This window comes from Oncorhynchus tshawytscha, linkage group LG07, assembly GCF_018296145.1.
Source record: "Oncorhynchus tshawytscha isolate Ot180627B linkage group LG07, Otsh_v2.0, whole genome shotgun sequence".
NCBI classification, from domain to species: Eukaryota; Metazoa; Chordata; class Actinopteri; order Salmoniformes; family Salmonidae; genus Oncorhynchus; species Oncorhynchus tshawytscha.
Window position 1 is genome coordinate 3,563,492 of NC_056435.1, and position 59,503 is coordinate 3,622,994.

Consider the following 59,503-nt stretch of genomic DNA (forward strand, 5'->3'; position numbering starts at 1 on the left):
TTTAATGCAGGGAAACTAAAATCCGTCTTACCTCATTTTTACCAGCATGTCACCTGTGCAACTAGAGGTGAAGAAACTATAGAACAGCTTTTACAACACACACAAAAACGCAAACAAAGCTCTACCTCATCCTCCATTTAGTAAATCTGACCATAACTCTATCCTCCTGATTCCAGCTTACAAGCAAAACAGGAAGTGCCAGTGATGCGCTTAATACGGAAGTGGACTGATGAGGCGAATGCTAAGCTACAGAACTGTTTCACTAGCACAGACTGGAATATTTTCCGAGCTTCATTAATAAGTGTGTCGACGACGTCATATTTAAAACAACTTAATTTAACTAGGCAAGTTAAGAACAAATTCTTATTTACAATGACAGCCTACACGGCCAAATCCAGACGACACTGGGCTATTTGTGCACCACCCTATGGGACTCCCAATCACGGCCGGTTGTGATTTAGCCTGGATTTGAACCAGGGTGTCTGTAGTGACACCTCTAGCAGTGCGATGCAGTGCCTTAGATCGCTGCACCACTTGGGAGCCCAACAAGAAGTATCCCAACCAGGAGTAATGGATTACATACGCACTGAGCTAAAGCCTAGAGCTGCCGCTTTCAAGGAGCGGGACACTAATTTAGATGCTTATAAGAAATCCCGCTCTGACCTCCGGCAAGCCATCAAACAGTCAACATGTTAATACAGGACTACTACGCTGGCTCTGAAGCTCATCAAATGTAGAAGGGCTTGCAAACTGTCACGGATTACAAAGAGAAACCAAGCCACTGCTCAATGACGCGAGACTACCAGACAATTACATTCCTTCTATGCTTGCTTCGAGGCAAGCAACACTGAACCATGCATGAGAGTACCAGCTGTTCCGGATGACTGTATAATCTCACTTTCATAACATTCACAAGGCTGTGGGTGCAGACGGAATACGAGGATGCATACTCAGAGCATGCGCCGACCAGCTGGCAAGTGTCTTCACTGACATTTTCATCCTCTCCCTGACCCAGTCTGTAATCCCTACATGTTTCAAGCAGACCACCCTAGTCCCTGTGCCCAAGAACACCAGGGTAATCTGTCTAAATGAGTATCATTTGTAGCCATGAAATCCTTTGAAAGGCTGGTCGTGGCTCACATCTACCCCATCATCCCAGGTACCCTGGCCCCACTCCAATTCGCATACCGCCCCAACAGATCCACAGATGACACAATCTATATTACACTCCACACTGCCCTCTCCCACATGGACAAGAGGAACACCTACAAAGAGAGTGCTGTTCATTGACTACAGCTCAGCGTTCAACACCATAGTGACCTCCAAGCTCATCACTAAGCTCAGGACCTTGGGACTGAACACCTCCCTCTACAACTGGATCCTGGACTTCCTGACGGGCCGTCCCAGGTGGTGAGGGTAGGCAACAACACATCCACCACGCTAACCCTCAACACGTGGGCCTCTCAGGGGTGTGTGCTAAATCCCTCCTGTACTCCCTGTTCACCCACGACTGCGTGGCCACGCACGACTCCAACACCATAATTAAAGCTGTTGACGACACAATAGTGGTTGGCCTGATCACAGACGACAATGAGACAGCATGTAGGAAGGAGGTCAGTGACCTGGTAGTGCGGTGCCAGGACAACGACCTCTCCTTCAATGTCAGAAAGACAAAGGAGTTGATCGTGGACAACAGGAAACGGAGGGCCGAGCACACCTCCATCCATATCGACGGGCCTGTAGTGGAGCAGGTCGAGAGCTTCAAGTTCGTCAGTGTCCACATTACTAAGGAATTATCATGGTCCACATATACTAACACGACAACACCTCTTCCCCCTCAGGAGCTCAGGAGGCTGAAAAGATGTGGCATAGGCCCTCAGATCCTCAAAAGGTTCTACAGCTGCACCATTGAGGGCATCTTGACTGGCTGCATCACTGCTTAGTATGGCAACTGCAATTGGCATCAGACTGCAAGGCTCTACAGAGGCATCACTGGGGCCGAGCTCCCTGCCATCCAGGACCTCTATACCAGGCTGTGTAAGAGGAAGGCCCTAAAGAATTGTCAAAGACTCCAGCCACCCAAGTTATAGACTGTTCAGTCTGCTACGGCACAGCAAGCGGTACCGATGCACCAAGTCCGGAACCAACAGGACCCTGAACACCTTCTACCCCCAAGCAATAAGACACTAAAAGGTTAGTTAAATAGTAACCTAATAGCTACTCTTAATATCTGCATGGACTCTTTTTGCACTCTCTCTTGACTCATCAGATACACTGCTGCTTACTGTCTATCATCTATCCTGTTGCCTAGTTACTTTATCTCTGCATATATGTACATATGTACCTCAATTACATTGTACCCCTGCACATGGACTCTGTACTGGCACCTAGTGTATTTAGCCAAGTTATTTTGACTCATTGTGTAATTATTCCTTGTGTTATTATTATTTCTACATGTTTCTCTCTGCATTGCAGGAAGGGCTGTTAGTCTACACCTGATGTTTACGAAGCATGTGACAAATAACATTTGATTTGATATGACTGGCTCTATTAATTTGGCCTTTGAAGATGAACAGTGGAGTGTCTGTAGATGTGGAATGAAAAGCGAGACAAGAGAAACAAAACAATAGAGGGAAACCTGAAAGAGATTAATATGTACAGGAGAGAGGAAGAGAGACACAGTATAGGTGTGGAGACAGAGAGAGAGAGAGAGAGAGAGAGAGAGAGAAAGAGAGGAAGAGAGAGAAGAGAGAGAGAAGAGAGAGAGAGAGAGAGAGAGAGAGCGAGAGAGAGAAAGAAAGAGAGTGGGAGCAAGAGAGAGAGAGAGAAAGAGAGAGAGAGAGAGTGAGAGAGAGAGAAAGAGAGAGAGAGAGACAGAGAGAGAAAGAGAGAGAGAGAGAGAGAGAGAGAGAGAGAGAGAGAGACGGAAGGTGGGGGCCAGGGGCAGGGGGAGGGGGAGGTTGGTGGTGAGGAGTGAAGGGGAAGGAGGACGAAATGAGACCACATTTTCTTTGGCAATCTCCCTGTTTCTGCTGCAGGTGCTAGGCCATTTCACTAAAGCAGGCCAGACGAGAATGTCATTAGTTCCTAAGCCCCAGGTGAATTTGCCACTGTTCCACATGATTAACCCAGATAATTGTGTGTTGATAGCGAGCATGGTCGATGGAATAAAATGTTCGAGCCCAGATTCCTAAACAAACAGTCAGCAGCGAGCTAGCGAGGGAGCGGTGGCGAGCAGGGGGGAGACGGGAGTCAGAAGGAGCGTGTCACTTGTGATGCTGGCTGCGTTCAGGTGCCAAGGTTGACAGAGAGGAGAAGATACTTCCAGAGGTTTCTAGAATTACTGGGCAGCATGCAGGGTCAGATAGGGAGAGAAAAGGAGAAAAGGAAAAGAAGAGAACCAGAAATCAAAGAAAATGTTTTTGCATTTGTTGAGGCATTTTGTTCTGTACATTCTTGTCAGTGGGATATTTTTGTGACACTTGGATTTATATATTTAGCCTTTATTCAAACCAGGCTGTCCCACTCAGATGTCCAAACCAGGCTGTCCCACTGAGATGTCCAAACCAGGCTGTCCCACTGAGATGTTCAAACCAGGCTGTCCCACTGAGATGTCCAAACCAGGCTGTCCCACTGAGATGTCCAAACCAGGCTGTCCCACTGAGATGTTCAAACCAGGCTTTCCCACTGAGATGTCCAAACCAGGCTGTCCCACTCAGATGTCCAAACCAGGCTGTCCCACTGAGATGTCCAAACCAGGCTGTCCCACTGAGATGTTCAAACCAGGCTGTCCCACTGAGATGTCCAAACCAGGCTGTCCCACTGAGATGTTCAAACCAGGCTGTCCCACTGAGATGTTCAAACCAGGCTGTCCCACTGAGATGTTCAAACCAGGCTGTCCCACTGAGATGTCCAAACCAGGCTGTCCCACTGAGATGTCCAAACTCTTTTTCTATGGTTCCAACTTACACTCGTCAAAAATAAGACTGTTATCATATGACAGTGGTGATTTTCCTGGTACAAAGCGCTGAGTCTCATTAGCTTAATGTGGAAGGTGAGAGAAATCACTGGGAACTGAGAGACAACCCCAGTCTGCCGAGTAAACGAAGACAGGAAACAAAGTATCAAGGTGAAATAGAAAAAAACAGTATCATCACTGACAACATATTATTTTTTGCAGATTATTACAGTAGTATGACTATATTATTGATGAGCATGGGCAAAAGCTATGGACAATCTGGTTTTCATCATACATATAGCCCTTAGAATATAGCTATATATTATATATGTAGTAAGTTTCTGCCTTTCTGAACAGTAATGTAATTTCCTGTCGTGCCCTAGGGTTGATGGGAAACACAGTGGTCTATACATCCTCCATCCCATTCCCCCTCTCCCCTCTCACACCCCTCTCACCTGGTTTGCCCTAGTTAGTCTCATCATTTCACAGGGAAACAACATGGCCCTTGCGCGTCTGTTTGGGTCAGATTGTTGAGTAGGCTAAATTAGCTTGCGTAAGTGAAAAAAAATAAAAATACAACAAAATATCTCTCACACTTTCTGCGGCTTCTCCTTAATTTTGGAAGAAATTTCCTCTGCAGTGCTAGCTAGCTGTAGCTTATTATTTCAGTTCTAGATTAATTCTCTGGTCTTTTGATTGAATGGACAACATGTCAGTTCATGATGCAAAAGCTCCGATAGGTTGGAGGACGTCCTCCGGAAGTCGTCATAATTATTGTGTTAGTCTATGGAAGGGGGTGAGAACCATGAGCCTCCTAGGTTTTGTATTAAAGTCAATGCACCCAAAGGAGGACAGAAAATAGCTGCCCTGGTGATACCCTACAGAGTGCTGTTGAATGGAACGTAATGGATCCGACAGATAGGGCAACTTTGTAGTATTTTGTTTTTTTATGTGTTATTTCTTACATTATTAGCCCAGAATATTAGCCCTGCAACAGCAGGGCTCTCCAGAGGGCGGTGCGGTCTGCCCAACGCATAACTGGGAGCAAACTACCTGCCCCCTAGGACACCTATAGCACCCAATGTCACAGGAAGGCCAAAAAGAGGGGGGAAAAGGACAACAACCACCCGAGCCACTGCCTGGTCACCCCGCTATTTCCAGAAGGTGAGGTCTGTACAAGTGCATCAAAGCTGGGACCCGAGAGACTGAAAAACAGCCAAAAAGGCCATCAGACTGTTAAATAGCCATCACTAGCACCTTAGAGGCTGCTTCCCTGTATACATAGACTTGAAATCACTGGCCACTTTAATAATGGAAAACTAGTCACTTGAATAATGTTTAAATATTTTGCATTACTCATCTCAAATGTATATACCAGGCTGTACCAGGATTTGATTTGATTTGATTTATACGGTATTCTATTCTATTCTACTGTATCTTAGTCTATACCGCTCTGACATTGCTCGTCCATATATTTATATATTCTTAATTCTATACATTTACTTTAGATTTGTGTGTATTATGTGTATTGTTGTGAAATTGTTAGATATTACTGCACTTTTGGAGCTAGAAACACACGTATGTGACTAATACAATTTGATTTGATTTTGAGGCTACTTTAAACCTTAATTTTAATTAGTTATTTGGTGACGTGAATATATGTAGTTTTATCTCAAAATGATTAGTTTTTCAATGTTTCACTACTTTAATTTGTATGAAATTCATTGAGTAGGATGGTCCTTCCCTTCCTCCTCTGAGGAGCCTCCACTGCTTTGTCATTAGTTCTCCTAACCTGCAATGTAATCTCTCCTAACTTTTGTTGTTATGATGCAACAAGCAGCCTGGTCTCAAAGAAAGACGCATAATACTAGACATCCTGCAAGATGTATGATATGTTACATCATCCAATTCATATAAAATTGTGCGACTGCTATTCTGTTCGTAATGTAACGTAACATATCATACTAAATGGAGGGATAGAAATGTACATCCTAAATCATACGAATTGCCCTGAGGCCGGGTTGTGCCTTTTGTAGAGCCCAAGATGGCACTCTGTCAACAAAACAAGAAGAGGAAAGAGGCCCCGTTCAGCATGGTGCAACGTTACAGTGTGTTCAAACAGAACTGTATTGTATGGTATAGAACACATCTGATTCTCAACCTGCAACGTTTTGAACAATTCTCCTACCTGAATACAATCCTGGGCTGGAAGACAAACTCTAGCATGGGATGAAAGATGGATGCTTTTATTAGTCCATTGAGAGTATATTGGCATCCAAGCCATGCTACAGTATGTTGTTAGAGACATAAAACGAGTCGTTATGCTGTTAACGACAGGTTTAAAACAGATTACAAACATCTCGGCTTCGAGGGAACAAAACAACAGATGCCTTATGTGTTAAAACAGGGATTTAATACTATTGATGTTGTTTTTTAAATGTTTTTTTTCAACGATGACTTAAAACAGAGACTTACAGTACGTTGTTGGGCTGAGACTGGAGAACACCTTGTCTCAGAACGCTCTCTCCGAGGCTTGGTGGGGTGAATGTATAAAACAGCATCAAAGAGGGCGGCAAACTCTATATCTCCTGCTCTGTTCTCGCTGCCTCTAAGAAAGTCGGGAGAGAGGGAGCGAGTCGACAGCCAGCCAATCCCCCTGGTGCATTCTGGGAGTTCAACCTGGCAGGAGAAATTAACGGCGGCGCTAAGTGAAAGGGATAATCCCTCCCTCGTTCCACAGAGGAGCGCTAGCTGCATGCCAGCTGGATCTAACCACTGATCCCTGTGTTTTCCATTTCCCTGTTCCAGTTTTATTTATTAAGAGGATAAGCTACACTATGTAGACATCCCAGAAAGGGGTCGGAAGCAGGGCGGAAGCCGTTCCCACATGCAAGGGGTCGACACTCTCTCAGAGCTCTCACACTGTCCTGCCATTGGCTTCCGGCCCAGGCTAATTCATCTCCATCGACCTGAGCAGGGGCCAGGTGTGTGGTTAATGTGAGGTGGGTACACTGGAGGGCCACTGATAAAACATACCTGCTTTCTGTACCCCCTTTAAAAGAGTTGACCCGGAAAACCCAGAAGATGTTTCACAGATACCAGATACCCACTTTGAATCGCCACACAGATGATGGATGCCAATAGCACAAGATGTGTTCTATCATCATTTAAAATGCATCAAATAGGTTTCATTATTCACGTGTTTCTGAACCCATTATGGGTTTCTTTACCAACACTGTTCCGCTATAAGGCGATGCCATCCAAAGACTTGAACAGTCTATCTATCCATGTCTGTTCTTCGCCATTACCATCAGCAGGAAATCATTATTATAAAAACATGTTTTGCCTTACTTTGACAAACTTTTCCAAGACGTTTCTCTTTCTTATTCAAAATAGGCTAATAATTCCATAGAAATTGTGTGTAAATAACGAATCATTATGGAAACAGTAATATTTTCCTTGATTTCAAATACATATTCATGGTCTGAAACAAGCCCAAATGGATCCTGCATCATTTCCTCCTGTAGACACAGAGAGAAGCATCTTAGATTTGCTCATGCATAAGCAACCATGATCACCAGCCTGAAGCAATGCTCGTTTGCATAGTAGTGTAATAACATTATTCTTAATGTTGTATGACAAGTTTGATTCTTTTTTAGACGTAATTAATTTAGTTTTCCCGTTTTGACTTGTGTTATGTTTTGACTGTTCTGTGTCTTACAGAACTAAGATACGGCTGCATTGTGGCCCTCCAAGCTTATTGGTTTCAGCTTGCAAGGTCGACATGGGACATGCAGGTATGGGAATTTTATTTTTTGCTATTGTCCCCCTGTCCTCCCATCCCTCCCTTCCTCCTGTCCTCCCCATCCCTCCCTTCCTCCTGTCCTCTCTATCCCTCCCTTCCTCCTGTCCTCACCATCCCTCCCTTCCTCCTGTCCTCTCCATCCCTCCCTTCCTCCTGTCCTCTCCATCCCTCCCTTCCTCCTGTCCTCCCCATCCCTCCCTTCCTCCTGTCCTCACCATCCCTCCCTTCCTCCTGTCCTCACCATCCCTCCCTTCCTCCTGTCCTCCCCATCCCTCCCTTCCTCCTGTCCTCTCCATCCCTCCCTTCCTCCTCATCCCTCCCTTCCTCACCATCCCTCCCTTCCTCCTGTCCTCACCATCCCTCCATTCCTCCCTTCCTGCTTCCTCACCATCCCTCCCGTCCTCCTGTCCTCACCATCCCTCCCTTCCTCCTGTCCTCCCCATCCCTCCCTTCCTCCTGTCCTCTCCATCCCTCCCTTCCTCCTGTCCTCTCCATCCCTCCCTTCCCTCCTGTCCTCACCATCCCTCCCTTCCTCCTGTCCTCCCCATCCCTCCCTTCCTCCTGTCCTCTCCATCCCTCCCTTCCTCCTCATCCCTCCCTTCCTCACCATCCCTCCCTTCCTCCTGTCCTCACCATCCCTCCCCTCCCTTCCTGCTTCCTCACCATCCCTCCCTTCCTCCTGTCCTCACCATCCCTCCCTTCCTCCTGTCCTCCCCATCCCTCCCTTCCTCCTGTCCTCTCCATCCCTCCCTTCCTCCTGTCCTCTCCATCCCTCCCTTCCTCCTGTCCTCACCCTCCCTCCCTTCCTCCTGTCCTCCCCATCCCTCCCTTCCCCCTGTCCTCTCCATCCCTCCCTTCCTCCTGTCCTCCCCATCCCTCCCTTCCTCCTGTCCTCTCATCCCTCCCTTCCTCCTGTCCTCTCCATCCCTCCCTTCCTCCTGCCCTCTCCATCCCTCCCTTCCTCCTGTCCTCACCATTCCTCCCTTCCTCCTGTCTTCTCCATCCCTCCCTTCCTCCTGTCCTCACCATCCCTCCCTTCCTCCTGTCCTCACATCCCTCCCTTCCTCCTGTCCTCAAAATCCCTCCCTTTCTCCTGTCCTCACCATCCCTCCCTTCCTCTCCATCCCTCCCTTCCTCCTGTCCTCACCATCCCTCCCTTCCTCCTGTCCTCACCATTCCCTCCCTTCCTCCTGTCCTCTCCATCCCTCCCTTCCTCCTGTCTTCACCATCCCTCCCTTCCTCCTGTCCTCACCATCCCTCCCTTCCTCCTGTCCTCCCCATCCCTCCCTTCCTCCTGTCCTCAAAATCCCTCCCTTTCTCCTGTCCTCTCCATCCCTCCCTTCCTCTCCATCCCTCCCTTCCTCCTGTCCTCACCATCCCTCCCTTCCTCCTGTCCTCCCCATCCCTCCCTTCCTCCTGTCCTCTACATCCCTCCCTTCCTCCTGTCCTCCCCATCCCTCCCTTCCTCCTGTCCTCTACATCCCTCCCTTCCTCCTGTCCTCCCCATCCCCCTCCCTTCCTCCTGTCCTCACCATCCCTCCCTTCCTCCTGTCCTCCCCATCCCTCCCTTCCTCCTGTCCTCTCCATCCCTCCCTTACTCCTGTCCTCTCCATCCCTCCCTTCCTCCTGTCCTCACCATCCCTCCCTTCCTCCTGTCCTCACCATCCCTCCCTTCCTCCTGTCCTCTCCATCCCTCCCTTACTCCTGTCCTCTCCATCCCTCCCTTCCTCCTGTCCTCCCCATCCCTCCCTTCCTCCTGTCCTCACCATCCCTCCCTTCCTCCTGTCCTCACCATCCCTCCCTTCCTCCTGTCCTCTCCATCCCTCCCTTTCCTCCTCTCCTCCCCATCCCTCCCTTCCTCCTGTCCTCCCCATCCCTCCCTTCCTCCTGTCTTCACCATCCCTCCCTTCCTCCTGTCCTCACCATCCCTCCCTTCCTCCTGTCCTCTCCATCCCTCCCTTCCTCCTGTCCTCACCATCCCTCCCTTCCTCCTGTCCTCCCCATCCCTCCCTTCCTCCTGTCTTCACCATCCCTCCCTTACTCCTGTCCTCACCATCCCTCCCTTCCTCCTGTCCTCTCCATCCCTCCCTTCCTCCTGTCCTCACCATCCCTCCCTTTCTCCTGTCCTCACCATCCCTCCCTTCCTCTCCATCCCTCCCTTCCTCCTGTCCTCACCATCCCTCCCTTCTTCCTGTCCTCTACATCCCTCCCTTCCTCCTGTCCTCCCCATCCCTCCCTTCCTCCTGTCCTCTCCATCCCTCCCTTCCTCCTGTCCTCACCATCCCTCCCTTCCTCCTGTCCTCTCCATCCCTCCCTTCCTCCTGTCCTCCCCATCCCTCCCTTCCTCCTGTCCTCCCCATCCTCTCAGTGCTGAGCAGGCAGCCACTGAAGAGTGTCCCAGGGCTAATGAGTGCTTCATTCAGGACAAGGAGAGATAAGAGAACAAACATGTGGTGAGAGAAAGATGGGGAGAGCGAGAGACAGAAAGAGAAAGGACTTATCCCTTGGCAGTAGTACTGTAGATGACTTTATCACTGACCTCGAGTCTCTCAGAGCGTTCACAGTCAGCCCACTATCACCTCTATCAGATCACGTAAAAATCACAGTCTACCTGAACAGAGCAATACTCAATCACGAGGCATCAAAGCCAAAGGAACTGCACAATATTAAGAAATGCTATAGATGGAAGGAAAGTAGTGTAGAAACCTACCAAAAAACAAATAGGCAACAACAAATTCAATCCCTTTCAGACAACTTCATGGACAAAACATTTCACTGTAATAGTGAAGGTGTAAACTTGGCAGTAGAAAGCCTAAACGGTATATTTAACCTCTAGCTTCCCTGTCAAATAAAAAATTCAAGCAGACAACCTAGGAAAATGAACAACAATGACAAATGGTTTGAATAAGAATGTAAAATCCGAAGAAAGAAATTGAGAAACCTGTCCAAGCAAAAATACAGAGACCCAGAAAACCTGAGTCTACGCCTTCACTATGGTGAATCACTAAAACAATACAGAAATACACACCGGAAAAAGAAGGAACGGCACGTCAGAAATCAGCTCAATGTAATTGAAGAATCCATAGAACCTAACCACTTTGGACACACTAAACAAACAACAACACAAAGAGTTATCTATCCAGAACGGAGACGTGTGGAAAAAAACACTTGTCTAATCTTTTTTGCTCTATAACAAAGAACAAACAGCAAAAGCATATACATGATCAATTCCAATACTTAGAATCAGCTATTAAAGACTACCAGAACCCACTGGATTCTCTGATTACATTGAATTGAAAGGCTGGTCATCACTCACATCAACAGCATCCTCCTGGACACCCTAGACCCACTACAATTCACATACCGCCCCAACAGATCCACAGATGACGCAATCTCAATCGCACTCCACACTGCCCTTTCTCACCAAGACAAAAGGAACACCTATGTGAGAATGCTGTTCATTGATTACAGCTCAGCGTTCAACACCATAGTGCCCATGAAGCTCATCACTAAGCTAAGGACTCTGGCACTAAACACCTCCCTCTGTAACTGGATCCTGGACTTCCTGACGGGCCGCCCCCAGGTGGTAAGAGTAGTCAACAACACGTCTGCCCCACTGATCCTTAACACTGGGGGCCCTCAGGGGTCTGTACTTAGTCCCCTCCTGTATTCCCTGTTCACCCACGACTGCGTGGCCAAACATGACTCCAACACCATCATTAAGTTTGCTGACGACACAACAGTAGTCCTAGACTTGGCTCTGATCACAGACAACAATGAAACGGCCTATAGGGAGGAGGTCAGAGAACTGTCAGTGTGGTGCCAGGACAACAACCTCTACCTCAAGGTGAGCAAGACAAAGGAGCTGATCGTGGACTACAGGAAAAGGCGGGCAGAACAGGCCCCCATTAACATTTAAAAATGTTTTGTAATTCTATGAATCTTACCCAGTGGATTAATTCACCCACTCACCCAAATCTTAAATTCCCAGATAAATCTTGAATGATTTAAGTGACCATTGTGCTGTTGTTGCTGTTAGAAATACTAAGGTTCCAAAGACAAACCCACGTTTTATTCGTAAGAGAAATTTGAAGCGTTTTAATTGATGATGGCCTATCTTTTAAATTGCATATTCAACAACTTACAAAAAAAATTGAAGCTGAAATTGGGATTATTTTATTTTAGGAATAAGGCCTGTTTTTCTTTTGAAGCCAGAAGGAGGCTAGTATCAGCTACATTTATGCCTTAACTAGACTATGGGGATATTTTATATAATCATGCTTCCGCTCAGTGTTTGAGATCAATTGACACTCTTTACCATGGCACTTTGAGATTTATTTTAAACCGCAAAACCCTTACGCACCACTGCACTTTGTATACCAGGGTTGGCTGGCCTTCTCTAGTCACTCGTAGGCTCAGGCACTGGTATACTTTTATTTACAAAGCCATTTTGGGTTTATTACCTTTTAATTTGTGCATTTTTATTGTTCAGAAATGTGGTGGGTACTCTCTTCGTTCGCTGACCTTTATCCTGCTAACTGTTCCAAATGTCCGAACTGAATTTGGTAAAAGGGCTTTCATGTACTCTGCGCCATCGTTTTGGAACACCTTACAAAATACTTTTAAACTGGAAGAACTTGTCCCGATTGGTGTTTTTAAATCACTGATGAAGGATTTTGAGGCTGATTCCCTGACTTGTCAATGTTTTTAATTTGCTGTTTTATACTCTTGTGAATTCAATGGTTTTTACTAGATTACTTGTAGTTTTTCATGTTGTCTGTCTGAAATTTGTTTGTAATGACTTGGTGCTGCCTATCTTGGCCAGGGCGCTCTTGAAAAATAAATTTTAATCTCAATGAGCCTTTCCTGGTTAAATAAAGGTTAAATAAAAAATAAATAAAACATTGACGGGCTGTAGTGGAGCAGGTCGAGAGTTTCAAGTTCCTTGGTGTCCACATCACCAACAAACTATCATGGTCCAAACATACCAAGGCAGTCATGAAGAGGGCATAGCAAAACCTTTTCGCCCTCAGGAGACTGAAAAGATTTGGCATGGGTCACCAGATCCTCAAAAGGTTTTCCAGCTGCACCATCGAGAGCATCCTAACCGGTTGCATCACCGCCTGGTATGGTAACTGTTTGGCATCTGGTAACTGTTTGGCATCTGACCGTAAGGCGCTACAGAGGGTAGTGCGAACGGCCCAGTACATCAATGGGGCCAAGTTTCCTGCCATCCAGGACCTATACAATAGGCGGTGTAAGTGGAAAGCCCATAAAATTGTCAGAGACTCCAGTCACCCAAGTTATAGACAGTTTTCTCTGCTACCGCACAACAAGCGGTACAGGAGCGCCAAGTCTAGGACCAAAAGGCTCCTCAACATCTTCTACCCCCAAGCCATAAGACTGCAGAACAATTAATGAAATCACCACTGGACAATTTACATTGACACCCCGCTCTCCCTTTTGTACACTGCTACTACTTGCTGTTAATTATCTATGCATAGTTACTTCACCCCCAACTGCATGTACAAATTACCTCAACTAACCTGTACCCCCGCACACTGACTCGGTACCGGTGCCCCCTGTATATAGCCTCGTTATTGTTATTCTTTTGTGTTACTTTTTCTTATTACTTTTTCTTTTAGTCTACTTGGTAAATATTTTCTTAACTCTTCTTGAACTGCACTGTCGGTTAAGGGCTTGTAAGTAAGCATTTCACGGTAAAGTCTACACTTGTTGTATTCGGCGCATGTGACAAATAAAGTTAGATTTGATTTGAAGAGGACAAAATACAAACCCTCCAACCCCTCCAAAAGGCCTGTGGTGTTGATGCTATCCTACATGAAATTATAAAATATACAGACCACAAATTCCAATTGACTATACTTAACCTCTTTAACATCATCAGTGAAGACAAATTTGACCCCAATAACTATCGTGGGATATGCGTCAACAGCAACCTTGGGAAAATCCTCTGTGTTATCATTAACAGCAGACTTGTACATTTCCTCAGCGAAAACAATGTACTGAGCAAATGTCAAATGGGCTTTTTACCAAATGACCCTATGACAGACCACATATTCACCCTGCACGCCTTAATTGACAAACAAACAAACAAACCAAAAGAAAAGTCTTCTACTGCTTTGTTGACTTTCAAAAAGCTTTTGACTCAATTTGGCATGAGGGTCTGCTTTACAAACTGATGGAAAGGGGTGTTGGGGGAAAAACATACAACATTATAAAATCCATGTACAGTCGTGGCCAAAGGTTTTGAGAATGACACAAACAATCATTTCCACAAAGTTTGCAGCTTCAGTGTCTTTAGATATTTTTTTCAGATGTTACTATGGAATACTGAAGTATATTTACAAGGATTTCATAAGTGTCAAAGGCTTTTCTTGACAATTACATGAAGTTGATGCAAATAGTCAATATTTTCAGTGTTGACCCTTCTTTTTCAAGACCTCTGCAATCCGCCCTGGCATGCTGTCAATTAACTTCTGGGCCACATCCTGACAGATGGCAGCTCATTCTTGCATAATCAACGCTTGGAGTTTGTCAGAATTTGTGGGCTTTTGTCCACCCACCTCTTGAGGATTGACCACAAGTTCTCAATGGGATTAAGGTCTGGGGAGTTTCCTGGCCATGGACCCAAAATATCAATGTTTTGTTCCCGAGCCACTTAGTTATCACTTTTGCCTTATGGCAAGGTGCTCCACCATGCTGGAAAAGGCATTGTTCGTCACCAAACTGTTCCTGGGTGGTTGGGAGAAGTTGCTCTCGGAGGATGTGTTGGTACCATTCTTTATTCATGGCTGTGTTCTTAGGCAAAATTGTGAGTGAGCCCAATCCCTTGGCTGAGAAGCAACCCCACACATGAATGGTCTCAGGATGCTTTACTGTTGGCATGACACAGGATTGATGGTAGCGCTCACCTTGTCTTCTCCGGACAAGCTTTTTTCCGTATGCCCCAAACAATTGGAAAGGGGATTCATCAGAGAAAATGACTTTACCCCAGTCCTCAGCAGTCCAATCCCTGTACCTTTTGCAGAATATCAGCCTGTCCCTGATGTTTTTCCTGGAGAGAAGTGGCTTCTTTGCTGCCCTTCTTGACACCAGGCCACCCTTCAAAAGTCTTTGCCTCACTGTGCGTCCAGATGCACTCACACCTGCCTGCTGCCATTCCTGAGCAAGCTCTGTAATGGTAGTGCACCGATCCCGCAGCTGAATCCACTTTAGGAGACGGTCCTTGCGCTTGCTGGACTTTCTTGGGCGCCCTGAAGCCTTCTTCACAACAATTGAACCGCTCTCCTTGAAGTTCTTGATGATCCGATAAATGGTTGATTTAGGTGCAATCTTACTGGCAGCAATATCCTTGCCTGTGAAGCTCTTTTTGTGCAAAGCAATGATGACGGCACGTGTTTCCTTGCAGGTAACCATGGTTGACAGAGGAAGAACAATGATTCCTCCTCATTTTGAAGCTTCCAGTCTGTTATTCGAACTCAATCAGCATGACAGAGTGATCTCCAGCCTTGTCCTCGTCAACACTCGCACCTGTGTTAACGAGAGAATCACTGACATGATGTCAGCTGGTCCTTTTGTGGCAGGGCTGAAATGCAGTGGAAATGTTTTTTTGGGATTCAGTTCATTTGCATGGCAAAGAGGGACTTTTCAATGAATTGCAATTCATCTGATCACTCTTCATAACATTCTGGAGTATATGCAAATTGCCATCATACAAACTGAGGCAGCAGACTTTGTGAAAATTAATATTTGTGTCATTCTCAAAACTTTTGGCCACGACTATACACGAACAAAAAGTGTGTTTTAAATTGGCAAAAAACACATTTCTTTCCACAGGGCTGTGGGTTGAGACAGGGACGCAGCTTAAGCCACACCCTCTTCAACATAATATATAAACAAATTAGCAAGGGTACTATATCAGTCTGCAGCACCCGGCCTCAACCTACTAGAATCTGAAGTCAAATGTCTACTATTTTCTGATGATCTGGTGCTTCTCTCCCCAACCAAGGAGGGCCTACAGCAGCACCTTGATCTTCTTCACAGAATCTGCCAGACCTGGGCCCTGACAGTAAATCTCAGTAGGACACAAATAATGGTGTTCCAAAAAAGGTCCAGTTACAAGGACCACAAATAGAAATTCCATCTAGACACCGTTGCCCTAGAGCACACAAACAACTATACATACCTTGGCCTACATCAGCGCCACAGGTAACTTCCACAAAGCTGTGAACCATCTGAGAGACAAGGCAAGAACCGCCTTCTACGCCATCCGAAGGAACATATCATTTGATATACCAATTAGGATCTGGCAAAAAAATATTGAATCAGTTATAGAACCCATTGCCCTTTATGGTTGTGAGGTCTGGGGTCCGCTCACCAACCAAGACTTCACAAAATGGGATATTGAGAGTCTGCATGCAGAATTCTGCAAAAATATCCTCCGTGTACAACGTAAAACACCAAATAATGCATGCAGAGCAGAATTAGGCCGATACCCGCTAATTATCAAAACCCAGAAAAGAGTCGTTATATTCTACAATCACCTAAAAGGAAGCGATTCACAAACCTTCCATAACAAAGCCATCACCTACAGAGAGATGAACCTGGAGAAGAGTCCCCTAAGCAAGCTGGTCCTGGGGCTCTGTTCACAAACAAAAACACACCCTACAGAGCCCCAGGACAGCAGCACAATTAGACCCAACCAAATCATGAGAAAACAAAAAGATCATTTCTTGACACATTGAAAATAATTAACAAAGAAACAGAGAAAACTAGAATGCTATTTGGCCCTAAACAGAGAGTACACAGTGGCAGAATACCTGACCACTGTGACTGACCCAAACTTAAGGAAAGTTTTGACTATGTACAGATTCAGAAAGGTCACCATAGGCAGACATGGCTCTCAAAATGAGGTGGAAACTGAGCTGCACTTCCTAAATACCTGCCAAGTGTATGAACATGTATATGACCATTTAGAGACACATATCTCCCTCAGACCCACAGACCCACAAAGAATTCAAAAACAAATCATATTTTGATAAACTCCCATATCTATTGGGTGAAATACCACAGTGTGCCATCACAACAGCAATATTTGTGACCTGTTGCCACAAGAAAAGGTCAACCAGTGCAGAACAAACACCATTGTAAATACAACCCATATTTCCGTATATTTATTTTCCCTTTTGTACTTTAACTATTTGCACATTATCACAACACTATACATAGACATAATATGACATTTGTAATGTCTCTATTCTTTTGGAACTTGTGTGAGTGTAATATTTACCTTTCACTTTTAATTTTTTATTTGACTTTTGTTAATCCATTTAACTTGCTTTGGCAATGTAAACATACCGTATGTTTCCCATGCCAACAAAGCCCCTTGAATTTAATTGAGAGAGAGAGAGAAAGAGAGAGAGAGAGAGAGAGAGAGAGAGAGAAAGAGAGAGAGAAAGAGAGAGAGAGAGAATTAGAGGAAGAAAGAGGAGAGGTTAAGAGAGAACGAGAGAATCAGAGAGAGAGAGATCCAGTCTTCTCTCCTCTCTCCTCTCTCCTCTATGGTGACATACTGAAGGTCTCTGTTCGTTCCACCTGCAAATCGCCTCAGAAACAGAACAGGATTAAACACGCATTATCACGTAAATGTCAACCATGGCCAAATACAGAGTGGTACTATTAAGAATCAGTCCACATGCATGGGTGAACAATGATTGGCTGCTACCTTATCCTCCTGCAGCTGTACACTGTGTAACGCCAAAATACAGTATGGTGCTAATTTAACATTACCTGTGTGAACAGTCACACTATTGAACAGTACCTCACCAGCCGGTGCTGTTTAAGATTAAGGAGGACAATAATTTTATGGCCATGGCCTTATTTCTATTACAGCATACTGGATGACTGTCATTCATATTCCATTCACCCAGTTCAATGTAACATTGATAGGTTTAGGCTACTACATGATACTCAACTTTGCCCTGTACCAATTGTATTTCTTCATTTAATTTTACCTTTATTTAACCAGGCAAGTCAGTTAAGAACAAATTCTTATTTTATAGGAACAGTGGGTTAACTGCCTGTTCAGGGGCAGAACAACAGATTTGTACCTTGTCAGCTCTGGGATTTGAACTTGCAAATCTTTCGGTTATTAGTCCAACGCTCTAACCACTAGGCTACCCTGCCGTCCCAATCACAAGGTTGCTTCAACCTTGTCACGTCCGTTGAAAGGAGAGGACCAAGGTGTGGCGTGGTGAGCGTACATTTTCTTTATTAAATCAAAATTATGCCAAACAAAACAATAAACACTACAAAACCAAATCGTGAAGCTCGCTAACATAAATAGCATTCCTCTCTTTTTGATTCAGGTTGTTGAGTAGGCTAAATTAGCTAACTGCATTTAATTAGTTAAGAAAAAAATTAATATAGCTCTCTCTCTGCTGTTTCTACTTAATTTGTTCAAAACTGTTTAACTATTGTCTTTCTCTCTCTTTGAGTCAACAACTTACCACATTTTATGCACTGCAGTGGAATCTACAGAAGCTGCACCTTTTGCTTTCAGGAATAGATTCATTCTCTGATCCTTGATTGGATGGACAACGTCCAATCAATCAAACATCCAATTGGTGACATACATTTACTATAGATTTATCTAAAAAGGATAACTTTTTCAATGTTTCACTATTTTAATGAAATTCACTGAGAAGGATGATCCTCACCTTCCTCCTCTAGGAGCCTCCACTGCTCACCAGAAAATATCTCCTCTGCTAAACACATGGTTGATTTGCCGTAGCATCTGCTGTCTTACTAAGCACCTGAGAAATACAGTTGAGGAGGTGCATGTGTACAGCACAGTACAGCTCTTCCCTTATCCAACATCTGGGGTAGCAGATGACATGTCTTAGATATCTCGGAGGAATAAGGCCACCTCTGTTCTGCCCCATATGGTGGGATGACAGAGAGCACGAAGCCACAGAACAGGGCAGTACAGAACAAGATTTCTAAACACATATATTCGGATCTACTAATGACATTGAGCCACCATGAGAGAAAAATGGGGGTTCAATAAAATGTGTCCACCAATTATGTCCAAAAGTGACTAATTATCTCTCTGAGAAGATTCTTGATTTCTTACTGTACACCTTGGTTGGTCCGTGTGTCACTGTGACAAAATATACATTTTATTCCGAAGACAAGGTGTCCTTCAGGCACAGAGGAGTCCCCCCTAAGTTACGGCTTCACCAGGAAACCACTCAGAGGAGGGGGGTGAGGGGGTGAGAGGGGGTTGCCTGGGACAAAGGCCAATTCTCCTTAGTGTTAGCGATAAAAATCCATCTGATTGAAATTGCGTCTGATTATGAGAGAGATAGAGGGAGAGGAGGGAGGAGAGTGGCTTGCACAATCGCTGAGGTGCTCTTTTTCATTCTCCTGTCCTACGCTTCGCCTGATGAAAGCTAATTACGCCGTGTAGCAAGGAGGAGAAGAGGAGAGGCCGCTGTGTTGGTGGAAGAGAGGAAATAGGGGAAAGAAAAGGAGAAAGGGAGAGCAGGGGTTGGGCTAATTGGGGTATGTGATTACACAGACTGCTGTTGGGAGGATTTAGCCAACAACAGACTCTGCAGCAGGGAACACACTGCTTTGCCATCAGAAGAGATGGAGTGAAAGGAGCAGGCGATAACACTGATATTTCACTAATGGTGCCACACACACACATACCCACACACCACACACACCTTCACTTCAGTCACGCTACCAGACAAGACAGTGCTGTAATAGAGGAATCGGGGCAGGATGTTAGCTGTTCCTTGCTGTTCAGGTTTGGAAAGGCTAACGCTCTTACTGAAGATGGAAGGATCTAAACATGGGTTCAATGCTTATTTGTTCATGACCTCTGTGTTTGGCCATCTCAACAGCAGCCAGCCCCAGCCCAGACTAACAGAACAGCATGAGGTAGAACCAGCCCCAGCCCAGACTAACAGAACAGCATGAGGTAGAACCAGCCCCAGCCCAGACTAACAGAACAGCATGAGGTAGAACCAGCCCCAGCCCAGACTAACAGAACAGCATGAGTTAGAACCAGCCCCAGCCCAGACTAACAGAACAGCATGAGTTAGAACCAGCCCCAGCCCAGACTAACAGAACAGCATGAGTTAGAACCAGCCCCAGCCCAGACTAACAGAACAGCATGAGTTAGAACCAGCCCCAGCCCAGACTAACAGAACAGCATGAGGTAGAACCAGCCCCAGCCCAGACTAACAGAACAGCATGAGTTAGAACCAAACCCCAGCCCAGACTAACAGAACAGCATGAGGTAGAACCAGCCCCAGCCCAGACTAACAGAACAGCATGAGTTAGAACCAGCCCCAGCCCAGACTAACAGAACAGCATGAGGTAGAACCAGCCCCAGCCCAGACTAACAGAACAGCATGAGGTAGAACCAGCCCCAGCCCAGACTAACAGAACAGTATGAGGTAGAACCAGCCTCAGCCCAGACTAACAGAACAGCATGAGGTAGAACCAGCCCCAGCCCAGACTAACAGAACAGCATGAGGTAGAACCAGCCCCAGCCCAGACTAACAGAACAGCATGAGGTAGAACCAGCCCCAGCCCAGACTAACAGAACAGCATGAGGTAGAACCAGCCCCAGCCCAGACTAACAGAACAGCATGAGGTAGAACCAGCCCCAGCCCAGACTAACAGAACAGCATGAGGTAGAACCAGCCCCAGCCCAGACTAACAGAACAGCATGAGGTAGAACCAGCCCCAGCCCAGACTAACAGAACAGCATGAGGTAGAACCAGCACCAGCCCAGACTAACAGAACAGCATGAGGTAGAACCAGCCCCAGCCCAGACTAACAGAACAGCATGAGGTAGAACCAGCCCCAGCGCAGACTAACAGAACAGCATGAGGTAGAACCAGCCCCAGCCCAGACTAACAGAACAGCATGAGGTAGAACCAGCCCCAGCCCAGACTAACAGAACAGCATGAGGTAGAACCAGCCCCAGCCCAGACTAACAGAACAGCATGAGGTAGAACCAGCCCCAGCCCAGACTAACAGAACAGCATGAGGTAGAACCAGCCCCAGCCCAGACTAACAGAACAGCATGAGGTAGAACCAGCCCCAGCCCAGACTAACAGAACAGCATGAGGTAGAACCAGCCCCAGCCCAGACTAACAGAACAGCATGAGGTAGAACCAGCCCCAGCCCAGACTAACAGAACAGCATGAGGTAGAACCAGCCCCAGCCCAGACTAACAGAACAGTATGAGGTAGAACCAGCCAAGACTAACAGAACAGCATGAGGTAGAACCAGCCCCAGCGCAGACTAACAGAACAGTATGAGGTAGAACCAGCCCAGTCCAGATAGAACAGCATGAAGTAGAACCAGCCCCAGCCCAGACTAACAGAACAGCATGAAGTAGAACCAGACCCAGTCCAGATAGAACAGCATGAAGTAGAACCGGCCCCAGTCCAGATAGAACAACATGAGGTAGAACCACCCCCAGCCCAGACTAACAGAACAGCATGAAGTAGAACCAGCCCCAGCCCAGATAGAACAGCATGAGGTAGAACCAGCCCCAGCCCAGACTAACAGAACAGCATGAAGTAGAACCAGCCCCAGCCCAGACTAACAGAACAGCATGAAGTAGAACCAGCCCCAGCCCAGATAGAACAGCATGAGGTAGAACCAGCCCCAGCCCAGACTAACAGAACAGCATGAGGTAGAACCAGCCCCAGCCCAGACTAACAGAACAGTATGAAGTAGAACCAGCCCCAGCCCAGATAGAACAGCATGAGGTAGAACCGGCCCCAGAACCAGACTAACAGAACAGCATGAGGTAGAACCGGCCCCAGCCCAGACTGACAGAACAGCAGAACCGGCCCCAGCCCAGATAGAACAGCATGAGTTAGAACCAGCCCCAGGCCAGATAGAACAGCATGAGGTAGCCCCAGCCCAGATAGAATAGCATGAGTTAGAACCGGCCCCAGCCCAGACTAACAGAACTATGACAGAACCAGCCCCAGCCCAGACTAACAGAACAGCATGAGGTAGAACCACCCCAGCCCAGACTAACAGAACAGTATGAGGTAGAACTGGCCCAGCCCAGACTAACAGAACAGTATGAGGTAGAACTGGCCCAGCCCAGACTAACAGAACAGTATGAGGTAGAACTGGCCCAGCCCAGACTAACAGAACAGCATGAGGTAGAACCACCCCCAGCCCAGACTAACAGAACAGTATGAGGTAGAACTGGCCCAGCCCAGATAGAACAGCATGAGGTAGTTGTCATTAGACAGTAGATTCAGACTGTAATAGTTGGACGGGAAACTGGACAGAACTTGAACTGAGCACCAGGGTCAACTAAAAGAAAGAGCCTGTGAACTGTCCATGTTGTCCAGGGTTGTACGCTACTGACACCACAATGACCTGCTCTCCAGATCCATGAAGCATCCGTCTTCCCCACTATCTCACTGCTAGATGGGGCATAATATTGATCAGCGGTTCATTCAAAATGTCCCTCCTCCCCCCATGTAGCTCCTCTCCCTTCTTCTCTCCTTTTATGTTGCAGAACAAAAGCGTAACCAGTGAAAGGCCAGAGACAGGGTGAGTTAGGGACCATCGATGGTAAAGACAAAACCAAAGGGCTGGTTTGACTAAGTGTCACTGGTTATTTACACTAAGAAGAAGTGTCAGTCTTAGAGAAAAGAGAACCTTGTTAAGGTGAAGACATTTATCTAAGCAGTGCTTAATTTCCAGTTAAAAGGGCCTTACGGATCCCTCAACCTCAGTTTATCACTGACCACGTCACCTGTAATACCATGAGGAAAGAGTTATCATGTTCTCAAGAACCACCACCAAATTGGAGGGCGCATTTGCCAGTTATCTGACATTACAAGTACAACTGCTAGGATTGACCAACAACCAATGAAACAATTAAATTGGCACATAATTAACCGGCATCAAAAACGAATGTTCATCAGAGATGAAGAAGGGAGAGATGAATATGGATTTTCCCACTTCAGGCCTGTCCAGTGGCTTGTTCTTGGGCCTAATCCCTCCCTGCTATCCCATCAGGCTGTACTGTACCGTGGTCCGTGGAGCCGTCTCGACCCTACTCTGTGACCCCCACTATCAAAGCTACAGGTGCTGCACGAGTGGCTTCACATCAAAGCTCCCCCACGTCCTCCTAATGAAACACAATGTTGTTGCTCCAACGTTGTCTTTGAACCTCCTCCTCCTCCCGATCTGGCCCACAAAGGCTCAATTAGCCCCACTTCAGAACTCCACGCAGCGGCGACATCAGCCACATCCTATCCCTTGTCCCCCCCTATCACAGACCCTCTTGAATCAGGCTGCAGCTTTGTTTGGGTGAATTATTACAGCATGCTGTTGTTTCTAATCAACTGAAAACCCTGGGCATCGTGATCAAGGTAACTTCTGGTTGAGAGCAAACACAGGCGGATCAGAGAGGGAGTGTTATCAGTGCTGGAGGTAGATGTGTGTGTGTGTGAGATGGTGGTTAAATATGATGAAGAGGGGCAGAGGCTAGGGTTAGGGACACCAGAACCATGTACAGATCCATACAGTACGTCCATCCATATGTCCACATGATCCCAGAAGATAATATGAGGGTGATGAAGGGGTCAACAGTGTCATTTCCTCTTCTGGAGGAAATAAATAATAATAATGATGTTGGCCATTTCCTCACTTTGTCATCATGTCTACTAATTATAAAACATACAAAGTAGAGGTGCAATGTCTGATTGGACATTTTGAAGGAAGTTCACTATTTGGCCGCTAGATGTCACTATAAGACATAGGGAAAATACAAATCGACTTTATCTTAGTGCAAGTGACAGAGCAAAGGCCTATTCAACAGAGGTATATCATGTCTACCAATATTGTAGTGTTCAAATCTATTCTTTTGGCATTATAATATATTTATGAAGCGAAGCAAATAGCTACTCATCAAAACACTTGCTCTCTTGTAGTTAAGAATCCCATTCCTTCTATCTGAGACTCATACAAAAGCCTTATCCTTTGGCGACATGCTGAGAGTTAGAGTTTCAAAGGATCAATCAGAAAGACTGAACTATAGCCAATGATGTGACTAGCCAAAAAAAAGAACATCCACAACGATCTACTTAGATAAACAATAGACGGTGGCTGATGCTATAGCACATTGTGGAGATGAAGAGAAGGGGAGTGAGGCAGGGCTGTAGCAGCATACATCATTCTATCCTAGTTCTACTGATAAGAAACCCCTGGAGTTCAGCGAAATGATCAAGTCCATTGAAATGAGTCGCTGATAAGCTTTACATCTCTCCCGGTCATCACAAAGGAAAGATGGAAGACAAATTGCATACCAAAGTCTCTCTCTCGCTCTCTAGATTAGAATTGCTACTTGTTTATGTTGTTTGAGAGTGCAACCACACAATTAGTTTTAGAGAGTGGCTGACTGCAGGAAATAACTTCTCCTTCTCTACTCAACAACTCAATTGGCGGTGCCCCTTGTGATACGGATCCAAGCCTGTGTGATCAAAAAGTTGGAACACCTATTTCTTTTATCATCCTTACAGTGAGATCCCATAGTAGGACCTAGATCACATCTCCCAAACAGATTGTCATTCAATCCAATTTATTCGGGGTAACCTTTTGTAAAGTGCCCATATGCTTGATTAGCATCAACACGCACATGCTTCTGTTTATCTCCATAATGCAGACACATATGGACCAAACTGCTGGGGAGGGGAGGGTAACATCTGGGACGATAACCAATCTAATTATGTTGTAACATAGGACTATATCAAATAAAACGGAATCTATTATTGCTGGTTTTATTTGAAGTTTATTTGTAGTTTTATTTTATTTTATTTTTCTTTTTACAAAGCATTTTAAACATGCTCTGCTTTATGTTGCAGTAAGATTATTTCATGTATATTGTTACTGGGCTCTATGAATGTATGGAAACAGGTGTTTTGTAGACTACTATTTACCTGGGAACTAATGATCTGTTTTGTGATTGGCCTTTGCATTATTGACGTACAAACGTTATTGATACAGGAAGTGACAGACAGTTCTTCTGTTGTGTCAGATCCTGTTCAATATAAATACTTGCAATGTTGTTAAAGTGAGTTAACTGCTAATAGCCATATTCACTTTGCTGCCCAGTGTGTGTGTGAGAAGCTGAACTAACTAAACACTCGACTGTCTTGACAGGTAGACATATCACATTGATTGCGTTTGAACAACTTCTTCACGCACATCCTTGAAATGCTGACTTGCACCACGAATGCTGTCTTCCCACAACGGCGACTGATGAGGTAGGCGAATTGTTCTCCTCTCTCCTTGCAGTCGCCACGGTTTGCCCCGGAATAACACAACCTACACGAGGCTCTTCTCCTCTTTCCTGCTCCCAGCACGGCACACGAGGCGTGATATCTCGACTCCTCCGTCCTGAATAGCGGTTGTTGCATTATCTTCTTACAAGCTAATTCATTAGGGAATATAATGATGACTTGTTATCAAGAGGTATTGTAGTGATTGTATTATCTGGGAGAACGTTGAAGGACCCTCAGGTTTTTGACTGCAGCTAATAGTTTGATTTAATCACTTGAATAAAAGTAAATTGTTACTTGCGGTCTCATTGGCAGTTTTTATTCAAGTACCAAATCTTCAGGTGCAATGTCTGTCTAAGGGAGAATAATAATACAGTTAAAAACGTTTACAATTAAAAATTTCATTAGTCTGTGAATTTTGCTAGGAGCATATTTCCTCATTTTACTTTCCCCAAACATGCATTAGAATCCAGTTTAATGCAATAAATACATAATCTCATAATTTTAGATAAACCCATGTGACATTTAAGTGCAATTCTTATTTAAATGAGAATCCTTTGCCTTCGAGTAACTGAAGGTATTTGAATAACATGGAGTCTGCATTTTACTACACTCTGAGCTTTGAGAGGTTGTTTTACATCATTTCATTGACGATTGAAACAAAATGAATAAACAATGGATTATGTAAAATGCCACAATCTAAATTGCATGGCAAGAAGAGCACATGGTTAAGACACGTTAAGGATCTATGAAGGCGGCTGTCATGTCAATACTGCAGAAGGTTCAAATGCTATTGAATTTAAATAAATAAATGATGTATGACAAGAAGTTACAACAAAAATCCACTCATCTTGCCGTTCAAGATAAATGTGCTGCACATCGATGATATGAATCTAATACCTTAGAAACACATGAAATAAATGATTTATTTACAACATATTTAGAACACACACACACTCTTCCACTCTCTCTCGCGCTCTCTCTCTCTCTTGATGTCTCACTGTAAAGAAGTAGTTGTGGCGACTGTGTGTTATTTGTGTACTACAGCCTATTACTGTAGGCAGTGAAACAATATCTCTTCTCCGTGCAAGTTTCCCTCGCTGGTTCAACGGTAAATGTTTTTGGGATTCCAAACTGGAATTCTGAATAAAACAGAGCGTTATGCTTCAATACACAGCCGTGTAGAAAACCTGTTCACCAACTGAAATCTATGGTCACAACATGAAGGGCTGCACCAAATGGAAGGGAGATGCTCCTATAACCTGCCGCCCTACTTCAAGGGACCGCCGCAGAGGATAATTGAACTTAGCAATAAGCCTCCCCTCTATTGTTTTAATAGTGGTGGGCATGGGTTTTCTTTTACCTGCTGGCCAAATGACTTACATTTGCATGCTCTTTAGCAATCTGCCCTTTTCTCCGAAATAACACTCATTGCGTAATATTCAAATGAGAGCGGGCCTCAGTCACTAGTACATTATGACTAGCTGGAAACCGTTTAGCATCTGCCAGCCCCTCCACTGGCTGAGCCCACATTATATGTAGTGGTACACAAAGGGTTATGGGCCATCGTTTTGATGGACACGCCGCCTTTTGATTTTTAATTGTAATCCTCTCCACTTGAGGACGGTGGAAACGCCGCTGCCGTCATTTGAAACACTGCAGCCGGAGATGTGGAATAGTATTCAGGCCCGGCGACGCTCCGGCCCACTTCTCATCCCTGTGCTGCAACATTAAAAGGTGTCATCCAACTGAAATGTAAATCACAGTTCTTGAAAACAAATTAGGGCGAAAGATAACAGGGCAGCGCTCTGTCAGTACAGCATCAGAAGGGCTCCATCTAGGAGGTGGGCTTTTCTTTCAGTCCCCAAATTGCAGCTAGGCCTGTTATCATGGGTAATAGTGTGCTGTCAGCCAGGTTGATTACAAGGTTATAGTAAACAATCGGCTCTAAGCGCTCTCTCCCGATGAATTGGAGGAGGGGGGGGCTTAGAGAGAAAGAGGAGCACACATCACATTCATCAAGCAGATTCAAACAGACTCGCTGCCTGTCTGCCTGGCTGGGTGCAATAGTTGGGGCCACCGTCGCTTCTCTAACTCTCTCCTGATAATTGGCCATTCTACTCTGGTGTGATTTTTGCAGCCCTCTACCTAGTTATCATGCTTCTAACCATCAAGCCGAGTTGCTTTATCACTGGAGAAAGTACTTTAATAGCTGCTGGAAGAGTGACTGACAAATGGTCCTGCAGTTTTTTGAAAAGGCTGATTTTGAGAAGTGTTGTAAGCCTAATACAAATAAATAGCCAGGTTATAGACACAACAGGTGAGGATTTTGGCCTAATAACCAATTAGCAATATGAAGCATCTCATTCATCATGATGTTGAGGTGCACCTTGGTTCATTCATATGATGCCCATAACACTCTGTGCAGACTTATGGTGTATTGAAAATGCATGGACACTGGGATGCACAGACAGGTTTACCGTGGTGGCATGGGATTATACTGCACTGTATGGTCTTGCTGTGCCCATTACATTACTAATGCTTCTGCTTCACTGTCTTTGTTTACACTTCTGCCTACTGACGTTTGTCTTTTTCTGATAACTGGACGGGATCTACCTGCTATTTTTACCATTCATCAATTGTATTTGACCACAGGGGAAAGGTGTATTAAATGCAACCGTATGAACATTGCAGTGCTGGTTGTATTGAATTGATTCCTTAGAGCCCGTTCTGCTAGCAAAGAGTTGAAAATCAGAGGATATCACAAACAATCCTGACAGTCTGTGATCTGGTCCTTCTGAACTCCTCTGGTCTGAGAAACAATCCTGACAGTCTGTGATCTGGTCCTTCTGAACTCCTCTGGTCTGAGAAACTATCCTGACAGTCTGTGATCTGGTCCTTCTGAACTCCTCTGGTCTGAGAAACTATCCTGACAGTCTGTGATCTGGTCCTTCTGAACTCCTCTGGTCTGAGAAACTATCCTGACAGTCTGTGATCTGGTCCTTCTGAACTCCTCTGGTCTGAGAAACTATCCTGACAGTCTGTGATCTGGTCTTCTGAACTCCTCTGGTCTGAGAAACTATCCTGACAGTCTATGATCTGGTCCTTCTGAACTCCTCTGGTCTGAGAAACAATCCTGACAGTCTGTGATCTGGTCCTTCTGAACTCCTGGTCTGCTGTCCAGTCATTTGGGAGGTAGTGATAAACACACTGCAGTACTATGTAGTGAATAAGAGCTGAGGACAGACCAGAGGGCTCTCTAACTCCCAGCTCTGATATCCTCAGCGCTACCATTATTTATCTCAATCAGCTCCTTGTTTGAGCCACTTTCAGGCAATTAAAGATAGTTGGGGTTACAAATTTGTTACAAATCAAGCTTGTTTAGATCCTGCTAACGGGGGGACGGGGGGGGGGGGCGGCTGGGATTGGTTTCTGCAAACTTGCCTCTGCCCCTAGTTCCCGAGTGTGGAGGTCTGATAGTAACGAGGGGGAAAGGGTCAGTCGTTTCCTTGGCCGTCTCCAATAGCGAACAAACAGGACCATTGTGGAGCCTTTGGAAGTGATGAGGTTGCAAATGGAATCCTGCAGGAGGAAACAAAGATGAGGGGATTGTTTAGTGTAACAGGACTCTGGGGCAGGTGCCCCTCTCGGACACTTTAATTGATCTAATTTGTTACTTATACCTCTCCGATCAAGCTGCTATCATTGCTGGGCTGTCCCAAAGAGAGTCCTAGACCCGGCCGGGCTCTGCTACTGTGTCACAGTCAGAGGGGAGAACGAGAGAGGGAGGGTAGAGAGGTGGGGGAGACTAAGGGGAAAGAGGATCGAGGGAGGCCAAGCTCCCCAGCCAGCCAGTCAGTGAGACCAGGGCTCTACCCTTACCGGCTTAATTTCACCAGCGTTAGTTCACCTGGCCCTGAAACGAGACGCTCCCAAATATCCCAATTACACTAGCACTTCTTGTCCTTTTGTAACAGGAATTCTCCCTGTGTATTTTTTCTGTACCCTGAGAGCACAAAGTCCACAGTTGTCCAGTGGAGAATCTCAGACGACGTGCTCAAGCAGGCATGTCTGTTTGACAGGAAGTTAGAGGATCGTATGTGCTTTTAATGGCCTCAATTGAACACTGTATCAGGCCACTGTTCTGTAAACTGACATTTTACAGCTGCTGTGGGTCATGTACAATGTTATTGATCTGGGCATCATGGATTCTTTAGCCTCCCAGATCTTGTTTATGCTGACATTACTGCTACTGTTTGGCAACCTTTGTCCTTTGCAGTTGCTAAATGATTGTGTTTGGCACAACGTTTTTCAAGATTGCGTCCTGTCATAAGGTTTAGTCCATTCCACATGGCTTGACTTTGTTCAGTTCCTGATATGGTGATCTAGACCATATCATCTCTGAGGTGTGACCATACTGGGGCTGAGACTGAGACCTGTCTCTTAGGGTTTAAGTTTGGTGTACTTTCTTGGTGCATAATGTTTGACCAATCAAGTTTCTACCCAGTTGGACTCTGTGAGGCAGCGCTGGTTTGGCCTTTCAAGGTTGCGTGGCTTCATAGACCTCTGTGCCATGTCTCTGTGTGCTTTTGGCTATTTCTGTTGGCCTTTTGTTATTTCAGCCCCCTCCTGTCAGAGTCTTAAAAGTTGTCATGCGAGGGGTGAGAGCACAACAAGCTGCATGCCTGCAGCTCCTCACGCATTTCCACTTGGCTGTCAACGGACGAGATGGGCGCAATTCACCCCAATTAGCCAAATCCTCTCAGATTTTCTAAAACAAATCGCATTTTTATTTCGCCCGCGTCCATCGTCTGCCAATTTCACTGGAAGTAAGAGTGCACCAATTAATGGCCGGGGTCCGGCGGCGGCACCACCCACCACCAGCCCTGCCCTCCCTGGCACTGGTGCAGCATGTTTCAAGCGTCGGGTGGCATCTTGTGAGGCCGGCTCTTCATCAACGGTAAAGCAAATGAAATGAGACTAATAGGAAGCTAGTTTCCAGGCAGCCGCTGATTAAAAGGTCTATGGAGCTCCCGAGGCATCGCCTGCGTCCAGGTCTCCTACATCACATCGGGTAGGGGAACTCTAGATTGCTCCTGTAATGTCATTTCGGACATCAGCACGTCTGTCTCCCTAAGGGCCCTCCCATACTTCCCTCAGACTCATTTGTTTTGGGTGGTTGCTATGCGCGGCTAGGAAATCTACACTTCTTCCTTTGGGGTGTTAATTAAGGAGAGCATCTAAAATTAATCAGCAAATTCACCAGGGCGAAGGGGGATCAGTCTGAAGGCCGGGGGAACAAAGTGCTCTCGCACTGTGGAGAAAGGAGCCTTCGGCTATGGCCACGGAGATAAACAAGTGCACAGACGGCGATGTGACACACAAATTCATATAAGTATATCATTTTACACTCATTTTCCTTGTCAGCTTGTCACTTTGAATTATAAAGGTTGATTCGCTTATCTGGCTAAGTGCGATCACACAGGCCCGGTCATCTGAATATCATCATATGGTCAACGTCTCCAGTGAAAGAGCTAGGCTAACTGGGCTAACCAGAGTTACAGGGAAGAGCTAGGCTAACTGGGCTAACCAGAGTTACAGGGGAAGCTCCTCTGAGGTTAGGCCAACCTCAGCCAAATGGACAGCGACCCTTCTGAAAGTCACGGGATCTTCACTCGGCCAGCTGAGGCTTATCTCACCATCCAAACTCCCAGTCTGCAATCCTGCATTTGATCGCCCACGTCTCAAGCCAAACACCAGAAGCATCCTCTCTGTCCCGTACTACTTTCATTCACTTTCATCTGTCTTTTCCTCCACCTTCAACACCTAAACATGCTTAATGTTACTCAATTTTTGTCTTTTTAATTTATCTTTGGAGTTTTTTTTAGCACAGTCTAATTAGCACAGCGCCTGGAGGCTATTTGTGACCTTTCAGTATGTAAATACACCGGCGATGCCTCTCTCTCGTTCCCCATGACAGGAGCCGGGTGGGGTGTAACACGGAGGCACTTGGCTGGGGTGACACCACTAAGGGCATGTTTGGCAGTTAGCTATTGATATGAGTGAGCGAGGTGTTTGGTTCCGCGCCGTGGCAGCAGATTGATGGGTGACAGGTGTGACACTATTGCCTGATGCAATGCGGGGACACTGTCTCCTGTCACTGAACTCCTCTCGCTGCCTCTTCCAATGCGGAGGGAATCATGAGGCCTGTCCTTCATGGGCTCCTGGGTGAGAGAGAGGGCCTCTCTGAGGGGCATACAGTGGCACTAGCATGAACAGGCACAGGAGGCTGCTGAGGGGAGGATAGCTGGAATGAAGTGAACGGAATAGTGCATATAACACAAGGAAACCAAGTGTTTGATGTGGCAATACCATTTTCATTCCATTCCAGCCATTACTATGTGCCCGACCTACACAATGAAGGTATCACCGGCCGTCTGTGGTGGAGAGGCAGGAAGGCAGGCTGCACCCATTACCATCTACTGTAAGTGTACACCGTGTTCCTGGATCTGACACGCCGTTGTCCTTTACTGTTAGGAGATGGAAAGGCCGCATGCTGCTAACATGGGTTTGGATGAGGTTCAAAATCAGCATGGAGTGGGACATTCAGAGATACACTACTGTATGACGGACTGACTGGTTTATGTGTATGTGTGAGAATGAGGTGATGCCAAAGAAAATGTATTTTAATAAAGTTTTCTATTCTACTCTGCTAGGGGTTTTGGCTGTGATGCGGCTAACTCTACCTAAAGCAGTGAAATGTTTGAATTCGCTCTAGTGTTGAAAATATATCATGGTTTAAGTGATAAAAGAAAGGAAATGTCGGTGTCAGTTCATTTTCACCTATTTTTTTCCATAGATGACACCCTGAACACATTGTTGTTAGTATCCATCCTATATTCAATAGAAGTTTTCTGTTTTCTAGGCTACAGTGCCTGCGAAAGGGGTTTTGGCTGTCAGGCTTCAAACATAAAGATATAAAACTGTATTTTTTGTGAAGAATCAACAACAAGTGGGACACAATCATGAAGTGGAACGACATTTATTGGCTATATCCTTTTTAAAGCAAAAAGTGAAAAATGTTTGCAAAATTATTCAGCCCCTTTACTCAGTGCAGTTGAAAATATATCATGGTTTAATGATGATAAATACAATCCATGTGTAAAAGGAAATGCACCTGCACTGTGATAGTATCAGAGGTCCGTGTCAGTTCATTTTAAAGCCGGATTTGGATACAAAAAGATTTTTTAAACATCTTCATAGAAATGACACCCTGCAAAACAAGACTAAATTCAGTTACAAGGAGAAGCCTTCAGAGATATCCATCCTATGAACTTCTCTGAGGTGGGAAATAGAACAATCAGCCAAAACAGGAAATGTAAAGATATCTGTTTTTTCCAGCCACCAAAATTGAACTTTTGGGTTAGACACACCAAACATGTGGAAGAAGGTGCTCTGGTCAGATGAAACCAAAATTGAACTTTTTGGCAACAATGCAAAACGTTATAAAAGCAACACAGCTCATCACCCTGAACACACCATCCCCACTGTCAAACATGGTGGTGGCAGCATCATGGTTTGGGCCTGCTTTTCTTCAGCAGGGACAGGGAAGATGGTTAAAATTGATGGGAAGATGGATGGAGCCAAATACAGGACCATTCATGGAGTCTGCAAAAGACCTGAGACTCGGAGATTTGTCTTCCAACAAGACAATGATCCAAAACATAAAGCAAAATCTACAATGGAATGGTTCAAAAATAAACATATCCAGGTGTTAGAATGGCCAAGTCAAAGTCCAGACCTGAATCCAATCGAGAATCTGTGGAAAGAACTGAAAACTGCTGTTCACAAATGCTCTCCATCCAACTTCACTGAGCTGGCATGGGAAAAAATTTCAGGGGCAAAACTGATAGAGACATACCCCAAGCGATTTACAGCTGTAATCGCAGCAAAAGGTGGCGCTACAAAGATTTGAATAATTTTGCACGCCCAATTTTTCAGTTTTTGATAAAAAGTTTGAAATATTTTCCACTTCATGATTGTGTCCCACTTGTTTTGATTTGACAGTTTTATATCTTTATGTTTGAAGCCTGAAATTCAGTTCAATCGAATTTTAGCAAGGCACTTTTACAGTAGCTGATCTGTTATGTCCACTGGGTCAGGGGGATCAGGCAGATCTGGCTGGATTATTGATTGGGGTATATACCTGGCATGGGGGCTGAACAAAGTTGTTTGAGTCTGGCAGGATAAGGCTTATGCTTACCCGCAGGGTCCTTCTGGACAATGCAACGAGGATAGATAATAAAAGATAGGAACGCCAACATGAAGTAAATGGCTCAGTGGAACTGATTAAACATAGGGCTGTTCTGAACTGATGAGTCCTGGTCCAACTAACAGACCCTTTGGCTACCCCACACACTTTGTTCAGCTCATTGTGAGAACTTATTGAGAGAGAAAAAGTGTTTCTGACAGGTGCTGCCTTTTTGAACTTTTCTTGACACCCCAAAATGGCTTGTGTTGAATTGTGATATGGCTTTTATTCCTCTGAGACATTCTAAAGTGTTTTTACTCACATTAGCATACATTACAAACGAGCGGTGGATTGCCAAACTACATTACTTTAAAAGACAAATGGAGATCTGCATATTGTGAATATGAACGAGGACCAGTAATATGGAATATTAATTGATGGTAATCTCCTTTGCCAGATCATGATTCTGAAATGAGCCAACTCTGACCTGTTTTAGTGGTAAATATAGTTACAGGGGGAAAAGATGTGTAGAGAGAGTTTTAACTCACACACACACACACACACACACACGGCTGAATAACTTACGAGGGTTGTCATCCTTTGTACAAAAGCATAAACAACACTGCAGACAAGACACAGACGTGTGAAAATACCGCTGTAATGCCTGAGTCGTAACTGTTTTACTTGAGCTGGCGTTTAATGTATGAATAATGTGTACAAATGGCACGTCTCTCCTTCCATTTGCAGAGAGCCGTGGTGTATTCATGGACTGCCGGTGGTCTCCAGGGGCCGCCTCGCCCCCTTCAGCTCTATTAAATACCTCTAAAGTGTATAATTGCTGATCAGAGAGGCTGTTTGGTGTGTAACGGCCTTCTTTCTCAGAGAGGAGGATGGTGGGAGGGGGAGAAGGAAGGAACGCTACACCTCAGGTATCATTTGTTCACAGCGGCTGGTTGCTGGTTGCAAGCAGTGGAAGACACACAGCGGAGTGGTTCAGTCAATGGGAGCAGTGGTGTCTCTTTACCGGGGCCTTTGTGTGGAGAACAGGTTGGGTTGTAGCATTGTGGCTCTAACCGGCAGAGCGGACATAGATCCAGTTAATAACTAAAGGGCCCCACTACACAGTGGGATCCCTATCTGCCTGCCACACTGACCTCTGAGAGGGGCTACCCAGGGGGCCTTGGTGTCCCTGTCCCCCAGTCACAATGAGGGGCATCCAGCATCGCCCTCCACCCCCACCCCCCTCCCTCCAGACAGCCCACCTGCCCAGCTACCCCCCCATCCCCCAGAGTGATGTCTGTGTGCGTCCAGGGCCGGCATTCCACTCGGACACTGATGCAGAGTGACCAAAGTGACCGTTTCACACAAGCTGCCCTCCAGTAGAGCTGTGCTGGAGCCAGACTCAGGCAGGCCTGAGAGGACCGGGGACAGGAGGGGACACAGGATGGACATCCTTAACTGGAAGGCGACAGACTCTGGTCTGTTTGTCTAGAAGGCCGTTTTAAGGCAGCTGCCAACATATTTAAGTCATGGACATTACTGTCTGAGATCACACAACTGTATTTTATAGAATGTTCCCAACACAAGAACAGACTTTGGTACGAGTGCTTATAGCTTGGCTGCCCCATCATATCGGAACACTTTGCAGAAGGATTTTAAGACTCGATCATTTTATTCCGATTGATGGTTTTAAATCCCGGATTGGAGGGCTGCTGTCCACAGATTGCACATTTTTAAACCTGCTCTGTATGTTCAGTCAGTCACTTTTCACTGTTTTAACCTCTACTCGTTGTTCTGCTTCATACTGTGCCGTGTGGAACTATATGTATGCTGCCCTCAGTCTTGGCCAGGGCTCACTTGAAAAAGAAATGTTGTCTCAATGTGACCTCTGGTTAAATAAAGGATACATAAAACATCAAATGAGAGAGACAGGACAAAGGGAGATACGTCTCCACAAAGACAACAGCAGAGAGCTGCAAAAAACAACTAGTCATCAGAATCACAGAATGAAATGCAAGCAAGAGAGGGAGAGATACAAGCCTATGTAGAATAGCTTTTTGAAATGACAACAGAGTTATAGATATGCGTAGTGTTTAACACCACTAAACGAGTAGGGATCATATGTGACTGGAAATGATATCTGTTAATGAAGTGAAGAAGATTCACACCTTTTTAGTTTGTATAATTATATTTAACTATAATTAATTATATTTACCTTTTATCTTGTTCTTATTACGTAAGTACAATGTTAATATGTACTCTAGTTGGATATTATAATATTTATTATTTTGTTTTGTCACAAATCATATTTTACTTGTTTTCTGTCTTTAATTATGAAATTAACAATTCAGATTCAGTTAACAACAATAAAGTGGTCTAAAAAGCTTCAAGTGTCAAATCGATACCTTAACAGATTTTTATTGTTCCAGCAAATTTGAGCCGTTTCAAAATGGTTATGGTCACAATTGTACTCTGAAATGTCCAAATTGAAGACCTGGGACCCAATGTTAAAGGCCAAGGCCAGTCAAATTGAGGAAATAGTACAGAATGAATAGAAGGAAACTAAAAGTTTGTTCTCAATTAAATATGAATGCTTAGAGGCAAATCCTGTCACCGCGGAAATATTTCACTCCTTTCTGAATGTGAAGATCGGAAGCTTGAGCTAGCAGGAACGTGTTGATTAATGAAAGACAAACCTTCGCCAATTTAGTGCACATTTTCCTCCTCCTTCCCTCTTCCCTCCTTACCTCCTAGCCTTGTTAGTCCTCAGCCTTAGGTGGAATCATTGAGCAGAGGTTTGCTGTGGCACAGGCCCCTCTGAAAGAGAGAATAGAGCAGAGAGAGGGTTGAAATAATTTGTTTAATTTGGAGCAGCTCCCCTCGCAGCAGGTGATGATGGGGATATGGGGGTTGAGGAGGGTTTGGGGGGGTTGTGGCTGGGATGAGGGGGCTTGGTAGCGGGCGGCTCGGGTACCCCGTGTCACACTTCACTTGCCCCAGCTGCAGACCCTTGGTGTCGGCCTGACCCCCTCCCCCCTGCCACCCACCCTCTCCCCACGCGACCCTCGCCAACACGAAACCAGCTCCTAATTATCTCTGAATAGCAGTTTGTTTTAACCCTAACTTGTGCTAATGGATTGTGATCGGTAGATGGGGGGGAAAGAAATTGAGATTCTTCCTCCTTGTTAATTGTCAGGACACCCATTGTCAGATTCTTGTTGTTGTTATACTTTTGTGCCTCCCGGTTTGACCCACAAGACCCAGAGTGACCAAAGACTCCATTTGTGTGTATAATTCCCCCGTAGAACAAAAGAGAGAGAAATTTAATAAGAAACAGGGTGAACCGACAACCAATTGTAGAGAACTTGCTCATTGTGAAATCTCTTTACACACTTATAATCGATTTGCAGCTAAACTTTTCCAGAGAATTCTGAGCCAGTGAAAACCCCAGATCAGTATAGGACAACACTATGATTCATCCCTCCTGCTCTTTCCTGGGAACATGGCAGACAACAGAACAGCAAAACAACAAACAGTTTGGCCTGAAAGGCCACTGTAGCCTGTGGTCTTCTGTGGAGGCAATGGTCATACAGCGGTGGCAGTTGGTCACACGAAAAGCGGTTTGTCGGTCAGTGAAGTAGGTGGAGGGCACTCGAGCTGCGGCTCCAACAGAGAGAAGTGCTTCAGTTCAGCCGAGAGGGACGGGAACGAGGACAGAACTCGCTGCTGTGGAGGGTCGTCAATGCAAACGAGAGTGTCATCAGACAGGGCAGGTCAGGGGTCAGCTCTGGTTCCGATGAGTCCGTGGCCCCTTGCTGCCTCCTCTCTGCACATAAATGTCTGTTACAGAGAGAAAACAGTGGACAGAACAACAATAAAAATGTTACCAACTAACAGTGGTGGTGTTCATTATTGTGGAGTATAATATCATTGTTTATTGTACGTGGGCGCTAGTACTTAGTGGGATAATGATTATTATTAAAATTCTTATTCACTATAGATGACTGTAAACTTTTGGGGGATCCCGACCCAATATAGGTCCATCCATCCACTGTTATCGTTGGGGAGGCTGGACCCCTATAGCTGGACACACACTGTTATCGTTGGGGAGGCTGGACCCCTATAGCTGGACACACACTGTTATCGTTGGGGAGGCTGGATCCCTATAGCTGGACACACACTGTTATCGTTAGCTGGACACACACTGTTATCGTTGGGGAGGCTGGATCCCTATAGCTGGACACACACTGTTATCGTTGGGGAGGCTGGAGCTGGACACACCCCTATAGCTGGACACACACTGTTATCGTTGGGGATGCTGGCCCCCTATAGCTGGACACACACTGTTATCATTGGAGAGGCTGGATCCCTATAGCTGGACACACACTGTTATCATTGGGGAGGCTGGCCCCCTATAGCTGGACACACACTGTTATCATTGGGGAGGCTGGAGGCCCCCTATAGCTGGACACACACTGTTATCGTTGGGGAGGCAGCTGGACACCCTGTTATCGTTGGGGAGGCTGGACCCCTATAGCTGGACACACTGTTATCGTTGGGGAGGCTGGACCCCTATAGCTGGACACACACTGTTATCGTTGGGGAGGCTGGACCCCTATAGCTGGACACACACTGTTATCGTTGGGGAGGCTGGACCCCTATAGCTGGACACACACTGTTATCATTGGGAAGGCTGGATCCCTATAGCTGGACACACACTGTTATCATTGGGAAGGCTGGATCCCTATAGCTGGACACATACTGTTTGCTCTGGCTTTACAGTCTGTGGACTTACATTGCAATGTGTAGATTTAGTGATTCTGAAACAAGTCATGGGGCTTTCTAGAAAGAGAATGGCGGCTGCTCTCCCCCCTCCTGCCCCACTGGAAGCCCCCAGTGTCTGTCAGACTCGGCTCCAAACAGATGGCAGGCATTCAACAGTGGGGCCCCAGCTTTGCTAAGCTAAAATACCTGATTACAATTCACCAATACAATTCAAATATGATACCGGGGCTTAGGGATAACGCCTCTGTAACAGTATCATTTATTTTCTCCATGTACTCTTTATCCATGTCTTACTGGGAGAGGAGAGCACAAAGCCTTCACCAAACAGACAAAACAAATAGAAGCTGCTTCGTGGTTTTCCCTGTTTGCCAGTTCTAGCTTTTCTTTAGAAATGTGTAGAGTTATATTTGTGAAGAAAAAAATAGATTTTTATTATGTATATCATTTTTGGGAATTGGTTTGTCCTTTTGTTTTGCTACATGTCATTGTTTTAGGAAACGAGTGAATGAATAATGGACGTAGCAATACGCATGGTTTAACTTCTACTTCTGATATGTTGTGGAATGACAGTAATGAATTAAAATGGTATGCTACATTCATAAGCATACATTTTTATTTAGATTTGACAAATATATTCATTTTTAGAACAGTCATACATATACAATGTTGTGCTCTTGCTTCCTATTAATGATGACCTATATTAGTGTAATCCTTTAGGCAAATGTCATTACCATTATGAACACAGAAGTACAGTATAAATACAATATAAATTCTACATAATTCTGTAATATGTTTTGAGTCTCTGACTTGTTGTTGAATACAATAGCGATACAAACTTTTTTTTATATTGACGTATATGTAAATCTTGGGTGGCACTTTCTCTTAAGTAGGGTGAAAAGGGAGTATTTTAAGCAATCATTTATTAACTCACTATATGTAGTGATCTCAGCTCAGTTGAATCAGATGTAGAGATTAACAGACTGAATTACAGACCAATACTTTTTACCCATGACTAGGGTTGCAAAGCTACTGGTAATTTACTAAAGTTACCATTTTGGTAATTAACAGGTAATCTATGGTAACTTTGGTAATTTATTCTTGAATAACTTAAATATATATATATATTCACATATAGTTTGTATTGTACATTTTTTTTGTTCATATAATGGATAGACCATATGGTTCAAGAGAAAATAGCCTAATTAATTTAAAAAGCACCTAATCAACAATGGCATTATTTTCAATTAACTTTGCAACTCTTCCAACTATTGTATTTTTTCGCAAGTACCACTAGTTTGGCGACAACACATTTACAACAAAGACATTGACGTAGTTAAATACATTCAATTTAGTAAAAAATATATAAAGGATATTTCAGCTGAAACCCTCATATTTAACACTAATGGTATTCACTAAGTTGATGGTTTATATTTAGGATGTTTTACAGCTTTGTCATGACATTTGAAGAATAATCTTAGATTTTTTATTTTACATGTGATAAGGCCACACAGAGGACCAGAGATAATGACAGACACCTGTGAGAATCTGAAGTACCCAAAAATGCCACTAGATGTCATCTGATAAAATTACTAAAATAGCTTGAAAATTACCAAAATTCTGGTAAAAAGTTTCCAGTAATATACCCTCCCTTTGCAAACCAATCCATGACCATAAGTGTGGTTCTTTTAAAACCTGCTTTGGTGAAAACTAGGGTTGTCAGAGTTAATCACTTAACTCAAGTTAGCTTAAGAAAAATTGGTACACATTTTTTTTCTCTAATCACATAAAAATCTGTGTGTGATGATGCACTGCACAATAGGTACTTTTTCGCTTTAGATTTCATGTACTGAATAAAAATCTAAAGTTCAATATGTTTCCATCGCTTTTTAAATGACTGATAGTTTGGTCACAAAAACGGTTGTGGTAAATAGACAATGTGCCTACTCTGGTCTTGACATGTGCGCTCCAGCTAACAGCTCTGAGTCAGTGTGGGTCGGCTAGTCTACATGATGACATTATTCTGGAGAAGAAATAAAAACATGTATTTGTCAAACAGCAGTCATGTATTTACCATCTTGTCACCAGAATAAGACCCATGATATTTATTGGAAAGGACTGAAACATCAAGCTCATCACCGTGCACTTTCACCACCCTGTGAAGTTCATCATAACTGATTTAATCTGTAGCCTAATAAACTGCATGGCTTCTCGAATCCTAGTGGAGGACCACACACCCTGTCATCACGTGACTTCAAGTTTACTTTGATATGATGGCTAATTATATACATTTTTGCACAGAGGCATTTCCACTGCCATTTCTCGCATAATACATTTTACCGACACAAAAAGATCCCACCATGTCGAACGGACAAAATATCTGTCAGCATTTATACAATTGTACCAACACTTCCTGTTTCCATCACAGCTTTCGTGATTAAAAAAAAATATAAAACTAAAAATGATATTTTAAAATTTTAATCACAGCAAATGATTAACCTGATTAAATGTTTTATCGTTTGACAGCCCTAGTGAAAACACAAAATACTGAAATACTGAAATGTCTAGTCAAGCTGATTAAAATCTTGTCAATGCTTCAATAGTTTTTTTCCATCATTAGACAAACCAGATATCATATTACAGCTCAATTTGAGCAAAACAATGAGTGTATCTGGGACTGTAGCTATATCCCCCAGTTTATTTCACAACAACATCACTCTATCCTCAACCGAAACACTCCTCACTATACTGTAGCACAGCATGGGTTCTGGGGGACAGCCCCAGATGACTTTTTAAAAACATTTTAAAGCAATTTTCCTGACACTAAATGTCATTTATGGTCAGCTAGGCTTTATCAGGATTAAATTATATTGAAAAATTCAATGCTTCAATAGTGGTTAGTGTGACTAGTAAGATGTGTCCAGTTCAAATTAGTACAAAAGTCAACTGGCAGTTAACCCACTGTTCATTGTCATTGAAAATAATAATAAAATGACTTGCCTGGTTAAATAAATGAAAATAGGGTAATATTTGAAAGGTTTGGGCTAGAGCAGGGGTCTACATCCTTTTCTTTCATAAGAGCTACTTTATAGTCATACACAGCCTGCATACTTTGTTATTGTGTAGGCCTAATTCGACTAAGAGAAACAAAAGAACACTGCAAACATAATGTCATTTGCGTTTTGGTTCTTAAAACCACACATTTTGAACAACAAAAACTTTTGACAGTTGACTACTTTGAGAATCTTGCCTTTTTAAGATGAGAGAAAATAAAAGGGTTTTACATTTGAACAAATCTGTAGTCTGCAGGACTAGGCTACTGTCAATTCTTTGTAATTTGACATTCTGTTTTAAAGTGTCATTTTGAGCAACAACCACAGTGAGTAGGCTACATATTCCACAACAAATCGTGAAGACACAGAATAATCATAAAGTATGAGGAATAACAAAAGTGTAGTCCGCAAGCACATTACTTGACCGTTCTGCTTTCCCTTTTTCCATGGACTTTTTTTTGGGCGCCATTGTTTGAAGCGCTGTCACATCAATGTCACCATGAACATGTTGAAAATGTACATGTCTCAGCAGCATACATATTTGATGCAACGAGGGTAGAAATGGCGTATTTGCTCGATATTAATTACTTTGCCGAGCAGAGCTGTTTTATCGAGATTCAAATATCCAGTGCATTTTGTGCGTAGGTGCATCCAGACCCAGCTTGACTACATTGTAATCACGAAGCGGCCACAGTGCACTCGCATGTGGGGCCAGGCAAGGACTGTAACGTTTGTAACAGAGTGAAAACATTTTAGCAATGTGATTTAACCGATTGATGCTGGAAAAACACTGTAGATGGTGTGTAATGCCAAAATGCAGAATGGTGTGTAATGCCTGTAAAATTATTTCACAGATTTAAACATGTAATATCTACCAATTATTTATCAGTATCTACTTGCGAGCTACACATTGACAGCATTGAGCCACCGGACGTGCAGTTTTGTGCTAAGGTGCAACTTTTGCTCGGCTGATGGAAGGGCAGGCTACTCGGAGTCAGAGGCTGCTAAACAACGAATCTTAACCAGACATGCCAGGCTACCAAGATCATCAGGATTCTTACAGGCGAAGTCAAATGATACAATGAATTTGCTCGTGGTGCACGGCACTAAAATGATATGTAACGACACCTTGAGTCCATCGGACATGAAACAACTATACAAATGTAACAGCACAACAAAAGGAATAAAACATTTTATTTTGCTGGTGCCTATTCATTTGAACTAGTGTTTTCTAACAGCACTGAACCAAAACAGTGGCACCTGGACGCAAAACGTTCCAGTGGTCAAAACCATTTATCTTGAGGTGATGGGGAGGGGGTGCAAAATGCAATCTGTTCATTATTATATCATATAGAAAAAAAGACAACAATTTTAAGAAAGACTAGCTCAACACATTACTAATCATTGAACATGACAAATGACCCAATAGATCATGATCATTTTCTGGCAAAAAAAAGTGTGGGTGAAAACCCCTTATTTTGAAAGCGGGGGGCAGTTGCTCCATTGCTCAGGTTCCTATGGTGGGTTTTGATGTGGCTATGATCAGGGTGGTATTGGATTGGTTACTACTGAGGTGTTGAGGGTGTGAGGTATGTTACAAACAGTGGGGGGTTTGAGTTGGTACTAGGTGATCCCTCCACCCACACCTTCAGCAGGCCTGGCCGGGCTCCTGCTCCTCAACACCAAGCCGTTAGTGGCATCACAGTCTGCCCCACATCCCAACCACCTTAATTAGCGATTCAGCTCCTTTATTTTTGTTTGGTTTCCCCTCCGGCTGCTAATTAATGCTTAATCAAAACTGCTGAACTGAGCTTGTAGAAAAATTCATGAATATTATAATGAGCCTGACAAAAAAAAATTCATATGGAGGTTGTTGGCTCCATTTGTATTTGTTACTGTCAGAGGTTTGAGGCACTCCACGTTTTTATTCCAGGTTTTATTCCACTAACAGGGATGGAAGATGTGGAGCTATGGAGCCACTTGTAACCAATCCAGACAGAATTGAAAGGAGTTTTCCTTGTCACTTTGATCTATGGGTGTTTCCATTGTAAGCATTGCATTGTTTCAAGGATCCACCTTGTTGAAGACAGTTAAGTGGGATAGAGATAATACTCTTTTGGTTTGGAGGCCTTTTAGAGGGTGAACACATGAACACATGATCCATTATTTGATCACACCACATAATCATTGTGAGTCAGAACAGTGTGGTCCGTTGTATAGGGAAGGTCCATCTTTATTCTTTGACAATTTTGTCAGTAAAAGTAAGTCAAATTTGACATTTCAGAAAAATGTGAATTTATATTTATTTTTTAATGGTACTTTTTACTCAGTGCAGAAATTATGTAGAAGAGCAAATAAGTAACATTTGACTATTCCTATATATCAATGGGTTGTTGGTTATTATTTCCCTCAAAAGACTAAACCTTATCTTTTTCCTTCAGACATACTTAAGGCAATTATTCTTATGAAGTTTACTTCTTAATTGTGCATTGTGTTTCTTGGTGACTTAATTGAACATGATTAATAATATCTCCTTGGAGGAAGACCTGTCATGTTTCTTTGTGACTGATATCTTAGCAAGTGGAAAATCTTAAGGAATATACACCAACTGCTGCTGTTTATCATATTTTATTAAAAACTATGAAATTGAAATGCATTTATTCAGATGCTAAACATTTTATTTTATTATTCAAAAAAATCACACAAGAAATGCTTCTGCAACATCGTTGAGTTAAATAACATTCATGACAACAATCATGCTCCCTCTTTAGAGAAATAAACATGCCTATTTTTTACATCAGTGACTAAATCGAAAATGGCGTTGAAGGCACCCACATTCAAATTTTGGTGACAATTCCTCTGACGTTACCCAAATATAATTTGACTCCTGACAAGGGGATGTCATTTCTAAAACAGAACATTCCTATCAGTGGAACCCACATTTGCATAATTTGGATACTTCTGTTTCCGCCAGCGATGGTTTTTGACATGCCCAACTGAGAGGCATGGAGTGAGAACCGTCAATACACATGAAGTAGAGCGAGAGAGAGAGGGGGACAACCATCGGAGCCATCAGAGTAAACAAAACAAATTTAGCTTGGCGAAAACAACGCTTACCCCAGCTGGTAGTTGGAGATGACCGAGGCGTACGATGGGGTTGACGCCCTGAGCAGCAGCCTTGACATTCAGCTGAGCGGTTCGGAGAGAACTGGGGGAAACAAAAGTACTCTTGGAGTTGTTTTAGTGACGAGATGACAAAAATGACTGAACTGACGATAATGCCATGTAGCTCGTTTGCTCTAATTGTTGATTCAATTTGCTAATGACTAATTTGATGTAAGTGGCAGACACATCTCCGCATGTTCGGGACATGGTAAAATAGACGGGAGGTGGCGTGATGGCTTGTCACGGAAGGGTTGCTCAGCTCCGCTCGTCGTTGAATATTCGATCAGAAGATCACTCTTAATTGTTTCTGATTTGTTTATTTTCTAATGCAGTGCATTGGAACACACTCCAACGGTCATGGTTTTGACCCCCCCCTTCCCCCTTCACTCTGTCCCCCACCCCACACTCACACACTTTCACAAGTGGCCCTCGAACGTCCATCACACAGGCAGATGGAGGATCACTATAAGTTATTGCTGCGCATCAACAAAAGCGTTCCCTCTCTTATCCCAATGTTCTCCTTGAGCCCCACTGAAACTCTCTGATCTAGAGGAGCAGATGAACTCCCATGCAGACACATTGGCCCTCTATTGAAAATCACTACCTGTTGCCATGTAAACGGATTCAAACTCAAAAGTCTAAAGGAGACTATTGTTCTGAGTTGTGGTCCTAAAGGCTCATTGGCTAGTGTTTGTTCGCTGAGTGAAGGCATTTTTTTATGTTGTTGCATTTTGTTGAAAGATCTCATTTTAACTTGTTCAGTGTAGCCATGTACCCCAAACCAGCTCACTGTAAAGCTATTTAGAGTATTTGGTTAAAAATAACAAACAGATTGGCTTCAGCTCACAGTTTCTATCAAGATGAAAACATCTGAGACTGGAGAGGAAAGCACACTTCTTTATTTCAGGGAAGCAAAATGAAACATGTTTAGTGAAACAACAATAATGACTGGAATCTGAATATGTGAACTGGTCAAACATTTCCAATGCGTCTTTTGTTCTGTTGACCCCGGGCAGATTCTTCAACAGACTAGTCTTTCTTCTAGTTCAAATGGCCAGCCAAATATTTATCCCAGAACAACTTCCTCTGGCGAGGGTTAGATCAAACTTCAAACCGGACCTACGATACGTTAAGAAGATGTGTGTGTAAGGTTGAATACTGATGGACTGATTATCATCTGGATACATATTAAAACCAAACTCCCAGAGAGAGATGAAGACAGACTTACCCAGGAATGCTGGAGAAAACCTCAGAGTGCAACTCTCCTGTTGCTTCCTGCCTTTGCCAAGTCTGTTGGGTTGAAATCAATAGTCCGTGTCCTCTAAGTATCCTGCAGTTTGGGAAATGATTCTCCACTCTACTTTCCTACTTTGGCTCTGCTACAATATGTACACAGTACTCCCTTGCTGGGTTAAGGATTCCAAAGACCACAAAACTCTTTTGGTTTTTGTCTTATATTGCATCGCTTGATGTGCTTCCTACATTGTATGACTTGCAAATTGTTCTATGATATTGAATGGGATTGACATTTGTAAATGTTAATGCATAGAATATTTCATATTTTCAAAATGGGCGATGGAAAACGGCAGTCTAATTAAAATAGAATGATATTTCCTCTCTCACGTCGTCTGGGGCCAGTGAGTGTGTTGCTATGGAGATTGGGAATAAATATGCTCATGTATTCATGTATTAATTCATACATCTGACTAGGTATTTATTTGTGTATGCTCATGTATTTATTTATTCATTTATACATTTGGATGGTTATTTTATCTGGACAAACAAGACTTCAGTGAAAGGATGACTCTATGATGCCACACAATTCTAACAATTATCTAGCTTGTCAAAATCAGGGGTCTAGACTGTGTCAGAAAACCCTGGAATGAATGGTATTTGATTTGGATTTGTTCTTCATCAAACGAGGTGACATCACCACTCCATCGCTATTGATGGAAAATGTACTCGCTACGGCTGTGATACCTGGTTGTCTCAGCTAGGTATCTTAAGATGAATACACTAATTGTAAGTCACTCTGGATAAAAGCGTTAAATGACTACAATGTAAACGCTTGTAGTGATGTGAAACTGTAGACCTAGAGAGGAGAGCCACCAGGGTCACAGGGGAGTGTCACTTTAGGGCACTTTTATATTAGTATTGATAAATAAACATTATTTAAAACATCTGTCAGGCCCTGTTAAATATCCTCACCCTGGTTCAGTGACTCCAGAAACCCAGGGTATTGAATATTTAATTATTGTACTAACTGAATAATCAAAAAGTCAATTTCTAAACAATCGCCCGCATTCGGAAAGACAATTGCATTTGTAATATGTGCATGTGTGGCGTCCTCCTCTCTCACCCCTGCCCCGCCATGCCTTCTCAAAGTCTGACAGTGAAGGAGCAGTGCTACGGCTGCTCCAGCTCTTCACCTAATTCGATGCTTAACTCTGTACTTGTGAACTCGTATACCATTAACAGTTACGCAGGACAGAGCTGGGACTCCGAGGAGTGATGTGATGTGGGCCCGTGTGGCTCAGTTGTTAGAGCATGAGGCTTGCAATGCTAGGATTATGGGTTAGATTCCCACAGGGGGACCAGTACGAAAATATAAACACTCACTACTTACTGTAAGTCGCTCTGGATATGAGCGTCTGCTAAATGACTCAAATGGAAATGTGACGTGGAGGAACATCAGGGAACAGGGATGTCCATGAAATGAGCCACTTGATAATTGATTAGCCTCTGATAAACAGGAACAGATTCCAGAAGGCAGCGGTGTTTCTGTTGTTGTCTCTTGACCTTTTAGAGGGATATAGGGTTAGAGAATGTATAAATACTGTAGGCTCTTTGAAACGTCTGGAAGTGGAGCTCAGGCAAGACGGGGTTAATCATGTGTGCACTGTAGTTCATACTATTCATTACAAGCGTTAACCTTACAATACATGTTGAACCCTTTAAAAATATCTCATATTGTCATTTGAATGTGTTACACTGTATTTCATTATTATGTTTGTAATGAAACTCTTAGAAACGGTCATATTTAATACAGATATGCTGCTTTTTTATTATATATGTGGAGTTATTATATATTCAATTCATAAATGAATGATAATACACATGGTAATTATTATTCAAATTTGAATTAACAATCAGCAGAACGATAATACACAATAATGATCATAATAGACACTATTTTCCCAATAATAACATTGTGATTTCCATAATAGACAAATACGTGTAGTTATGTATTCACACAGAGGCATAATATAGAATTATTGTTTTCCTGCATGATAAACAATTATGCACATGTTGTCAATATAAAAATTTCCATTATTTGATTTAATTCTAATAGAAGTCCCAGGGCAATACATGAGGCGGTTAGTTAATAGAAGACAAATGATTAAAGCTTTCTCCCTCTTTCATAATCACAATAATACTCTCATTGGTTTGGCTCTGCAGTGATTAAACAACTCACAACACTATACAAATAGTGGAGTTAACTTTGAGTTAGCTGTTCCCTTCCCTGCATATCATTTGATATGTTTACCGTGTATATAAGTGAAAAGAGCATGTGAATTTATGAGGAAATATCTTAGCATCTGGGACAGAAAAGTGACAGATACTGTAGGTGTTAAAAGACACCTTTGATAGATACCGTTCTTATTGGCCCCGTTGATCCGAGTGCTGTGTGTGTTTGCTCGCCGCGTGTGTTTGTGTGTGTGTATTGTAGTGTGTGTATTGACAGTGTCGTCTTTTGGTGCCCGGTGTGTGTTTAATCACTAGCACACTCCCCTGTACAGTGGTCCCATTGTGCTGCTGTGTGTGTGTGTGTGTGTGTGTGTGTGTGTGTGTGTGTGTGGCATGCGGTACCAGGCTGGGTCAAAGCAGCTTAGTTCCGATCTGTTGGGTGACCTGCCTGGGCCGCGTGCTCGCCTGGCCTCACTGACCTGGATGATTTCATTACAGAGAGGTGAGGAGCATGGCCTCAGAACTCAGCACGTCTGCTGCTAGCAGCCTACACACACACACACACACACACACACACACACACAGAGAGATGAACACACACACACACGTGCGAACACACACAAACACGTGCGAACACACATGAATGAACATGCACATGCTCGAACACACACGTGTAAGGTGAACACAGACACACACACACACACACATGAGCAAACATGCTCACACCTACTACTATAGACATTCACCGTGTGGCCATTGTACACCGATGCTAGCTAACACATCCAACGTCAAAAACATGCAGTATTTACTGTTATTCTAACCGACGTTACACATGGATTTCCACAACTCCCTCTGCCACAAAGCTGTATGATTATAGCCCTTTCACACCACTATTCATGCTATTTCTCTGTCACCACATATGCAATGTGCTTTATTCAGATCAGATGCTGGTTGCTGTAATTGCATGACAGTTCTACAGTAACAACACAGAGAACAGAGCTGTGGCAAAGCAGAGGTCAAGGACACGTCTTACCGCTGGGAGCCACTAGATGGTGATGTAGGTTAATGCAGTGTGTGGTTAGTGAACACTAGTCTACGTACACACTGGGGCCTAGCCCTGGCCTAGTAGGTACAGCACATCAGATCACTGGGTTATCACGAGAGGAAATGGCTCAAACATCTTGCTTCCTCTTTATTGCACAACAGGCTACATGCCGAATCCTACCATAAAGAAAAATGAATTATACACCTAGGATAAGTGTAGGCTACAGCTGAGCTAGGAGATCTGGTGTGAGATCTGGTGTAAGATATGGTGTGAGATAAGGTGTGAGATCTGGTGTGAGATGGTGGCACATTTCTGAGCAAATACATGTGAGTGTTTAGGACTTATTGTGTCACTTCCCATTTTCTTTTTTCTTTTCTTTATATAGTTGTACACAGAAGAGAGGAGAGGAAAGGAGAAACAAGGGGAGGAGGGGTTATGAGGCTGTGTACAGCTGTCTGTCTGTCTGTCTGTCTGTCTCTCTGTCTGTCTGTCTGTCTGTCTGTCTGTCTGTCTGTCTGTCTGTCTGTCTGTCTGTCTGTCTGTCTGTCTGTCTGTCTGTCTGTCTGTCTGTCTGTCTGTCTGTCTGTCTGTCTGTCTGTCTGTCTGTCTGTCTGTCTGTCTGTCTGTCTGTCTGTCTGTCTGTCTGTCTGTCTGTCTGTCTGTCTGTCTGTCTGTCTGTCTGTCTGTCTGTCTGTCTGTCTGTCTGTCTGTCTGTCTGTCTGTCTGTCTGTCTGTCTGTCTGTCTGTCTGTCTCTCTCTCTCTCTGTCTGTCTGTCTGTCTGTCTCTGTCTGTCTGTCTGTCTGTCTGTCTGTCTGTCTGTCTGTCTGTCTGTCTGTCTGTCTCTGTCTGTCTGTCTGTCTGTCTGTCTGTCTGTCTGTCTGTCTGTCTGTCTGTCTGTCTGTCTGTCTGTCTGTCTGTCTGTCTGTCTGTCTGTCTGTCTGTCTGTCTGTCTGTCTGTCTGTCTGTCTGTGCATGGCTTTGAGAGGCTCAAGAGTCCTAGGGAGGGGGAAGGAGGGAGCGAGCTGCTTAGGGCACATTAATCGCTGCCTGTCCTTGCCTGCCTTCCTGGCCCTTATGCACGGACACAAAGGGCACACACACTTGAGAATACAAGTGTCTTCTCACTCCTCTTCTCTCATCTCTCTTCTTCTCTTCTCCTTTTCTTTTCCACCATCTTCATTTTCCTTTATTTCCCTTCTCTTTTTACCTGTATGTCTTGTCATTCTCTCGCTATAAGAAATGTTCTGGGGCTTTATGTTGCTGCTTGTTTGCTTGAAATGTAATCTGCTGATGTAACACGGAGGGAAATTGAGTCTAACAAATGTCTTGAAAGGCACATACTGCATATCAAACCCGAACCAACAAAGGCAGACAAAACGCTAACGTCTTTCCTCCCCACCAACTTGTGAAGTTGATATTTCAACAGAATAGCACGCTGACGTCCTCGGAATAATGGCAGACAGCGTTTGCTGCTGTTTTGTATTGTTTTGTGTTGTCATTTTGACTTGAATGGGGGGAAAGTTGGATAGAAGAAATGGTTTTGTTTGATTAACACCCTCTCAGGGATGTCAGTTTGGTTGTTGGTGCCGTCTTTTTAAGGTGAAACTCAGGGAAGCGAGTGGAAGGTTATGTAAATCGTAGCACAGGAGAAACAGTCAACAAATGTAATTGCTGTTTCTTTTCTTTTGTCAGACAGCAAGTTGACAAGAACATTTGCAACTTCATCCTAGACAAGCAACAGAAAGGGATGGGTTTGAAACTATCTATCTATCTATCTATCTATCTATCTATCTATCTATCTATCTATCTATCTATCTATCTATCTATCTATCTATCTATCTATCTATCTATCTATCTATCTATCTATCTATCTATCTATCTATCTATCTATCTATCTATCTATCTATCTATCTATCTATCTATCTATCTATCTATCTATCTATCTATCTATCTATCTATCTATCTATCTATCTATCTATCTATCTATCTATCTATCTATCTATCTATCTATCTATCTATCTATCTATCTATCTATCTATCTATCTATCTATCTATCTATCTATCTATCTATCTATCTATCTATCTATCTATCTATCTATCTATCTATCTATCTATCTATCTATCTATCTATCTGTCTGTCTGTCTGTCTGTCTGTCTGTCTGTCTGTCTGTCTGTCTGTCTGTCTGTCTGTCTGTCTGTCTGTCTTCTGTCTGTCGGCCTGTGTCTCTATCAACTTCTCTTTGAGGAGTAGGAAGAACAGAAGAATGGATGGTGAACAGCTGCCAATAGCATAGATAAGCATACAGAACACACTGCTGCCATAATCACACTGTCCATTACTGTCATTACCACTGTCGGACCATCACTGGCACATTATCACAGGCTGAGTGGAGTGTGTGCGTGCCCGTGCGTGCCTTTTGTGTGTGTGTGCGTGTGTGTGTGCGCGCGTGTGTGTGTGTGTGTGTGTGCGTGCCCCTTTGTGTGTGTGTGCGTGTGCTCACGAGTGAAGCTGCAGGGACAGCAATAACCTTTTCCACTGGGGTTATACTAATGCTCAGCGACTCTGTTGTTCTGAAATAACAAAATTACATCTCCGTTCACAACTGTATAAAAATCACATAACATACCCACACAATAAGCCATTTGAAAGTCTATGTGACTGTGCTGCGGTAAATAGCATAATGTACTATAATAGCACACCATTACATATTTGGCCAGCATGGGAATCCATTTTCTGAGTAAATGATTGTCAAGGTTAAAGAAGGTTTTGTGTGTTCTCTTTGTTTGTAAAATCATCTTTGTCATGGTGATGTCTGACTTGTTTGAAGGTTATAGTTTAATGGTTCATGCATGTATTTGCTGAAATATTTCGAACATTGGATGACTTCATTGAGTGTTAATATAGTACCACCACCTACAGTTTTGCTTTAAAGGAAAAAAACAATAAGAGGAAGGAAAATGCAAATCCATATTCCGATGCTAGTTTCCTTCCTGTATGTATGCAATGCATAGTATGATAATGCAATCTTGTTCCTTCAGAGACTCCAGTGTGTGTTGCTGCCATAGCGTCTCTGTGCCTTTCCTATCCTCCGCGTCTCACTCCTTTAACAGAACACTAGATGTTTTCATCTGTCTGTAAACACAGCCTTTGGTGTTAAAGAAATGCACCCTCTGTTTCTCTGAGGTGAGCTTGTAACCATTATCATTGTTTTTACCTCAGCAGAGCTGCTCCCTAATCTGGCATGTGTTTGTAGGGGGAATTCACACGCACACACACACACTCTCGCGCTCACACACACACCTCCTGTATTCATTACTGTGTCCTTAACCTTGTGTTTTCGTGTGTTTTCGTGTGTGAACAAGTTCTCATTTACAACAATGACTTGGGGAATAGTTACAGGGGAGAGGTGGGAGGATGAATGAGCCAATTGGAAGCTGGGGATGATTAGGTGGCCATGATGGTATGAGGGCCCGATTTAGCCATTTAGCCAGGTGTTAACACCCCTACTCCTACGATAAGTGCCATGGGATCTTTAGTGGACCACAGAGAGTCAGGACACCCGTTTAATGTCCCATCAGAAAGACGGCACCCTACACAGGGCAATGTCCCCAATCACTGCCCTGGGGCATTGGGATATTTCTTGGGGGACCAGACCAGAGACCGACCAGGACCAACTCTACTTCGCTATTTGTATGACAGTGGCAGGTAGTGCTCCAAACTGAATTCCAGAGTGATTCACGCCACTTCTAAAATAATGTTATTTTGACTCATTCCAGATCAAATCTTACCATCAGCGAAACAATGCTTTAGGTGAGCTTGGCTTTAGACCCATGAATTGTCATGGCTACATGGGGTTGGTGGAGGGTACAGAGTTGGAACAGTGGTGACTAATGTTAAAACAAGTCCAATCTTTGGAGTCCACCTGAAGGTATATAATAGGCTATTGTGATAATTGCATGAAGCACGATTATAGGGAATTACAGGAAGCATTGGCATCGAAAGGTTCTACAAACATTTGCCCATGTAATTTCTTACTCCCGGTAAGATGAGCATCCGTGGGTAGCTAGACCTCTAGTCACCTCCCTGGCCCAAGCAGAGTGCATCCTGGGTAGCGGGTTGGCCCTCTCCTGCTTATTAACCTTTCCTAATTAGATGGCAGAGACACCGTGGTTCTTCTAATGATCCCTCAATGGAAGGACAGGGCCTCGTCTGTGTCCTCTGACACCAACGCTAAATTAGAATTCCATCCTCTTTTTTTCATCCCCCCTTCGCTTTTCTCTCCCCTCGTTTTCTCCGGTCATACGTTTTCTGTTTCTTAGGGCTAGCAGACTGAGTTCAGAGAGAGAAACGAGTCTCCTCTCAGGCATTTCTCTTCCTCTTTAAGAGTTAGAAAAAAGAGGGAGTTGGAGAGAAGGCCTGAGAGAAGATAGATGGAGAGAGAGTTAGAGAGAAGGCCTGAGAGAAGAGCGGGAGAGATGGAGAGAGAGTCAGAGCTAGAGATTCCCATCCCCGTCGGCTGCTCCAGCAGAGCCCAGGGTTTTATTAGCCATGATTAGCACCCCCAGTATGGATCCTATTCACTAATGACTTGAGCTGCTGTGGTTCACTGAGATTTAAGTACCACCTCAATCCCATTATCTCCTGTCCCTGAAGCCAGCCTCAGTCACCCAGGCCTTTGTGAAAGGGGGGGGGGCTTTAGGGTTATTGATAGGGGATCCTGGACTGGGGAACTAGAGAAGAAAGAGAACCTCCACAGACTTCTAATGGACCAATGGGGGGGCTGGGATCACTTCCGGCCTGCATGGCCAAGCTGCACTGGATCCTTCCTGGTTTGGTTCTGGAGTGGGGTTGAAACAAAGGAACTACGGAAAGGTTTGTTTGTGTCTGTGTCTGGCAGAATCGGTTGTTTTCGGGGGTCTCGCTCTCTGTTCACCCCTGAGCTACTAATTACAATTCAGATGTCACACACTCAGCAGATAATAGGAGTCAGGATACAGAATTAGAATATTCCATGGGACTGCAGGGGGTGTCTTCTTGAGAGAGGAAAGTGTCTGTTTAGCAGGGAGGGGGGTGCGTGGTGGGGGGTGAGAACAGTCTATATTTGGCCACTCTGTGTTCTTGTGCCCCCTATCCCTGTACCCCGTCACCCTCTCTTCACACGTCGGGAGTGTGTTGGCACGACGGCGGCTGTCTGTCTGTTAGGGGCCGATTGAGTGACATCTGCTCCGGAGAGAGGGAGAGGGACGGACTTGCTGCTCTTGGCAACGGTGGCGGTGCGGGCTCTGGCACAAGGCACGGTGGGTACAGCGGGGGTGGCGGCACCAACAGCAGGCTGTGGATGGCCTAACAGAGAACCGTTTGCCGGAACAGCATGACATCTCCTGGAATGAAAGCTCTCTCTCTCTCCCCGTCACTCCTCCTCTCTCTCACACACTCCTCCTCTCTCACACACACACTGTCGCTATCTCTCTCCCTCTCTCTCTATCTCTACCCTTCACTCCTCCTCTCTGTCACACACACTCCTCCTCTCTCGCACACACACTGTCGCTATCTCTCTCCCTCTCTGTCACTCTCTCTCTCTCCCCTTCACTCCTCCTCTCTCACACACACACTGTCGCTATCTCTCTCCCTCTCTCTCTCTCTCCCCTTCACTCCTCCTCTCTCTCACACACACTCCTCCTCTCTCGCACACACACTGTCGCTATCTCTCTCCCTCTCTGTCTCTCTCTCTCCCCTCACTCCTCCTCTCTCACACACACACTGTCGCTATCTCTCTCCCTCTCTGTCTCTCTCTCTCTGTCTCCCCTTCACTCCTCCTCTCTCACACACACACTGTCGCTATCTCTCTCCCTCTCTCTCTATCTCTCTCCCTCTATCTCTCTCCCTCTCTCTCTATCTCTCTCCCTCTCTCTCTGTCTCTCTATGGTATCTCTGTCTCCAGTCCTGTTCTTCTGTACTGGTGTCTGAAGCAAGGATGTCCACGTGTCATTTTTCATGGGATGTTCAAAGTAGTTATTTTGTGGTGTGTGTCTACGGACAGAATTTTTTTCGTTTACATCGCCAATTATTCTCAGTGTCTCGTTCCCTCTATTTTGAGCTGAACTCTCCTCTTTTATCCTCCTTTTTTCAGGTTTTCTTAAAACAAACACCATTAATGAAGCAGTGCGCTGACATCTGCAGGAAACCAACAACTAAATGAATGCGAGAAGCAACATCCCATCTCAGCCTTCCCACGGTCAGTCACACACAGCATCTCAAAGAGAAATACCTAACAACCACAGGCAGGCATGTGGGACGGGTAGTGTGTGTGTGCTTCAGCAATTTACATAGTCTTTATTCATCTCCTCTAATTCTGAATTGCACTTACCAACAATTTAACATAAGTATATTTATTAGCCATCAAAACATCATTAACGCTCAGAAAGTTTCAAGGGACTGGAAGTATGTTTTTTGAATAAGGAGAAACAAATAAGATTTTGATCAAAATGACTGTACCTCTCTCTCCTCTGTTTCCACCTCCTTTCCCAGCTACTGAATCCTCCCACCACCAGTCAGTGTTGTCAAGGCGATATACAGTTGATGTGCTGTAAATTGATTTCCGGGGAGATGTGATGGATGAATGGAAAATGAACATCTTCATCAGTGACCTCTCCGCGCCGTCGTCTCATTGCTTCTCCTCACGCCCGCCCATGATTGACAAGCGCGCTAACGAGCGCTGTCGCCGGTCCTGTTCTTATTTCCCTGTGTGGGAAACACGGCGAGTCTCCGGCCCTACGGTAATGAGCCCTACAAAGAGAAGGAGAGGACAGGAAGGAAGACTCGCCCTGAAGAGATGGAAGACGGAATGAAAGAAGTCCAAGTAAATAATATAGAAAGGGCCAACATGAAAGTAGATTAAAAAGTTGAGATTATTGCCGGCAAAGGAAAGAGGCGTGTCATTGTTTATCTGTCTTCTACCCTGATGGATGTCTTTCTTGCTGATGGTTTCAGCTACAACTTCAACCTAATGGATTCCTAGAGTGGGCTGGGATTTCAAAAGACAAAATGAGTCTTGGCGTAATGAGCGGTTGTTATATATTTGATATATTATAATTGATATAGGGTAGCAGAGTGCGGTCCTTATTGGACTTTAAACGTCTCCTTCAACGCAGACGAGAGCTTCCTTCTAACTTCACTGTTCAACACAAACGCCAATCAAGGTGATCACAATTACAGGAAGACAAAAGAGAGCAGGCGTTTTAAAGTGTCCATGGTTCTTTAATATGTAAATGTACACATGGAACTACAAGGTCATAAACATGGAACGTTTGAAGCCTAAAAGCCTATCTGGTGCAAAGACAGAGACAGGAACAATGTGTGACAAACACAAGTGAAACTGTTCATTTGTATTGTTTATTTCAATTTGTTTACATCTACTAATGACACCTGCCTCTGATTGAGAACACATGTTTCCCATGCCAATAGAAAAGCCCCAAAATCATAGAAAATCAAACAGACTGCCCACCCAACTCACGCCCTGACCATACTAACTAAATACAAAACACAGGAAATAAAGGTCAGAACGTGACAAACACAAACGCCAATCAAGGTGATCACAATTACAGGAAGACAAAAGAGAGCAGGCTTTTAAACTCTCAACAAAACTTTATCGATATGATGGAACTCAAGGTCAGGAAGCCAGAAGCTCGTTTTAAGCACAAAGCCAGGATTGGCGTACTGATTAGAGACAGAGGATGTGTGTGAGAGAGAGTGTAATGTTTACTGTTCATTTGTATTGTTTATTTCACTTTTGTTTAATCTACTTAAACTTGCTTTGTCAAAGTTAACACATGTTTCAAATGCCAATCCCCTTGAATTGAAGAAGAGATGCATGCATGTATACCTGTACATACGTGTGTGTTTCAGTCATGTAATGTATTCATCCAGACAGTAGTGAGGGTTATAAATCACGTGTTTACTTCCTGTGATTAGGTGCGGGATGTTGATGATGGTCTGGTGTGTAATCACACATCATGATTTCCTCACCGTCAGTATACATCCAGAAGTTTACCAACTCTGCCTTCCTCCTGAAAGTCACTCATCAACTGAGTGTGTCTCTCTCTCTCTTTCTGATTAAAGCCCCCAAATGTTCCTATTGTCAGACCCTCATCAACACACACAGGTAGGATGCTGCTCTGATTAACACACACAGGTAGGAGGCTGCTCTGATTTAACACTAAAGCCTGTATGTCTGGGGTGAAGGACAAATCCATCACCAAAAGGAGAAGGTATCAACATTTTATGTGGCGCCTATCCGTTTTCTGCTTGACATCTATGTTTGGGTAAATATAAGACATATTTATCGTTACCAATCATGTTGATTGACATCTGAAATACACGTGAATGCAATCCTGGACTAACATGTAAACAACCCCCTATATCCCCAGACATCATATACCAGTAGGCTACTAGATGACTTCTCTCAGTATACATCCAGAAGTTTACCAACTCTGCCTTCCTCCTGAAAGTCACTCATCAACTGCTGTGTGTCTCTCTCTCTCAGCTGTGTAGCTTGTTCATTAGTCTGGGAGGGGGAGACTGGGGAGAGGGGGAGAGACGGGGACGGGGAGAGGGGGAGACGCGGGGAGAGGGGGTAGAGACAGGGAGAGAGGGGGAGAGGTAGAGACTGGGACAGGGAGAGGGGGGAGAGACAGGGATGGGGAGATGACGGGGGGGGAGTGAGTCAGGTTCTCAGAAGATGATCCCACCAAACACAACTGCAGGCTCTGGCAGGGATGTGACTTCAGGCTGGCTGACAGTGACACCACAGCCCTCCCTCTCCTCTCCTCTCCTCTCCTCTCCTCTCCTCTCCTCTCCTCTCCTCTCCTCTCCTCTCCTCTCCTCTCCTCTCCTCTCCTCTCCTCTCCTCTCCTCTCCTCTCCTCTCCTCTCCTCTCCTCTCATTCCCTACTAATGCTGGATAACTCTTGACTACAGCAGTAGTACACACCTTCTGTTCTAACGGTCTCATGGTTTCATCACTGTTTTCAAACTCATTGTGTATCGTTTGTGGTATACCTCAACTCTATTCGACCGCCAAAGATGATCTAATTTCCCCTCTCTTTCCAAGTCCGTCCTTGAAAGCGTTGTGCAGAATGGATGTGTTGAAGAGAAGGAGCTAGGAGCCACACGAGCTGCAGTGTTTTCTATAGAGCTGAGAGGCTGTGTGTGTGAGGGTCACTGGGTAGTGACCTCTCCTTTAATATCCCAGCACGATGGGGGACTCTAGGACTCTGCAGGCGGGCAATTCATACCTTAAAGATGGGCCACCCTGCTGCTCAGGACGTGTGCCCTCCCTTTGACCTCCCCACGCCCCCTGACCCCTGTCACCATGGCAATGGGGAGTCCCATCACAGGCAGTGCACATACCTGGCACCTTGGCCACCCCTCCTCTCTCCCCCTCTCCCCTCATCTTTCCCATCTCCCGGGTCCCACTAGGGGATCTGTAATGAAACAGCTGCTCTGTACTCTGCAGCAGTAGGCTGGCCTACACCGTGCACCATTCATACCGTTTAGATAGGAAACCTGACAGTAAGCTGAGTTTATGACAGTACAGTAAATGCCCTTGATCAAAGGAAATGTGGAGTGTAACCTAAAATCAACATCTTCCTTGTTTGTCTTCTTGACCCTTCAAAATGTTCTCTTCTTTCCTCTCCTCTCCCCCTCCTGTCTCTCTCCCCCCTTTCCCCCTCCCCTGTCTCTCCCTCCTTCCTTTTCCTGTCTCTCTCTCCCTCTTCTCCCTCCTTCCTGTCACCTCCCCTTTCCTCTCTTCTCCCTCCTTCCTGTCGCCCCCCTCTCCTCTCTTCTCTCTCCTTCCTGTCGCCTCCCCCTCCTCTCTTCTCCCTCCTTCCTGTCGCCTCCCCTCTCTTCTCCCTCCTTCCTGTCGCCTCCTCTCTCTTCTCTCCTCTCTCTCTCTTCTCTGTTCCCCAGACATCATGCCATCATTAGTGTTAGGCCTCTCCTCTGACTCAGTGTATCTCTTCCCCAGCCTCTCTTCTCTGTTCCCCAGACATCATGCCATCATTAGTGTTAGGCCTCTCCTCTGACTCAGCGTATCTCTTCCCCAGCCTCTCTTTTCTGTTCCCCAGACATCATGCCATCATTAGTGTTAGGCCTCTCCTCTGACTCAGCATATCTCTTCCCCAGCCTCTCTTCTCTCCCTCCTATAACATGGTTGTTAACTGCACAAGGCTGTAGAGGAAGGTGTCTAATGTAAGAACCCTACTGAGGACATATTAATGGTGCACCACTGAGACGTACAGTATGCCCAAGCCAGCCACTGACATCAAATCAATAATCACGCCCGCTTGTTCATTCAATGCTTTGCATTTTATTTCTACATGGTTTGATTGATTGTTGGTAGCGGGGGTTTTGATGGCGGTGTTGAGGTTGATAATGATATGTGTAAGGCAGTAGCGTACGTTGCTGTTATGTAGATCTTAACAGGTTTGATTTCTGTCATTATAAGGAATGTATCTTCAGTTTAAATGAACTGGTGTGTGTGAGTGTTGTGTTTATTGAGAGAGAGATATTCCACTTTTTTTTGATTTATTTCACTTGCTTTGGCAAC

General features: G+C 44.4%; 1 long non-coding RNA gene across 1 annotated transcript; it reads left to right on the forward strand.

The window, feature by feature from the left end:
* Positions 1–24,851: 24,851 nt before the first annotated feature.
* Positions 24,852–55,779, forward strand: LOC121846759. The gene is made up of 4 exons (XR_006083679.1): positions 24,852–24,921; positions 25,011–25,114; positions 55,026–55,130; positions 55,424–55,779. It is a non-coding gene; the product is annotated as an uncharacterized LOC121846759 (long non-coding RNA).
* Positions 55,780–59,503: the final 3,724 nt, after the last annotated feature.